This window comes from Periophthalmus magnuspinnatus, chromosome 16, assembly GCF_009829125.3.
Source record: "Periophthalmus magnuspinnatus isolate fPerMag1 chromosome 16, fPerMag1.2.pri, whole genome shotgun sequence".
In the NCBI taxonomy this organism is placed as follows: domain Eukaryota; kingdom Metazoa; phylum Chordata; class Actinopteri; order Gobiiformes; family Gobiidae; genus Periophthalmus; species Periophthalmus magnuspinnatus.
The window spans coordinates 8,362,088-8,434,176 of NC_047141.1; the positions used below are offsets into that span (position 1 = coordinate 8,362,088).

At 39.0% G+C, this 72,089-nt stretch overlaps 2 protein-coding genes across 6 annotated transcripts in view; both read right to left on the reverse strand.

Moving 5' to 3' along the window:
• Nucleotides 1-20,215: 20,215 nt before the first annotated feature.
• On the reverse strand, nt 20,216-53,684 carry etv1 (ETS variant transcription factor 1). Of its 5 annotated transcripts, none has more exons than XM_055227585.1 (11): nt 53,460-53,684; nt 48,636-48,689; nt 37,277-37,403; nt 35,254-35,430; nt 33,580-33,827; nt 28,762-28,830; nt 27,957-28,082; nt 27,803-27,871; nt 26,525-26,694; nt 22,032-22,133; nt 20,216-20,921 (listed from the first exon to the last, which is right to left on the reverse strand). In XM_055227585.1, exons 1-11 carry the CDS (start codon nt 53,518-53,520, stop codon nt 20,700-20,702), a joined length of 1,425 nt encoding a protein of 474 aa, XP_055083560.1. In that variant the 5' UTR covers nt 53,521-53,684; the 3' UTR covers nt 20,216-20,699. The 5 variants fall into 5 exon arrangements, with proteins under 5 accessions (XP_055083560.1, XP_055083559.1, XP_055083561.1 ...); XM_055227584.1 differs by having other exon boundaries at nt 28,762-28,833; XM_055227586.1 differs by lacking the exon at nt 27,957-28,082.
• Nucleotides 53,685-66,370: 12,686 nt separating this feature from the next.
• The window catches only part of dgkb (diacylglycerol kinase, beta), a 136,468-nt gene continuing 130,749 nt past the window's right edge, over nt 66,371-72,089 (reverse strand). The window contains exons 23-25 of the mRNA XM_033980906.2: nt 71,323-71,443; nt 71,158-71,218; nt 66,371-66,772 (exon numbers count right to left, since the gene is read on the reverse strand). Of these exons, the coding sequence (XP_033836797.2) occupies nt 66,665-66,772; nt 71,158-71,218; nt 71,323-71,443 (290 nt within the window). The 3' untranslated portion in view covers nt 66,371-66,664. The remainder of the gene's footprint in view (nt 66,773-71,157; nt 71,219-71,322; nt 71,444-72,089) is intronic.

Genomic DNA, 72,089 nt, shown 5'->3' on the forward strand with positions numbered 1-72,089 from the left:
TCACTCACAAACCTAAACATTTGATTCCAGCGCTGACAAAATGTTGCTCACACACTTTGTTTAAGAATAAATATATAAATGGGAGAGTATGACTAGCGATGGTGGAGCCACAGTCCTTGAAGAAAAGTGCTAAAAAAAAAACAACCCACCTCATTAATAGTAACAGCATTTTTACTGTTTACTCTAGCAATAAATAAACATATCAATAATCAACATAAAATCAAACATAAAAAGCTTAAAATACTAAGCTTTTTCCCCTGCATTTTTTTCACTAAGACCAAAATGAGTTCCCACTTTCCATATTACTTTAAGAGAAACAGAACTGAAAATTACTAAAACATTAAGAGCAGTTTTAATTAAAATGTCCGTGAAGGGGTATTACAGGTGCATTACTGAGCAGATCATCCACCCGTCTTTAGCCGTTAGCCCGTGAAAGCTAGCGTGGAGCACTCCTCAGAGAGTTATGAGCGATCAGGACTATTTCAGAGGTCTCTTAAGCCCATTTAAAGTGAATTAGGTATTATGAATGGTAGCGCTCTAAATTTACCCGGCCCATCTGTCTTGCCCTGACTACATGAGTACACTTAGCCCGCCTCTGCAGACCTCTCCTGGCTATTTCAACCACATGACAGACCCCGTGCTCATTCCTTTCACCTACTCTCAATATATACACAGATTTCGTTCACTGTGGGATTAATCAACGAGGTCATTTAATCAGAAGGTTGACCAAAAAGAATATCCACACAGAAAGAGAACTGTTGAGAGGTAGGAGAGCTAACGACATTGCAGAAGGGCCATTTATTCAGTTATAGGTGTTTTTATTGCTCAAAAGTATTCATATATTCTCACTGTGAGCGATGTTGCCTCTCCACAGTCTGAAACCTGTCATCACCTGCTTGTCTCTACACAGAAGGGTAACTTTAAAGCCATAATGTGGAAGTTTTTAGGCAAAACAAACCATCTCCATGAAGACCAGCAGGTGCAGACTTGAGTGGACCCATCGTTTAGGGCGTCAAACAGCTTCATCATGTATATACTGCCATTGTGTCCTTAGGAAAACACTTAACCCACCATGCGTGCATTTATAAGTGAGTGGTAGACAACTGTACAGATTGTCAGCATTGCCTCTGCATCATGTCGTCTCTTAACACCACCAACTGTAAAGAGCATAGACTGTATATATAAATGGACATTGCTAACCCGCTAGGAGCTGCATTCCAAATAGGAAGTGAGCATGGGTGCACTTCAGGCTGCATCAACTCTAAAAACTGTCACCTGTAACTGCTGCAGTGAGCCTCATTATTTTGGTCTTAAAATGCTCATATAAACCCACTCAACATGATCCTGATGTTTTATTTGGTTACTTTGTCCCTAATTCAAGATATGAACATTAATAACGGACAAATCAGGTGGCTTCTGTCCTCAAATTCACTCCCGCTAGCATTAGTAATGGTTTGATTGACAGCGTGGCTAAGCGCTTGCACCGCTGGTTTAGCAGGGAGGAGTGAAGGGGTGTTACCTTCAACAGCCTCACTCCGGATTGGCTCTTTGGTTGCTATGATACTCAAAGTGGGAATTCCAAATAGGAAACTCGGCTCCACACTGCTGCATTTGACTGGAACCGAACGCTGTGGATGACGGCACACTTCCTCAGTCCACTTGTTTGTACAGTCTGTGATGAGTGAATGAAAAATGACCCACAGCGCCTCCTAATGAACTTTCCCATGACTGACTAGCCTCCACTGACCATTTTTTAAAGGTCTACTATGTAACTTTTCTTTTGTGTGTCCACCATTAGTCCTCCATGCACTGAGATAATATTCATTTGCCTGGAATGTTCCACAGTCTCGATTTTTTATTGCTAAACAGTGCCTGTCCACAAATCTGACCTGTAACTTGATTTGCCGTATCACCTGCTTTTCTTTATAAAGATAATCACAATACCATACTGGGTGTTATGCTTTTTTTTTTTTTTTTTTTTTTTAAACACAGTACAATTTAAATCATTCTATGGGGAAAATCAATGAGAATTTTACTTCTGGAGTCCACAAGTATTTCACCCGGCCACTGTTGTTGTGCACGATGTCCGGTCAGCCTGCCTACGCCACGAGGGGAGCCCTGTTCATGTGACTGTTCTGAGTCGTGCCATATTGAGCCTGCGGTGGGGGCATTAAAAAGAGCTAATGGTCCTGGGAGGGGGCGAGGAGGGGGTGACACGGGTAACGGGGGTGAGAGGGCGGGGCCTGTGACACCCCGGGTCTCAGTGCGTGCAGGGACAGATGGATGCTAGCTGTCTGTCTGCCTCTCTCTCACACACGCACACACGCAAGGGGGGAGGAGGGGGGGGGGGGTCTCTGTGTGTGTGTGTGTGTGTGTGGGGGTGTGTGTGTGTGTGTGTGTGTGAGAGAGAGCCTGCCTCCATCACTCAGCCTGTCAGTCAAACCCGTGCGTGCGCTTAAATACATACTGTTCATCACACCAGCAGCCCGCATCTGTGGCGCCACAGCTAACCCTAATGGAAGTCATTGTTCACATGTTGTAGGCATGCGTGGATCTCCTCGTGATTTATGTGTTGTCGGGTGGGAGGCGCGCACCGCTCAAGTTTAGACGTGGAGATTTGTCGGTTGAGAAATATAGTCGTAAAGTTATTGTTGTTGTAATATCAGCTGTCAGTGGAATATTGCTGGAGTTAGTCTGTTGTGTTGCAGTTCGTCTTTTTGTTTTTGCCTAAAATTTTAACTAACTTTTTGGATAAAGGGTCCATCACCTGCCTGGAGATGTTTTTGCTTCGACCTGGAATCTATCTGTATCTGTATCAAGTTACAGATCAGATCTTTGAAACGGCGACCCCACTCACAGTATATTTTGTAATTTGTATTTTTAAGGGTTTTTTAGCAGTAAAATGCTTGTAATTGAATATGGATAAGTTTCAAAATTTCAAGAAACGCAATAATCTCTCCATGGAAATAAAAAGTTACATAGTATACCTTTAGGTCTTGTTTGAGGCGACAGTACTGCTCTGTGATTGGTCCAGCCTCTGTCCCATCATTGTTAGGCTCCATCACGCCAGCAGGTGCCAAGATGGATTCTCTTGAGTTTGTAAAGTCAAAAATATCGTGGGCATCCGTCTTGACGAACAAGATTAGGCCTGCACTTATGAACAGGAAGTCTCCCTGTTGTTTGAGATGAATTTCTTGCTCGATATTCAACAAAATGCAAAATAATGTCCAAAAACTGTTCTGTACCCCTAAAAACCCGTCTTTAAATCCTGTAGCATTCAACCCCTACGTGTAATTGTACTTTTAACAGCCTACCTCCACGCGACTGCCATAAATGACGTGAATTACAATGTTGAAGAGTCTGTGTTAACTCCACGCTGGTGCATTATGGGACATTTTGTGTGAGTGAGGCTGACAGCTCCTACAGAGAGGAGCCGGGCCCTGCAGGCACAGTTAGCCTGTTAGCCTGTTCCTTTCTCTCCGTGACGGGATTAAACTGTTCCTTTAAAGAGTCTGGACTGCCCTAGCTCCATCCCCGCTCTGTGCTCCGATCTGATCCGGTCATTCACTACGTTTACGGTACATGCACATCGAGAAAAACGCCGGGATTACTGGCCTAGTCCAATTTAAACGTGTTTTTAAAAATGCTTGTAAACCCAGGAACTTCAATTGAGGTGTTGTAGTTCGGCTCTCCCAGATCCAAATAACACAACTGGAGAGGCATTCAATTGCACGAGGTAAGAAACACAGGAAAATCTAAAATAATTGTGTTTGGAGGTGTACTTATTTGTTTTACACCAGCAGCGATGACAAACTACAGCCCCTCCATCGCAGATTAGCACGTTTTGTTTTGGTCTGCTTAGTGGGGTTATATGTATGATGGTCATTTGTATAAATAAACTGTGGACTGGGACACTGAATAACTAAACTAAAGCAAAAGGCACACAGGTTCACGCATTGATGGAGACGAGTGAGTTTTGATTTAAATGGGAGCATTTATTTTAAATTGCATAAAGCTTCTGATTGTTATAATTTCATTTACTAGAAAAGGACCAGTATAATCCCATTCACTTGAACAGTTTGGTTCTTTAACTTCACAGGCTACAATTACATTTCAGACATTCAATTACACTTTTACACACTACATTTACACACTACTACACTTCAGTTGTACACAATTATGAACTGTAGTCGAGTGCACACTGTGTAAAACATGAGGGCACGTGCACTTTGGGTTTGGGGAGGATTTCCGAAGTAACGGTTAAGGATCGGAAGTGGCTTTTCTCTGATCTTTTTATTGTTTCTCTTCTGGATGCTCTGAATCATTGAGTGAGCTCAGGGCTGAAAGAGTGTTGTAGTATTAGAAATGTTGAAACACAAAGCATCCCTCATTTCCTTCTGAAACTCTGAACTTTGTATGAGTTGTTCTCATCCAGAGCTCAGAACCTCAGGCCTGGCGTACAGTGCTGATAATTACTCCTGTGTCAAAGAACAGCTCTTTCTTCTTGGTCCTTTTCTGGTCCTGCGGGACATGAGCCTAAGACTTTTTCGTGATAAAGAAAAATGCATGTGGTATTCTTAAACTTTCTCTTAATCTTTGTCTAAACATGTCACTCCTCCATCAACCTGGATTACAGTTGAAAACATGCACCGTCAGGCAAATCCCCCAGGTTAAGGTAATCCTGACCAAGACTCAAGATCTGGAAATGGGTGGAAATGTGGTGCACACTGCTCGTGACAGGTTGCCCCGGCGATACTGAAGGATGGGTCAAATACAGAGAACAAATTTCCTTAACGGAGCAGCCACTGTCAAATCAGCCTGACACAGAGAACTCTTTGTGTTTCTGCCTATGGATCTGCTGGAGGAAGTGCCTGGGGTGAGGGAAGTTAAGGGCTCGTTGCTGATGCTGCTGCCCCTGTAACCATTGGACTGGATCAACTATTCTCTAAGAAAAAAACATACCCTGACAAAATAAGTCTTCCCTTCAAAATTTGGAAATAACTACAGAGAAATTGCTAATGTTGTCTGCAGAAAGAGTGTTTTTTAAAGTCTGATTGTCTAAACAGTTTGGGAGTGGATCAGAGCTGTAATAGTGAGCCCATTATAACTCCCCGTCTCTCCTCCGCTCTCCTCGCTGTTCTTCTGAATGAGGCCTGAATCATTTATGCTCCCGCTCGTCCTCCTGAGAGAGAGAGACACACTGCTCTGTGTCGCTCTGTCAACAAACTCCATTAAACAACAGTGTTCCCAAAGAGGACACGCGCCGAAGCAGAGCCACCGCGCCCCGCTGTCATCGCCTCCTCAAACAGCACCGGGCCGCAGCCAATCAGGGGCCAGGACCGCTTTTAACCCCAGCAAACAAGATGAGAAGGGGGGGCAGGACAAATAGGAGAGACGGGCACGGACACGCTCAAGGCTAAAGATTGGCTAATGTGTCACAGATGAGTAGGAATAAGTTACATTACAGTTACTTTTAGTTACTTAAAGGGACGGATTTTTTTTCCCATTTATTTGAGCAAAATGTGCCTCGCTCCAGTACAGAAATATCGTATAATCAGCTCTTGAGGTCAAAATATGTCCGCTACGTGCTGTCTGCATTTAATTATTATGAAGCCTTTTATTGAATGATAATCAGGAAGTGTGCTGTTAGCATGCGAGTCCTTGTCAGCTTTACTGTGGCACTAAAATCTACCGGTCTCTGAAAGTTGTGAAAAGTGATGGTGAACAATTAAGATGTTCAGAATTCATAACATAAGTGAGGAATAACTTAATATCACTGAAAAAAGTTAAAAACGTGGAAAAAAAAAAAAAAATCAGGTGCAGTGCCTTTAATGTTTACGAACTTTTGGCAGAAACTGTACTTCTGAGACACGCACACGTTGATGTGATGCAAACGTTGTCCTTGTTTCCACGGAGATGTTCTTACTTTAGATGGAATATTACAGTACGGCATTAATCGTACGCTGTGTATCTTGCGTTATTCAATTATAAGTGTTTTATTGGTTATAAATGTTGCTTGCCTGGTGCTCAGTGGCATGATGAGGGTAATGTCATGCTGAAACAAACCAGACAAAGCGGGAGCATTTCCATAGATACAAGAAGAAAATTTACACAGTATAACTTTAAAGAAGACAGTTTACTTATTCTTTATTCACCTAAAAAAATCCTGCACCCATTCTCAGGGTCCTGTTTCCCACAGACGAGCCCTCAACTGTTGGAACTGATAAAATGAAATGGACAATTACTGACATGACAGCTTCATTTTGATACAGGGCGATACTTTCTACTTCAGAATAAGTAGCTCTTGAGTACTATTATCCCCATTCTCTGGTAGAGTAGTGATGACTCAGAGTCTCCACTTCTCTCCCCTCACACAGGAGCCGGGCCAACGTCACCGGAACCACAGCACATGTCCTTAAACAGAGAGACCGGACCACACTCAGAAAGTTAAAATGACGCAAGTGTAACAAGGTGAATCTTTTTATTTAGATGGTAGCTGATTTTTTACTTTCTTAAAAATATGAAAAACAGAATTAGTGAATTTTAAATGGTTTGCAGTGGTCCAAAGTTATTCCTCGTTTACATTATGCATTCAGAACAACCTAATTATTCACCGTGATGAGTTTATAAGCAATTTTCACAACTTTCAGAGATAAGACTGGACATGACATCGATAATTTTACCGTCATTTACCCAAATCACGATACATTTTTTCCCAGTTCAAGTGATTTTAACTAGCTACGTTTGACTTTTTGCAGTGCGAGGCTGAAGCTACTGAAAGAGCTGCGATTTCCATGGACATTTGGGACGTCTACGGCGCTGGCAGGGGGAGGTGTGAGACTGCTAATCCCACGCAGGGCTCCCGGTGTGGGGCAGAGGGGAGCAGGGGCAGAGGACATGGTGCTCACCACATATTTAAACCAGTAGCATGTTTGCATGGCATTTCAATGACACTTTGAATAAACCGCGCTCATTTGTGTTTGCTCAGGAACCGTGAAGTGGGTTTGAACAGGAGGACGGTCCTGAGCAGAGCAGGTGTAAGACAGGACCAGCTTATCTGATACTACGAGCTGTATTGTGTTATTTGTGCTTTCAAGGTAACTTTTGCATTCATTAGAACTTCGCCTTAAGTACTTTTTTGGCCAGATTGAGTATTCTGTACTTTACTGTAAGACCCTGCTGCATCTGTAACTGTCACTAGCTCTGTCCTCGGCCAATTGGGAAAGGTTTTAGAGTCAAAAAAACAAGGTGAAAACACTAAGGAGGACTTTAAAATTACCACCTGATGACATCATGCAGTGAGGGCAAGTGTTTTGCTTTCTGGAGAGGGAGACACACAAAACGTCTTACTCGTGTGGAGGAAACATCATTATAAGAGCAAAAAAGATAGTTTTGCTTCACAGTAATGATGTAATTTGAGCTGCAGGACAGGGGTTTGTGGAACTTGACTGGATATTCACACTTTTTGAAAGAAATAACCAAATAATGCTAATGTTGAACCTTATCATTTTGTGTTAGAAACTGGGTCCACAAATTTGTCATATTGATCTTCTCAACAGTTTATTTACAAGCTTCCTTTCACACCAACTTCAGTGGATTGTACTTCAGCTACAGGAGTGTGGGTTTATGTAGATTTACACGATAACAAATACTAACACCTTACCTTTTGTCATTGTGAAGGAAGTGATTCCAGACCAAGCAGAGAGGTGAAAGACGTTTCCTGTACTTTTACACTGAGAAAAGGTACTATCTATATAAGGCTGGACCTACATGGACTTAAACTCATTTTACATAATGTCCATATAAGGTCTTAAATGGATTTACCTTTAACTGTTTACAGGAACGCAGGTTGGTTTGGTTAAAGTGCCTCTTGTCACAGGTTTATGGAGCTGCAGCTTGTGACTGAAGGAACTAGTTGCAGTGAAGGCATTGTAAGGTATTTTCTTAACAATGTAATGCTACCCTCAGATGCCTGTAGCCCTACTCACTAAAGACCCCCACCCTGAGAGGGTCGTAAAGCAATCTACAGCACTGGGGCCAAGAAGATAACATCTAGGACCAGGGCCACTTCTTATCTGTGGCCCTGTTCACCAAGGTCTGAGTGCCCCCATCCTGTGAGGGTCATAAAACAATAAGATTGATTGACTTAAAAACGCACCTTCAGGGATTTTGCCAAAAAAGGTTTTTAATGTGTAATCACATGCTGCCGAGAGGAAGACCCGCCTCACACACTGGGAGGCCTATAAAAGCTGGAAAGACAAACATCTCAGGACTCTCTTCCTATCCTTTCCTGAGAGTCCGGTGCTCCATTGTTAACTTTACCTGTGATGAACTCATTAAACCCTTCTGACTTATATTTCAGTCTCTTTCTCCTCTTTGACGCTTGCATCAGAAACGAACATTTCTATCAATTTGGTGACCCTGACGTGATTGGTGTCAAGTGATCTGGAGGACCTTTGGGCATATCGAGGTGAAGTCTGATGACTGAGTCGGTGACAACCAGGGCGCCCCAAAATAAGGTAAGCAGAAAACCTTTTTAATAAAATTTCTGCATAGGTTAGTTTATTCTTTATTAGGGTTGTCACTGTCACATGAATCTGTAATTCTTTGTCTTGCAAATTTAGAATATTATTGGGTGGGCTATCTAGTCCAGTTTGTTCTTTCACATGTAAAGTTACATGAAGCACATTTACTAACACATAGGGACAGATCAATGAGCCGGTGTTAGAAATCCTGGTCCGGGACCAGGTGGCGCTAGGCCCGGTTGAGAGACTGCCAGCAGACTAGGTTCTACTGGAAAGCCAGGGCTGGACCCTGAGGGCAACTAGTTAAATTCTTAATCAAATTACCTCTTGGAATAGAATCTGACGAGAGTCTATTGAACGTAGTCACTGCTAAGAAACGCACGAAGCCCTTGTAACCAAGACGGCTGGGACCGTGTTAGGGGGAAAATCCTGGTCCGGGACCAGGTGGCATTAGGCCCGGTCGTCTGACAATAGACTAGGTTCTATTGTTGGCCAGAGTTGGACTCTGAGGGTGTTGAGCGCCCTGTGACCAAGACACGGTTGGACCGTGTAAGTGGGGTGTGGAGCCCTGGGTCCGGGACCCACTCAGCTGAGCACGATTGAATAAACCGGTAGGGACAGAACTTCTTCTTCTTCTTTTTGGGTCACTGTGGGTGGCTTGGGTCTCTGACTCCTCATTTTTAGCCTTTATCACATAGAGTATTGGCTGGAGTAGAGACTGCGTAGGCTGCATTTGGGGGTGGAGAAAATAAAGGCAAACAGCCCGGGGTGTAGGAGTGTCGGGTCTTTAAAACTAAAATCACATATCCTGCTAGAACCCCCACCCCGCACAGACGCTTCGGCCTCTGCGTAGAAGGATGGGTGATAAGGGTAGATCTAAAGGGATCTCTGTGGTGAAAGGTTTGGATCCATACATTAGGCTTATGTAAACAGGTTTTATTAACATTTTCATTCCCAATAGTCCAAATTACAGGTGTGTAAAACAGACTTAGTGACAAACAGACTGACTGACTGTGGTGGAAAAGCAGTTGCGGGTTTACTCAATTAGGATTCTGACTATTTGCTCTCAAATAAATTCTAAGTGAATAGTTCCTTTAGGGTGAGTCTTATCTCTCCTGCTTATCATACTCCCTTACTCAGCTATACATCCCCTCCTTTCTTCAACCCTACCCCCACTATCTTCCATCAGCATTTGCCTGTTTCCCTCTCACCTGAAGGTCAAATTGAGAACCTTTTCCACCACTAGACAATGGACGATACAGGGACGAAGTTTACTCCTGCTACGACGAAAGAAGCGTGTACTAATGCCTTAGATATACTTTTGTTTGGGACAGAGGATAGGAAAAAGAAGAAAGAAACAGAAAAGTTTGAGATATGGGTAAAAGACTTGCAAATGAGAGGTTTGATAGGACAGGACACATCTCCAAATCCTAGAAAAGAACAATTGCTGAATATTCAAACGGTTGTCCATGCTGCTTGTGATTTCACTGCGAAATGGCAAAAAATGTATAGGGGAGTTTAAAAAGAGAGTGGATATAGCCAGAAAAAATAAAGTTCTTTGCAATGCATACCTCCCCCACTTAATGAGGGGGGCAGGTTTTAACATAACATACACCACAGTGACGCCACAAATACAAGTGGTGCAATCTAAAACTGAAAGGGAAATGACCTTAGATAAGAAGGGGGAAGATGCATTTCTCCCTCCTCCTTATACTGACCTTTCACCTTATAGCGAGGCCCATAAATTACTAACTCAAGCTACTAATTCACAAACTTGGGCTGTTACACCCCCAACACTGATAACAACTAATGACTCTAACACCACAACACTACAATGTCCATTGGTATTAGTTAAAGCAGGATTAGTAGACATAGTAGAAGAACCTACCACAATTGAAGCTATTGAAGTAGTAAACGATGCTTGCTGATAATGCGGAAGCAATCGGTGATGACAGTGCAGGAGGAGCAACATCTATGACAGGGCAACTGATTGACCCAGATGATGTTAAAACACTGAAATTTGTTAATGTGAAGGGCATTAACACTAAAGGCTCAAGAACTCCTACACCTACTGAATCAATAAGAAAAACAATACAATTTGGAAGTGATGATAAGCATTCTCAAAGTTCTACACTAGAAGAGGTTTCTAGTAAAATAAAAGCAAAAATAGATGAACCATTGTATGAGACTTCGTTTACAACTGATATTAAACCTAAATCTACAAGGCCAAAAGGTTTACATATTAGTGATATACCAAACACAGGTTATGATAGAGTTCCAACTGACCTTTTGACCCCTCCTACATGGGTCAGGCATGAGAGATCACCATACTCTCAGAATCCTGCACTCTCTAACAGTTAACTCATCAGAAGTATGCATATAAAAAGAAAGAGCAGTATGTTTTAAACTCATCTGACAGTAATGATTTATTTGAGCATTCACATAAACTTTAGAATATTTTTTGTTTAATTAGATCATGCTGAAATTTAAGTAAACAATTCAAACCATGTCTTTATAATTATTGAAAATTCCTCACTTTAACTTTAGGATATTGTAAATATAGATACAGATTTCTTATGCAAACTGTTCACACATTTTTTGAGGTGAAAATTAACAACTTGTCCATGCAAGTTGGAATAGACTTTAAATAGATTTTAGTTTTGACTGAAGTGGATTTGGGATGGGTCTTTGGCCTGTTGTGTCTGGGTGGGCATGGTCCGAGTGCAGTGGCTCTCTGGGTGCATCTCTCCAGCTCTGAACTGAAAGGTCACATGACGTGGACTGGCTCTGCTCTGCTGTTGTCTAAAGACTGTCTAAACATGGCTGCTGCGTCACTGAGAAACATGAACTGAACTAAAACCAAAGAAAGTCCTGCTGGCTCTGAAACTCATCTGTGGACTGGGCTCCTCCACTACTGGTCACATGACAAATGAATGAACTGAATCAAAACCTTCAAGTGCTCTGCTGCTCCTCTAAAGGCCCCATAAAACTGTCTCTGCTGCTGCGTTTGGGCTGTGTTTGCCTGGGCACTCATGACTGGAGCCTGTTCTCAGATCCACATAGTCAAATATTTTGTTTTTAACCCAATTACAAAATTTAGAAGTGTATTCATTTAATTGAAACATTTTTGCTCCATTCCTGAAAATAATCATATATCAATATAACATTATTTAAGCTATTTCTTTTCATTGTACATCAGAGCTGTTGCACTGGGGCTTCTACATAATGCATATGCAACATATTTGAAACGACATTCAGAATGGTCACAGTTAACAAAATTAGAAACAAAAGTTTGGAAACAGTATACTTTACTACTAGCCCCATTAAGAGCACTGATAACTGAGGCAGGACCAACTAACCTTACTGCTCAATTAAACTGGAATATCGAGGCAGAGGAAGCATTTATTTCCTTAAAACAACAAATGGCACATTCATGTGACTTGGCTGTACCAGATTATACCATACCTTTTCACCTAGATGTGTATGAGAAAAATGGAGTTGGCAATGCAATACTTTATCAGAAAAAGGGGGACGGTGTGGCAGGTCAACGTAAAGTGCTGATGTATCATAGTGCTAAATTAGACAATATAGAAAAAGGACATCCACCATGCACACAACATGTAGCAGCTATATCTATGGCCATAATTAAAACAGCACACATAGTGAAATGTCATCCTCTAATCATACATACACAACATGGAGTAGCAGCCTACTTACAATCAGTAGCTTTTACACTCTCAGAACGACGCACAGAAAAAATCTAACAAATACTAGATCAGCCACATATTGCATTTGAAGGCACAACCATCAATATGGCAAATGATCTAGGGACAGGGACACCGCACAACTGCGCTGACATAGCGCAACTAGACATGATTCTAGTACCAACATTGTATGCAGAACCACTGCAGAACCCACAACTAATGCTGTTTTGTGATGGATGTAGCTATAGAGATAACACAGGGAAAATTAGAACATCATATGCAGTAGTGAAAGCTACTGGACAAAAGTTTGAAATCATGGAAGCTAAAGAGATACTTATGCCAGGGGCTTCAGCACAATTAGCAGAAGTAATAGCTTTAACCAGAGCATTGCAATTAGCTAAAGATCAAACAGCAAATATATATTCTGATTCTGCTTATGTAACACATGCAATACACATTGATGCCCCTCATTGGATGCGTAAGGGATTCATAACCAGCACTGGACAACCTATTAAACATCTCAAAGAAATGACTGAATTGATAGAAGCTGTTAAATTCCCATCTGAAGTAGCTGTATTAAAATGCAAGGGCCATGCAGAGAGAACAACACTTGAAGAATTGAACACTTGGGAATGAAGCAGCAGATGCAGCAGCAAAAAAGGCAGCAGGTTATAAAGGACCTCCAAGTAAAAAGTATGTGTGTGTGCAGATGGATGAAGAGAAAGATTCAGTTAAGTTGACAGAGCAGGATATTATTGACTTACAGACTCACGCAGGACCGTATGAACATAGTGTTTGGACTAATTTAAGGACGAAGAAGGACTTTGGCGCTAACATGACGGACGTTTAGTTGCACCTAACTCTTTCTCAAGATGGGTTGAAGTTACCCCAGTAAGGAGAGAGACAGCTAATTCAGTCATTAAGTGGCTGACAAGAGAATTTGTTCCTAGGTATGGGTTTCCCCGTACCATCAGATCTGATAATGGCACACACTTTTCTAACAAAAATATGACAGCAGTGTGTGAATATTTTGGAATAAAACAACATTTTGGAACAGTCTTTCACCCACAATCCCAGGGCCTGGTTGAAAGAGCAAACCGCACATTGAAAAGCTATCTAGCTAAAATCATGAACTCCACCAAAATGACGTGGCTGGATGCCTTGCCATTAGCGCTGATGGCAATGCGATCCACACCATATAAACATCTCAATCTCTCTCCACATGAGATCTTAACTGGAAGGAGGATGGACACTCCTCTCCAACCTGATGTGTGTGTACCTAGAAATGACCAAGATCATGAAATCTCTGACTATTACAAAGCATTAACTAATTTAAGTTTAGTTCTCTCCCAACAGATCCTGAACCTGGAGAACTCCTCTGAGTCAACTTTGGAAGACCCAATCAAACCTGGTGATTGGGTACTGGTAAAAAGTATTAAACCTAATTGGACTGAACCCAAATTTGTTGGTCCTTACAAGGTACTTAACAGTCACTCAAGGGCTATTAGAATCGAAAAAATTGACAAAGCCCACAAAAGTAAAGTGAGCCACTGGATTCACATTACTCATTGCGTCAGAGCCCAACCTCCTGAACGCACTCTGAAACAAATTAGAACTGATTTGGCCGAAATTGATTCTTCTTAATTATGACTGTGGCATTGTATGAGTACTCTCAAAGAGATACTACATTAATTGTAATGCGGATGCTGCATAATTTTTTTTTTTTTTTTTTTTTTTTTTTTTTCTCCTTTTGCATGTTCCTATGAAATAATCACACAATAACAACACTAACAACTAACCAATAATAGTTTTGGGCTTCACAAAATGTTTATTTCAGCAACAGTAATTTGACTGTTCTCTTGCAGCAGAAGACAACGAATCCAAAGTTGACACATGTATATATAGATATATAAATGTGTCAAAGGGGGGATATTACAAATTTAATTTTAGTTTTCAAAACTGGATTGTGTGAAAAAAGGTGTTATCATTTAGAGAATGTTCCATTAACTATAAGATTGCTAACCAAGTTGCTGCAGGTTTCGAATCTATTCTTTGTTGGTGGTGTACCATTAATAAAAATGTAGAATTAATTATATTCATTACAATGTTATGTATCAGGCCAATCTAACTAGAGCTGCTTTACTTCTATTATAAGAAGAACTACATGCTAATACGTTAATGACCTACCAAAATCGTATTGCTCTAGACATGCTTTTAGCTGAAAAACAAGGTGTATGTTCACTCTTTGGTGACCAGTGTTGTACAATCATACCCAATAACACTGGCCCTGTTGGGCCTCTCCAAGAACTTTTAGATAAAATGAAAGATCACTCAGACCAGATGCTTACTGTCTCTGGAATTAATGATGTAATAGGTGATTGGTTTTCTAATACCTTCGGTAAATGGAAAACTTTATTTCTCTCACTTTTCACTTCACTTAGCATAATTCTAACCATACTGATGGTCTGTGGCTGTTGTTTCATCCCTTTTGCTCGTACTATGGTTGAAAGGAAGCTTTTTCTAAAGAAGTTACTGCTGCAAAACAAATGGCACTACTTCCTATTTCTTCTAACACCCCTCCTCCTATGTACATCACAATTATTTCTGACTCTGAGACTGAGGACATTCAGTGTAAACATGCTGTATAATGTTGTTTTGGGAAATTCATGTTTTTGATTTTGGGTTGGTTTAATAATAGCATAATCATGTACAGTACTGTGGGTATATGTGGTGTCTTCGGACGGTTGCCGGGAGCGGGGCCACAAAATGTCTTTTCCCATTTAAGTCAGAAGGTGAAAAAATGACAAAACTATAATAAATGGGTTTTTAGATTTTGTACCCATAAATCCACGTACTTTAATTTAGAAAAATTATTTTCATTTATTCTACTCATGAATGTGTATGCTTTTGGTATTATTCTTAGTATTATACTTGCTTAAATTTTTAATTTCTTCCATTATTATCATTTGTTGTAAACATTACTTTTTATTTTTTCATAGTTGGGTTCACACCATGTAGCATGGTGTGAAAAGGGGGAATTGTAAGGTATTTTCTTAACAATGTAATGCTACCCTCAGATGCCTGTAGCCCTACTCACTAAAGACCCCCACCCTGAGAGGGTCGTAAAGCAATCTACAGCACTGGGGCCAAGAAGATAACATCTAGGACCAGGGCCACTTCTTATCTGTGGCCCTGTTCACCAAGGTCTGAGTGCCCCCATCCTGTGAGGGTCATAAAACAATAAGATTGATTGACTTAAAAACGCACCTTCAGGGATTTTGCCAAAAAAGGTTTTTAATGTGTAATCACATGCTGCCGAGAGGAAGACCCGCCTCACACACTGGGAGGCCTATAAAAGCTGGAAAGACAAACATCTCAGGACTCTCTTCCTATCCTTTCCTGAGAGTCCGGTGCTCCATTGTTAACTTTACCTGTGATGAACTCATTAAACCCTTCTGACTTATATTTCAGTCTCTTTCTCCTCTTTGACGCTTGCATCAGAAACGAACATTTCTATCAGCATCTTAAAATAAGTACCATATTTTCTAGACTGTTAGTCACACTTTTTTCATAGTTTGTCCGGGGGTGCGACTTATACTCTAAATTATGAAAATATATAATTTCACATCATTGTTGTCACACTGACAACTGTGCGAGGGCGCTCTTGGCTCGTGTACCACTACTATGTACTACTCATCTACCATTGAAAATTTTTAATTTCAACATTATAGTAATTTAAAAGACCTCTGAGAAAGACTGATCAAAAATGCCCCCTAAAAGAAAATTGTATTCTGCTGAGAAGCGGTGCTTCATCTACTTCCAGAGCAGGCGGAGTCAGTAATGACACTGAGGATGAAAAATTCAATGGATTTAGTGATTTGGAGTGAGATCGAAAGAAGTAAACTTATTAACTTGTTTCTTTATGCTTTATTTATCTGATTAGCTGTTAATATCTTACATTAACATACCAGACACGTGTTCAGTTCTGTCTGTGCTGCATGTAACTGAATAAATATAAATGTCTTACATTATTAGCGTGCTGTACTGATATTTAGCCTGTTATTATAACTTGACTTTAAAGATAAAATGTCTGTTCTTGGTCTCAGATTTTGTAAAATAAAATATGTGACTTATAGTCCAGTGCGATATACATATACATGTTTTTTCTTCATTATTATGCATTTTTTGGTTGGTGTGACTTATACTCTGGAGCGACGTATAGTCTATAAAATACAGTATGTGTAGCATTTTACTTGAGAAACCAGTTCACTTCAGTGCCTGTAGCGCACAGTATTTAACACAAAATTATAACAGAAATCACGCTCGGTTGATCAGCAATATGGCGTCTTGAAAATACTGTAAGTGATTAACGATTTCTCAAACATGCACAAATCACTCCAAACACATCTTTGAGAGGGTAAATGAGAAGGGGAACAACTACAACGTGGTTAAAAGCTCTGAAAACTTGATTTTACATAATAGGTCTGCTGTAAGTGTGAATCTGGCTTAAAGCCCTTTCACTGACCACACCACACCAAATAAGAAATAATACATTTTGCTAATACATTCCCCGTGGGAGTAGCCTGTCTGACCTCTTTGTAGTGAGGGGGCAGTGAGGGGGCAGTGAGGGGGCAGTCAGGTGAAGCCAGCGTCATTGCTCGCCCAGTCCTCCAGACGATCAATACCAAACGGGTGAGTCCGGGGTCTGGGCGCTGGGCTCTCGGCGCTGGGTCCGGCATCAACCTGCGAAGACAAATTAAGGCCAGCGCTGCTTTTTCATTACGCACACATCCGATTTCATTTTTCCCATCAGTGGAAGCAATTAAACAATGCCTCCTTAAATTAGCCATTGATTTTTAGCAGGAGTGACACTTCACACGAGGAAATGATAACTTTAAGGCTAGCTAGCTTTTTCATTACTGCCAGCGGTCCATTCACCTCCATGAAGAAGCGCTCGCTCAAATTAGCCATTGATTTTTCCCCAGGTGTCACTTTGGTTAAATGTTGTTAGCTTGCTCGCTCTCGGCCCGACCAGGAAGTAGCGCAAATCACTGCTAGCTTAGTCTGTCAATGTGAATGCGTCGTTTTATAACTTTTTAAATGATTGTTGATAGAAAGTTGGAGTCACGTTAAAGTGGCTATACCTGATTTTATTCCATTTTTTCAGCAAATTTTTATTAAACGCAGCTTAAATTTAGCTAAAACTGAGGCTGTTGTGCACTGCATCAAATTACAGTGTTTTTAATCATACGAGAACTCAGGAAGTACGCTGTTAGCATGTTGTAGTGTCACCGTGATGGTGAAACTCCACTTTGGCCTCTGAAAGTTGTGAAAAGTGCTTATAAACTCATCATGGTGAATCTTTACGGTGCTCTGAATGCATAAGGTAATCGAGGAATAACTTTGGACCACTGCAAAACGTTCATTTTTCATTATTTGGTGATGTTTTTTCCTTCTGAGTGGGTAGCAAACACAGAATTTCAGCTCTCTACATGAACAGTAGAACCCAGGACGTAGACTGTACCTCGTTCAGTTCATTTTTCAACAACAAAACACAGCCGATTCCTGTTCCACGCTGCACTCAGGTGGTAACTCCATTTTGTCTTTGTTTCAGTTCTTCTGTAACAATAATGTGGACGTAGTAATATCAGCCAGTGAATCAGTATTGTTTTTCTTCAGGTCTTGAGCGAGGTTCATGGACACTAACCCCAAACTGTAGCATTAATCTGTTTAAAATCAGGGAAACAATGGCACCTGCACCTACCCACACACGAGGAGAACATGCAAACTCCACAGTGCTTATCATTGCAAATAAGTTAACCATGTTCTACTTTAAACCTGTTTTAAGGCCCTGAACCAGATTTGTTTCCATGTATTTGAGCAAAATTTGACTTTCAGTACAGATATATTGTATTAGTAGCCATTAATCAGGAAGTGCCTGTTAGCATGCTAGTTGTTGTTAGGTTAATAGTGACGGCAAAACTCTGCGCTGGTTTCAGAGTTGTGTAAACCAGTTATAAACTCATCGCAGTTGACAGTTAAGATGCTCAGAATGTATTTGTGAACTCACATTTTTCACATTTTTAAACAGTAAAAATCAGGTACAGCGCCTTTAATGGTGATGCACGCTGAGTCTATCCTTATTTTATTTTTTCAAAAGAGCTCTGTTACTGTCATTTCTGCCCAAACGTGTCCCATCAGTTCTCTTCACCACACCTTTGTGCTGCTCAGTCTTTATTATTCAAAACTCTTTTATTACAGTGTTTGCTGCTGCCAACATCAGCCCAGACACACGACCCTCCAGAACAGACGTCAGACACCCCATAATCTTTAATATTTGAGTTCAACAGCAAAAGTCCAGCACACGAGACGTTCCTCAGGAGGCCACACTGATGTTCTTCTCTTCATCTCCTCTGGTGCTACACAGTACAGTCTGCAGCAGCAGCACAATGTGAACACGTTTGACTTGGATGAAAACCTCTCAAATAGATCTGAAGTTAAATATACACGATGTTGACAGTGACGTTGTGCGGGTCGGTTTATCCTCTCTCCCTCAGGACTCCTCACATTTTTAAACACCACACTTAGCACTGTATTTTGAATCAACTTTTCACTAATGTTTTAACAAGGCAGCCTCATCAGATCATACTGTGCTTGTTTTGTCCTCGTGTCATTAGGTAGTAAACAAATACGTGCTCTTCCATGTTTTTTAAGTCCATATAGCTATATAGTACGACCTTTAGGGTTAAACAAGTGTACTTCAGCAGCCAGAGGTGGGTGGATTATATGTGCTGTATAATATATAGTATCATTGCACCTCCTATGTGTGTGATCCATGATCTAATGAAACTATAAGATTATGTATGTTATTATGTGACTTGAATGTAATACTATCAATCATCTTGGACACATGTGTCCAAAGTATGTGGTTGATGTCTGTGAGATCATCTCAAAATGGTTGAAAAGAACAAAAATCCTTCAGGAAATAGATGTTTCTGTATTTTACTTTTTGAGGAACACAATAACCTAAACAAAGACATTTACACCCACACTGTAGCACATCTGATGGATGTAAAAATATGATCAGTATCATCCATCCCTCACGTGGAGTCGCACAGGGCTCCTCCAGGCGTCACTGGTGTACACTGCATGAAAATACTCACATTCTTACTAAGTGTCCACATGTCCATATTTTAATCATATTTTTCCTGTGACTACAGAAGGGTTTGATGATGCAGTGTTCCTTAGCAAATAACCTGACAAGTCAAGCAGCTTTCTCATTGTTCCATCCAGAGAAGATCTGGTAGACCAATCACAGCCAGGGGGCGGAGTTTTAAAACACATCCAGTGTCACAATCTGAACCAAACCTAAATAACTGTTTATACTGCACTTGATACGGCTTAGAATAATCTCTTTCCCTCTGCATTTAACAATCCTGTTTAAGATGTACCAGACTGCTCTCTACAGCAGTGGTTTCCAAACTTCATATTGTCCTGTACACTGACCTGCTGGGACCACAAGGACGTGCACTGCCATAAGAAGGGCGCTTTAAATTAAATAAATCGAATAAAAGAGGCCTACAAGTAACAATTCTTTTTTTTTTTTTTTTTTAAAGAAAATCATGACATTTTTAACAAAATAGATGCAATTTCTTGTAATCTGGTTTATTTTAGTTACAAAAAAATCAATTTATTATTTAAGATTCCAAATAGTATTGTTTATTTAACTATAATAGCTACACTTTTTTTTTTAGAAATGTTTATACCATTTTCTTGATCCTGTCAGTGAAACAGAGCTTCATACAATAGTCCAACCTAAAAGTTTAGTGGAGACACTTGACTTTAAGTTTTGTTGCTTTTGGGAATCCAGCAGAACATGTGGGCCAGGTGCCCGAGCACCGGCTGGCTCTGTCTGTGCACGTCCCTGGATCACCCCACACACTGATGCCCTTGAAAAAACTGTGGACACCACAGTGCACACACCATTCTTTTTTATTAACATGAACCACGTTTCACAAATGATAATAACAAAAATCTTCATCTTCAAATAAATACAACATGGCATTTTTTGTCTTTTGAAAACTGTCCTTGCGTACTCTTTCCCTTGGGTCGCTCTGACACCACCGGGAGTGCCCGTACCACAGTTTGGGAACCACTGCTCAACAGAACCCAATGAGACGGGTGTAGAACTAGCCAGGCCGACTTTACATGAGCATGGACTGACAAAATGAAAGGTGAAGTTTGTTGTGCGTTTCCTGTGGCGCCGGCAGGAAATCAGAGTCTATAATGTAAGAGTCCTGGCGATATTAGAGTCCTGCCTCAGCCTTATTCTCCTTATCCGACCCCCATGATACGCACATGTACACAGCCCCGCAGAGACAGTCTAAGTGCATGGGGGCGTGTCATGTGGGCGTATCCTGGAGCGTGTCATGAAGGGCGTGTCCTGGGGGCGTGTCCTGGGGGCGTGGCATCAGTAGACGTAGCCCTCACTGTAGGGGTGTGGGGGGCAGTAGGGCGCGTCCTGCACATAGGCCAGGCTCTCGTCGAAGTGGGACAGGGGGACGGTGTCTTCCTCGTTGATCTGTCTCTCTGCGTCCGTCTTCAGCACGGGACGCTGATTGTCGGGGAAGGCCATGGAGAACAAGGCCTCGGGGTCGCACACGAACTTGTACACGTATCTCTCACCGGCCACCTGTACACACACAAAATACAGTGCATTAGTAATATAGTCTAGTATAGTATATTATAGTATAGTACAGTATAGTATAAAATACAAGTTCAAGCTACTTCAGTAAAGAAAGTGTCTTTTTTTTTTAAATCTATTTTTTCAAACTATAATTAATTCAGTAAATTTCACACCATCAAAGTGTGCAAATGGTGCAGAATGGAGAATAGGGTATTATTTGTGTTTAGGAAACTGGTTCCAGAGAATCAAGTATAATTGAAAAAAACTGTCATGGATCAGCTGATACAAAACACATTATAATTATCCTTGGATAACCTTTGTAAAGATCAATGATTATTGATCACCCACCATTAACATGTCACTGTGGATTTGTCAAAACATCCGATCCCTGATAATTGTTGGTGATTATCTTGAGAAAAACAATTTCATAATTGTCACGACGCCAGTAATTGCTAAAATGTTTAAGCTGAATTTGTCATCTTCATTAAAGAGGGGGTGTTATGCAAATTTGACTTTTTGGAGCCTTCTACCATGGTATAACGTTCCCTCATCAAAAACATGCCTGAAGATGTTAAAGATGTCATCCATGCATCTCTGAGTAATCTGGTGATCTCTCCGATTCAAACCCTATTACAGTTAGCTGTATGAATCTGTCCAAGACTCAGCCCACGTCACCCACGCTCCCACACGACAATTCTCCATAAATATACAAAAGCAAGATACAAACAATGCCCTGCAACTTCAAAAACCAGATAAAAAACCCCCAAACAAAACAATTAATTAAAAACCAATTAATCCCCCAAATTCTCATATCCAAGCATCTTGGATGAGTAATATAAGATATTCACTTCTACAACTTTTAGCCAGTTGACAAAATTACATTTTTGTGGGACCTGACATACATCAACATATCTAAAGAAGAGTGAATTGTAAGTGAAGTGTAAACTTATTGAATCCCACCCACATACATTTGGGATCCAAAGAAATGTAAATGCAAACATTTATCCTATTGTAACAAATGGATGTGAATGATCATTGTTTAGCTGAAATAAAGTTTTCTTAGTTATATTTAATCATTACATTGTACTATGATGAGCTACCTAGTGCTGCCCTTACCTTCTGCATGATGCCCTTCTCGTAGTAGTAGCGCAGAGAGCGGCTCAGCTTGTCGTAGTTCATGGCCGGCCTGTTCTTCTGGATGCCCCACCGCCGCGCCACCTTCAAAGACAACACAGACTTTATTAAACCAAGACAGAACACGCTGTCCAAGCCCGTTCACGTCACATTAGTCTAATCAGAGGAATCCAACATGGCCGCCCGTGATGTGTTCATTAGGAGCCAGGAGCAGGAGCGGCAGATGTTCCAGCACCTGTCCCACGGACCACCCTCCAGCAGCAGCCCGAGCCCACCGAGAGAAACCACTCAGCGCTTCATCAGAACAGGAAAGAATCATGTCTCCTCGTGTTTTTCCCCCCTCATATTAAGCAGTCTCTTACAATTATACTTTATTTTAATAAAATTAAAAAATACTTTCAATATGATCAACATTTAACGGTACAGTATGTAACTTTATGGAAGTGGCATAGAAATACAAAGTTAAAAGCATACTTTCGAACATCGTCCATGCAGATAGATAAGCTTTACTCCAAACTGTGGAATATTATAGCCAAAGGAACAACATTTCCATGGAAACAAGTAGGAAGAGGCCCCAGGCCTAGAGTCAGGTTTGTGGAGATGCAAGCCTGCCCACAATAACCAAAAAGACAAAGAATGTTTTTATTTCAATCAACTTTATTTATCTAAAATATGATGGGCTATATGATGATAAAAATCCAATTATGAACTAATTCTTGATGTTTTGGTAAAGTCATCATATTGTGATTCAATTATTTTCTCTTGAAGGCAGCTTTATGCTCCAACAAAGACACTTTTTCCTGCCCACTCATCCTATTTAATTTTCATTCCACTTTTGTCCTGGGGGCTGGTACGCTCCTCACACTGCCCTGTTGAGCTGCACTGATTATTATTACTGTTCAATGTGCTTAAACTGCCCCTCAGGGACAAATAAAGTGATCTTGATTGATTTATTATTGGCCAGTCTCAGCAAGTCTGAGTGGATTTAACCAATTGCAATGAAGTATGAAGCTAGTGACTTTAGTTACATCTTCAAGGCAATGTAAAAATACTAAGTTTATATGAATCGTGATAAAATCTATCTTGTGATACAACTCCATGAAAATCTCCACCAAGTTCACTTTAATGTCTTAAATGTAATACATAAATGTCCCAAACCCTATGCGTAAGTCAAACAGGGCTGCACTATTGGTACAAACACTCTGCAGTCTATTCGAGCACATACACACCGATCAGTCCAAGTCCACATGAACTAGAATTTGCCTAAAAGCTCCACTGTGTACACATGCAATCCTCTCATTTGATAACTGCTGCTTTCAGCTAGCTAGAGTGTGATTTCTGTCTGAAAATCATCAACTACTCAATCAAACTGTTTTCACTGTAACAATGTGTTTTACATAGGGGACGTTGTTTATGAGTAAAAATATTTTGTGAACACTTTAACATAATAACCACACTTTTTAAAGCATAAACAAAAGACTTAATTCATAATGAACTATAATAGTTAAAAAGAATGATTCAGGTTTAGTAACTACTTAATTAGGTTGCCTGGGACCCAGGACATACATGTCTCCAATACTTTACAAAGATGTGAGTCACTGAGTTCAGATGGCTGTGATTGACAAGTGGATTGGCCAAATAGGGACGTGCAACAGTGTCAAAAGAAATATGGCTGCTTATGAGGAAAAAAGATATACAGTTTGGTCCAAACACCCTCTTTTGAGTCTCACCAAACAATTACTTTTTTTCAGTGACAACAATCAGGTCATGGTTCTCGCCTGGAAAAATGTGGCACCCTGTCCAAGTGGGTGAAGAGTCCTTGCCTCAAGTGTCAAGTGAGGTCAAGTATCTTGAGGTCTTTTTCACGAGTGAGGGAAGGATGGAGCGTGAGGTTGACAGGCGGATCGGTGCAGCGTCTGCAGTCATGCGGTTGAGGTACCGGACTGTTGTGGTAAAGAAGGAGCTGAATCCAAATGTAAAGCTCTTGATTTACCTGTTACTCTACATTCCTACCCTCACCTGTCCTTTTGGTCATACAAGATCACGGATACGAGCGGCTAAAACCCTAGAGTTAGGGTAAGGAGCTCAGTCACATGGGAGGAGCTCGGAATAGAGACGCTGCCCCTCCACATCTAGAGGAGGCAGCTGAGGTGGCTTGGGCATCTGTTCTGGATAAGTCCTGGATGCCTCCCTGGAGGCTTCCTTAGACTTAGGGACTATCTTTCTCGGCTGGCCTGGGAACGCCTCGGGATCCCCTGGAGGAGCTGGTTAAATTGTGTGTGGAAAGGGAAGTCTCGGCTTCCCTGCTCAGACTGATGCCTTTCTGATCCAGCACCGGATAAAGCGGAAGAAAATGAATGGATGGAAGGAGCTCATTGGTCACCCATTATTTACAAATAAAATCACATTTCTCTCACCTCAGGTTAACAGTCAGTGCTTCGCTCATTGATTCTGCAGAAATCTGTGATGTTTTTCAGTCCCCTGTTATATTTTTATCCTTTCTTTTTCCTCATCTGCAGCTATATTTGTTTTCATATGGATGGACCATGCGTGTCCCTGATTGGCTAATCCACCTGTCAATCATGTCTATCTGAACTCGGAGAGATTCACCGGTGACCAGACTCACATTTTGTAAAGTATTGGAGAAGTGTGTTTTCTGGATCCCAGTTGTATTTACTATAACTTTGTAATTTAACATTGCATAAATATTTGTACACATTCTGTTTCAATTCATATTTCTGTCAGATGTCATGTCAATATGGGATAATAATAAATCTATTGTAATTAGATTCCCTCCGCATTACCATTAAACTATTGTAATTACTGTAATGTTTGCACTGCACCACAAAAAGACATAACCCCACAATTATCCAGATTAATCAGATATTCAGTGTCAGTTATTGCAGATATGACAGAGAGAACTGGATCCCTCTCATTGTTTCATAAGAGCATCTTGAGGCTTGTAATAATCTAAAAATACTAGTGATAATTATCCTGCCAAAATCTGATGAAGTGCCACAGATGTGAAAAGTGACTTCATTATCAGCTAATAACTAATATCTGACTGTCTGAATCAAAACACTGACTTCATCTATCTTCATTCAATCATTGTCGGAGTATTCTTTGTGTCACTTTGCCAAAATCCACAACACGTTTTAGCCACAGTTACATATTTGAGCTGGAATCACACTGTGGATTGAATAATTAGTTGGCGCTATATCAGCTATTACAATATCCATATTACAATGAGCTAAATATGCACGTTGGAATTAGGACTGAAACAAGTGAATCGATCAATGGCAACTATGGATTATTAAAAATAATAATCTAATAATTGTTATGTGAACTATAAAATGACAAAGGAAATATGTGGAATATTTTGTGTGTCTGATGAAAAGCTTTGATCATGATGTCCTCAAAACAATTTGTTCAGTACGAATTAAGTCTTTGTTTAGGCTTTATTAAGTTGCCTGGGATCCTCAATACACACTTCTGCAATACTTTTCAATAATGTCAGTCTGGTCACTGTTGAACCTCCCTAAGTTCACATGGGGGTGATTGACAGGTGGATCAGGGACAGATGCTCTGTCCATATCAATACAATACAAATGGCTACTTATGAGGAAAAAAGGGAAAAAACAAAAACGGACTGAAAAACATGACGATTTTCTGCTGAATCAATGAGTGAAGCATTAAACTAATTTAGTAATCAAATAATTGCTATGTGGACTGCAAAAAAAATATGTGGACATTTTGTGTTTCTGATGAAAATCTTAGATCATGATGTCCTCAAGTGGCTTCACTTTAGCTTCTGGGTCTCATTTAATAAAAATCTCATATTCTAAACAACTCGATTAATCAAAAGATGAATTGATAAATTAGCTGAAGATGCTGATTAGTTACAGCCGTAGTTGGAATAAAGGTATTGTGTTCGTTTGACAACTAACGATTAGATTAGCAGTCGACAAGTCAGCAATTAATTCTATTGTTGTCTATAGGTTGAAATATGGAGACTGAAGGCTTCCAAATAGAGAATATTTACGAATAAAGGGTATTATTGATGTAAATCTGAAACAGTTTTAATAACGTTGCTGTCTTTTCTTATGTGTTTTAGAGTCTGTATAGTCCAGATAGCAATTATCATAATCTAAATATGATTATTTTTTATAGTTGACAATAGTCACGATTAGTCATTGCAGCCTTTGTTAAAATATGTTGTGGTCTTCCAAAAATAGTGCATAAAATTATTATTGAAATATTAGATTTTTTTCAGTCCTGCTGAAATTAATAATCTCTTTTTCAGCGGCGTCCTGGCCCCGGAGGAGACCCCATTGTACATTTTTTAAGTGGTAGAGTAAACTAGAGCACATGGAGGAGACATACAAAGGCACAGGGAGAACATGCAAACTCCACATAGACAGACCATAATATTTGTGTGTACAGGAGTTCTTTGTCCCCATGTATGTCACTCTCACCTCCTCAGGTTCGATCAGTTTGAACTCCATGCCGCGGCCGGTCCAGGCGATGAAGTGTGAGTTGGCGGGGTCGTCAAGCAGAGCCACCAGGAACTGCCAGAGCTGCAGAGAGCCGCGGCGCTGGTACGAAGGGCCCTCACGGTACAAGCCTGACTCCTGCTTCACGTCCCCTACACACGCACACACACACATACACTGTAAGCAACAATTTAAAAGGGAGAGAGACCTGCAGCGCTGGTACGAAGGCGCAAGCCCGACTTCTGCTTCACATCGCCTATAAACACACATGACTCACTACAAGCATCATTTTAATGGGGACATATTCAACTTTATTCTACGGGCTTCATTTGAATGCATATATAATGTGTCTGATCCCATGTGCTGGTAACAGTAGACAGTGGAGTGGTTTGAAATGTCAAATTAGCTGTAACGTTTCTGGTGGAAAATCTGCAATCTGCTTGTCTCCATGGAGATTTTATTGATTTTTAAAAAACATTTTTTTATTGAAGCCCAAAAAGGTAGGCTGAATCTTATTAGGCCTACCCTTTATTCCTCTAAGTCATAGCATCATTCATATTCATAAAAATAGCAGAAGAAAACAAACCGCACAGTAACAGTACAGCAAAGTATTGCAGAAATAAAATAAGTATCATAATTTTCAAGTATCCGCCCAGAATTAAACATTTAAATTCTTTTTAAAGTGGAAGAGAGTGGTACACAATTGAAGTCCGTCTGTACAATTATGCCAAAGATCCACCCCTTAAACAGATATACAAAATTTCATAATATTCTTTTTAAATTTCATAATTTTCTTTTTAATAAACATTGCCGTACCACTAGCTCATTTCGGATTTTAAACATTTTCTGTAATGATTTTGAAAAAAGACTATTTTGTTGTGTTTGTACATGATTTTCAATTTGTAAAGGTCCACTAAATTGCAAAATTGCAGGGTTTAAAAATGTATAAAACTCTTAAAGTTGGGGTGCCATTTGTAAATGAGTAAATTTTGTATATTCCCTCAAAGAAAGCAGCATTTTGTGAGAAAATGAGCTCTGATTGGCTGTGCTTGTGCGGTCCACCCCAGAGTCATTGTTCTAAAGCCATGTATGCGTCCAAAAATGAACGCCTGTGGATATTATTATATTATATTATAGAACGGATTAGTTGATCATTATGAATAGTAAATTGAAGGCAGAAACTCTATAAAAAAAACACTTAGTAAATATATTTGAATGAGACAGTTGTAAGATAATAATGGGACATATGAAAGCACTTACCCTCCACCTTCTCTGGCACCACACATGTATCGTCATAGAAATGTCTCGCTACTTTGTCGAACATGCACCCTGGAACAGAGACAGCACAAAGAGGAATATTAAATGAAAAAAGCGTTTATATATTTGGTCAATTTTATAAAGCTTTCAGCCCTACTGTGGTGCAGTTTGATGATGCCTTGAGTTTGTGCCACTTTAGAACTGGTTTTGTCCTGATTTAGACGTGTTGCTTTTTTTCCCTGGTGCAGTTCATGATAAAGGACAGGGTTTAGTCCTGACTGATCTGTGAAAAGAACTGGTTTAGTCCTGGTTTAAATCTTTTTTAGTTAAATTCTTGATTTGTCTTGACTTTGTGCTGATTATGACCTGGTATAGTCAACCTTTTAAGAGTCATGGTTTAGTCCTGTTTTAGAATTGTACTTGGAAAGTCAAATCATTTCTTTACAGCAATCACAAAGGAAATCATAGCTTAAGGAGGGAGTATGTAGTATTTAGGTAATTATTTTAGGTTATTTAATGTACTTAACTTATTTAGATCACATGTTACTTTTTACTGTTTTGAAAATGTAATATTTATAAATCATATTCAAAAGTTTAATTGGTTTCAGTTCAGTTTGAGATCATTTTGCTCCCCTTCAGAGCGTGTGCTAATGGAACTGCACATCACACCAGGTTTGTGAAGTTGTAGTATATTGTTTTGTATCATGCTTTTGTATTTTTGTGAAAATTATCGAGTGGAAAAATGGATGACGTAGGCTGAGCATTGCAAAGAATCTTACAGCTAACCATAAGGAGGGTCCGAATAACAAAATTACTCAAACATGCATGGATGATATAAAACCTCTTCAGCCATGTTTTTGATGAGGAAACGTTATAACATGGTAGAAAACTCCAAAAAGTGAATTTTGCATAATATCCCCTCTATAAACAAAATCTGCAGAAGTAAATGCATCTAAACATACCTTCTGTCCTATTAGCGTGAGCCAGATAGCCATCTTGCCGTAGGTAGACCGAGTGACAACTAGGTACTTCTGCTGTGAGAGAGAAGGAGAAAGAGAAGGAGAGAGGAGGAGGAAAAGAAGAGGAGAGTGTGAGAGGCCTGGGGGCAGCTTTAAAGTCATTGTATCACTTTAGTTCTACGTCTGCGTGGCTCAATGCACCGCTAGCTCTGATTAAAGAACAGCCTCACAGCTTCTGCTCTGAGGGCTCCACCATTCTGGAAAATATCTCATTACAACCTTTCTAGCAAGTATTGCAATCATGATCAGATTTGAAATGTATTTTGTAAAATCAAGATTCGATGTCCAGGAGTATTATTTGAGAGAAGACTGAAATATGAACCGCTAAACTAATAGAAGAATGCATTTCAGAGCATGTTTGTAGAGCTCTAAACTAGGGATGCACCGATACAGCTTTTTTTGTTATATTGATTTCGATACTATGGTTTCAAGTATATGCCAATGCCCAATATCAACTGATACCAGGGGAGAGACTGAAAACAGCATTTGTTTTCTTTAAACGAAAATAAAATAAGACAGAACTGTTCCAAATGTGTTAGGTAGCAGTTAGTTGTCTCACAAGTAACAACAGAACAACTTTGTATGAATAAAAGGTAAAAAATTATGAGACTTTCTGGGCGACTACGAGCATCAAATAAAGGCCCAACCAGGATATCGGCTCAACCCAAAATTAGAAACAGATATCCAATCTAGCAATTTTTTCTGGATCAGCACCGATATCTGATACGAGTATCAAATCGGTGCATTTCTACTACCAGGTCAGCAGCTTTTACACAGAATATTAAATTGGGAGAAAAATCAAAATAATTGCAACTTTTGACCCCATTTCTATTATTATGTTTAGTTTTTACATAAAAAAATCTATTTAATCAATAGCTGTTTCATAATAGAATTAAAATCATATTATTATAACAATTTTCTGGTTGTTTTTCTGTGTGTGAAATTATCAATAATTCAATGACATGTTAGAACCATCAAGTTCATTAGTTGTGTTGCATTTTGTCTTTCTTAAAAGGTGCTGTTTCTGATTTTTACTGTTTTAAAAAGGTGAAAAACAGAATTAGTTCTTTTTGCAGTGGTCCAAAGTTATTCCTCACTTTCCTAACACATTCTGAGCATCCTAATTACTCACCACAATGATTTTTTATAACCACTTTTTTCATCTGAGTTATCACCACGGTAATGCTGACAACTACCATGCTAACAGCGCACTTCCTAAATAACAGAGGATAAGAATTCTTGAAAATTAGACACACACAGCAGTCTCATTTGACCCTAAGAGCTGCTTTTACAATATATCTGTACAGCGGCAAGATCAATTTTACTTTATTGTATGGGAGGGGGGGTTCAGTACAGCCTCTAATTGAAGCAGTTATCTGGAGGCTGTGATCAAACATGAGCAGCTCCAAAGTGATGCTCGATGAACAGACGCGGACCGTAAACATTTCTCTGAACTTCATCAAAGTAATGGGACTGAAGAGGAAATAGCTCTGATGAAATTACAGCTCCTCCTCCTCCCTGCACCAGGCTGACCAGGACACATGCAAAGAGCTGTCATCAATCTCATATGTACAGACCAGCCACAAGAGACTGGGAAAATATTACACATACTTGTATTTAGGGTTGTCAAAAGTATCGAAAATCAGATCTTAATTGATACTAAAACTAATATCAAAAATAGATACTCATTTGAACAATTATTGACACTGAAAAAGTCACATTCAAAGGACAGAAATTAATCTTTCCTGAACAGCTTTAGAATGATGCTGAGCTGTATCAGAACAAGTATAAGACACAAAGACTAATATACACTCTCATGGACCACTATGGAACCTACGTGGACGACTGAGGGATTACACAGATATAAGGCCACATAGGAATAGAAGAAAGTACTATTATTAACACTGAAAATCACATTCTATTGTCCAAATTAAGGGTGTTTTTTATTATCATCCTGGTATTGGAATCATATTGTGTATCAAGTCTATTCCTTAGTATCATGACAGCACTAGTGCATTATAATAATTTGTGTATTATTATTTTTGTATAAGATAAACATGCTTTGCAAAATCATTACTAGTTTAAATTGTGAACAAAATCAAATCATTCAACTGGTGGTTCAGGATCTAATAGTGGACCAGTGAAAAGTTGAAATGATCATCTTACTTAAAGGTACAGTAACATGTAACTTTCTGGAGGCGGCACATCACCTGCATGATTACTTGGAAAAAGAAAGTTAAAAAAATAATGGTTGGGTTTGTGGAGATGCAAACCTGCTCAGAGTAATGACGCATGTTTGGTACAGTTTTTCAGTGCAAAACAATCCAAATGAAAACCTTTTTTAAAATGTCAAATAATTGTAATTCTTAATTTATTATAGATTTAAATTTCATGTAATCCAATAAAATTAGAAACAGATATACACACATGTTTAAAGACCAAGAAGTCATAGAATAGATACAAAGTACAGCCTAAGTTGGTTCTAGTCCTGGTTTAGTCCTGATCTAGTTCAGGTGTGAATGTATCCTTAATAAACTGAGCCCTACAGTTTAGCATTTGCGGATGATGAGTCAGAACTAGACAGACTGCAAGACAAAAGTTCGATTTTAATTGCATAGAGTTGTCACAATACAAAAAATTCAAACTTGATTTGGATACTAAGAAGAAAGACTGGATAAGATAATAGGATACTGACAATGCAATGTTCAAAACTGTTTCCACTGTTCTATAGTTTTTTTGCTTGTTTGTTTTTCATCCCCAATTTTTGCTTTTATTAGTTGTTCTGTAAATGTGCTTTAAAACATCTGGTAACATTCTATTTTAATCTGATTTTCCACATAGTAAAACCCTTCTAAACATTACAATAGCTTGCAGTACTGCTCTTGTTGTGAATGGACTCTGGTCTAGACAAGTTTCATTCACATCCTTCAGCCGCCTGGGGCATGTCTCTGTCCTCCCGGCCCAGAGGCAGTGCTCCAGCGTGGTGAGAGAAAGCGCGGGTGAGGGGGGGGTGGGCGTGGGACCAGATCTGTTCTATTAGCCACTACAGGAAATGAGCCATGGACATTAGCAGAGGCCTGTCTAATAATGGGCTAACTCAATAAGCACCGCCCCCTCCTGTGTGATGGAGGGACACACGGGGCCAATGGGATTATAGCGACGCACTACATTTGTCTTACACAGACCTTTTCATCACTCAGCTAACGTCACGGGACCATGTTTAGAATTACACAGGAATACTGCAGATTGAAATTTAAAGCAGCAGTCCACACTCGATTTTAAGTATTGCTTTGCAGGTCCTTGATTTTAAAATGTTTCTGAGCTTTTAGTCACATTTTTCAAGGCCTGTACCTGATTTTTCCCCATGTATTGGAGGAAAATGTGACTTGCCCCAGTATATTTATATTGTATAAGCAGCTCTTGATATCAGAATAAGTCCGCTGTGTCCTGCCTCCATCTAATTAGAAAGAATTGTATGGTCCAATAATCAGGAAGTGCACGTTAGCCTGCTAGTTGTTATTAGCTTTACTGTCATGGTAGAACTCCGCTCTAGTGTCTGAAAGTTGTGAAAAGCTCTTATAAATTCACTGCACTGAATAATTAGGATGCTCAGAATGCATGAGGTAAGTGAGGAATAACTTTGGACCACTGCAAAGCATAAAATGAACTAGTTCTGTTTGTCATGTTTTTTTCCTAATCTTGTGCCCTCTGCTGGTACCTGTGGCGTTCCGTGGGCTTAGAAATCAGGGCTGAATTACTTTTACTTGTTTTCCGAATACAATATTTTAAACTGATGCTAATGTTTCCAGAAGTAGTTGATTCTTAATAATGTTTATAACAGAACAAGGAGTGGTCAGTATTGACAATGAATACTGTGATATGTTTTTGACAATATTCCAACAATATTATGCATATCCATCAGAAATGTGCTAAAACCTGCTTGTAAATGTTGTATCGCACAAATTGTGAATGGACTATAAAAAATAAAAATAAAAAAAGAAATTGTAAAATTACACTGCAAGTTTTTTTTAGTTTTTTTTTTTTACTACTACTACTAATTTTGCTCCAATACAACATTTGCGGTATCACATTTTTTTCTTTCGATATAAATGTTTAATATATAAAAAATATAAATATATGCATGTGAAATCAGACAGGAAGTCACTGGACCTGTTTCTATTATGATGTTGTTTTAGATCAATATTGCAGTTTACAAGAAACAAAATGTAAAATAATAATCCATGTATGATTTAGTTTAAAGAGCTCATATTACGCTATTTTCTGAGCTATGTTGTTAATAATGTTGTTTCCTCATCAAAAACATGCCTGGAGTTGTGTTTTGTTTCATTCACACATGTTTTACACACAAATCCTGAATATTTAGGCTGTGCTCTTTTCTCAAACTGAAAACACTCTGTTCCAAGTTATGATGCAATTTCAGACCTGAAATCGCCAATCTCTGCTGAACTAAAGGTAAAAGGAGCTGTTAACTTTAAAACTACTGCTTCATGACATCACAAGGTGGAACAGAGCATTTTGAGCTTTGCAGATGTGGACAGACTAATAAAGGATTACTCAAACATGTGTGAATAAAACAAAACTACATTCTAACAAAGATTTTAACATGGCTTAAAACTCACAAGAATCAGTTTTGCGTAATATGTATCTTAGCATATTTAATACTAAATACTGAAAAAAAACACACAAAAAACTCCAGCATTGTTAATACATACAGCCTTTTTCCTACAGTCCACTCCTCACCTGAGTCGTAGGTGAAGTCCCGGGGCTCCTGCTTGATCATCATGGAGGGGGGGTATCCGTGCGGCAGAGGAGCCCCCATCATGGCCGGGTGCTCAAACAGAGGGTCCTGGTACTCCTGCTTGAAGCCCTGTGGGGGGAAGGGGATGCTGGGCTCCGACAGCTGCCGGTGGTACATGGGTCTGCTGTCCCGGGCCAGGGCAGGGGGAGAGGGGAACGAGTGGCATGGCTCCGAAAGCTGCCGACGGAATCTGGACAGAGAGACGGCAAATAGAGACATTAAATTACACACTGCACAACATAATGACATCAAATTAAAATCTCAGTTTGAGTTGGAACAAGTCTCAAATCCCAATACCTGCTTTTATTTAGATAGAATGTCCTCTGCAAAGAACAAAATATCGTGTATTTTTAGATCTTGTACCTGTAGTTTGGACCTCTACAAACATGTTCTGAAATGCATGGGATTCTTGCATTAGTTTATTAGTTTATATTTCAGTATTTTCTACATAATTGATGCTGCTGGAGTTGTCTACAATGTCCACAGAATCCTAGTTTCAGAATATCGAAACAGCAAATTTAATCATGGTTGCAATCTGCTTCTTTTTTTTTTTTTTATTGTGCAGTCCACTTCATTCAGAAGGTCAGAGTCCTCATGTCCTTTGCATCCATCTATTTGTGTCTTCTTAAGTAGAGGTGGATAGAATAGCCAAAAATTATGAGAATACTGTTATTTCAAAATGATATTATTCAAGCACTAAAGCAAGAGTGTTACTAAGAATAACTGACTGTTTGGATGTAACATTTGATTTATAATTTGAAGTTAAAGCCCTGGTATGTAACTTTATAACCAAAAAATTTACTAAAATAAAAGCATGTTTTGGTGTTTTTTTTTTTGGTTGTTTATATTGCACTGAAAAACATGTCCTTAGTGTGAGCAAGCTTGCATCTCCACAAACCTGACTCTCATTTGGCCTGGAGGAGGGTCTTCTCCTGCTTGTTTCTATGGAGATGTTGTTCCTTTGGCCATAATCGTCCACAGTATGGCAAACAACATAGAATATGCCATAACAAAGTATAGTTTTAACGGTTACCATAGAATCATACAGGTGATGTATGAAATATATAACACTGATTTAACGTAATTTTTAAAAGCGCTTTTAAAAACTTTCATATTTTTTAAGATTGTACAAAATCTGGTATTTCCAGATTTCAGAAATGAGAAAACAAATGTTCAATTCATGTACGATGTGATATTGTCAATATAAAGCTTTTGTCACATGTAGATGTGCTCACAGTGGGAACAGGAAACAAAACATTTACTAAAGTGAGTACTATTACACTGTGCAATATATTACTCAAATAGAAGTACTCAAGTAGAAGTATGGAGTCTGAAAACTACGACAAGTACCACTCTTATTAAAAATTACGCATGTGTATTTGACTACTACCCACTTCTGTCAGTAACAGATTACAGGGTAGAACGACACACTATTGAGGATAAAGAATAAAAAATAAGTGACATTTTGTGCATTGAGTTATATTTATCAAAACAACACAATAATATTCTGATGTTGTTAAAAATGGTTTATGTATTATGTTATTAATATAGAAGAATGGGTTTCTTTGGTATTTTGCTCCCCTCCCTTAGTGCACTCTATGGTGAGAGGACAGTACCGGTGGTCCATGGCGTAGGCGCTGTCGGGCAGAGGCTGTGAGGCTGGCACGTGGCTGCTGTAGCTCCTGTCGGTGGGGTTGGGGGAGCCATGGTGCAGGGGGGACACGGGGGTGCTGCAGGGGGGAGTCACTGGGCTGGAGGGCTTCATTCCTGTGGGCTGCTTCTGCTCATAGGCACTGGAAAAAAAATATTACAAATGGTAGAGTGGTGAATACTTACACTATTAGGTTTAATATCTTGTAATGCCTTTGGACAACGGATGAAATCCAGCTATTCTAACTTCGACATATTTAGATTGAAGCTACTTGTGGGCACACTGATTGATATATTTAATTAATGTTCTAATTCAAATAAATACATAAATAAATGAACAAATAAATACAATGTTATGTTTTTATTATTTTATTATCATTATTATTATTTGTCCATTTCCATCTGTTTTGATTCTACTTTGGCTGTATTATTATATTTTTGTTTTTTATCTTGCATATTTTTAAAACTTTTTTAAAATTTACTACTGTTCTTGTACTTGAAATTGTGGGACAAATAATCTCTCTTATTTCATATTATCTTGGTCTAGTGTTGGATTGCCTGGCTCTCTCCACTCCCTACTTTCTGTTTGAACGCAGGAGAGCCTGAAACCAGACGATAAAATGCACTTAGGGATGGTCCAATCACAGCTGCTTATATGTAGCCTGTGTCTCCTCTTGAAAATTCTCCTATTATTCAGAAAAATATAGAACTATTACCTGAAAGTTACATAGTTTAGTGCTTCCGTTTATTCTGCAGAAATCTGTGCTGTATCTCAGTCCACTGTGTTTTTTTTAAAGTTTTTTCTTTTTACCTGTAAGCCACAATCTTTTACTTAGACAACTTTGACACAGACCATGTGGTTCTCTGATCGGCCAATCACACCCATTGCAAATTGTGGAAACAAGGTAAGAGTTCCAGACTATAACGTCTTTATAAAGTTTTATCAAAGAGCATGGTCTGGCTGGCCAGGCAAAGTGCTCATATGAAACTTAGTAACTGACACAATTTATATTTTTCCCGTGTTGATAAATAGTTTTGTCTAAATAGAGCAAAGCAGAGTTTTGGTGTCATAGTAATGCTAACAACAACTAGCATGCTAACATGTGCCTTCCTAATTATGAGGGCCTACTCTCTTTGGATGTGATCTGAATAGGGTTGTCAAACATATCGAAAATCAGATACTAATCAATACTAAAACTAGCATCGAAAGTAGATATTTATTTAAGCAGGTGTACTAAATACTCACATTCACAGAAATGACCCTTCCCTGAAAAGCTTTTGAATGATCTTGAGCTGTATCAGAACAAGTTTAAGACATAGACTAGTATACACCCATGGACCACTATGGAACCTACCCGGACAACTGAGGGATTACACACATACAGTATAAGACCATATAAAATCAGAATATAATCTCAGTATTGAAATCGAGTTTGAAAATTGATTATAGGGACTAGTTTTAAACACTAGTGTAGCTTTATTTACCAGAATGAGACTGTGCACACCACGAGCAATGATAAAATGAGTGTGTCCTCCCCTGTGTGCGCAGGTTATTATGAACATATAGCATAAGGGTCACTCTCACATCAGCTGTAACTTAGCAACATGCAGCAGCTGTAATACGCACTCCATCAGACCAGACTTCATTACAGACTGATTTGGACGTACTTAAGAGCAGACAAGATGCTTACACAGATAAATGGAAATGTTTAGTTCAATATCGTGTAAAATAAACACAAATATGCTCCCTGTTCTTATCTCACTTCTGGTCCTGCTGTAGGACTGTACATGTGTGAGAGTGAAAAACGACTCGCTTTTACGACACTTTATAAAAATGTTTCAGTCTGGAACTGTGTCCCGTCTCCATGATTTCTGATGGGCGGCACTGACAAGAAGATTAACCAATCAGTGGACTGAGAAGCAGCATGGAGGCACACTTGTGTATAAGAGTACCTGCTGTAGGGACACTTGTCTGGTGTGAGAGAGTACCTGCTGTAGGGACACTTGTCTCCATACTGAAGCCTTAGCGGGCGCTCCTGGCTGCAGGCTGAGCTCAGCTCCAGACAGGGGCTGTGCAGCTCTCTCTTGATCTTCAGCTGGAGGCCGTGGAGAGCCACTGAAACAGAGCAGAGCAGAGATATCACACACTGACCAGCAACAACATTTGAACCACAATATGACAATGTAACGAGTAAGTCAACATTCACACAGGAACTTAGACAGGATCATTTGGATTCTCATGAAGGAGGGATTTCAAGATTGCTTAGTTCATATAATCTTGTTATTCAGGATTCAGATTATACAGGTCAAAATATGATTGGAAGAAAATATTCATCTGGCAGATTTAGAAGCAAATATATTACAATCATTTCAATTTGAATATTACACAAAAGTGATTCTTGTGAGCTTTAAACCATGTTAGAATGTTGCTACCTTACCAAAAACACCCGGAGTTGTGTTTTGTTTCATTCACACATGAATAATCCTTTATTATTAGTCTGTCTACATCTCCAAAGCTCAGAATGCTCTTGATTTCATAAAGTGTGGTCTGTCCATACACTGAGAATGAGATAACCACCACATACAGCTCCTTTAAAGATGTGACTGTTTGATCATCGTGTCAATAATGGTTAAACTGTAATTGTAAGTCATATCTCATATGGTGACATGCCTTGTGAATAACTAATTAACTGCATTAAAGTCTGTTCAAAAAAGGAGATGAAATGTTTGTGCTAAACGACCAGAGTAACTTTGGTGGTCAATGAGAATTATTTTCTTCAGGTTGAATATAATGAAAGAACAAGGGTTGTGAAAAGTATCAAAATCAGATCCTACTGTATACTAAAACAGGTATACTAAAAAGTCACACTTAACGGACAGAAATGAACCTTTTCTGAACAGCTTTAGATGATCTTTGAGCTGTATCAGAACAAAGATAAGACACATACACTAATATACACTCACTATTTGAAAATTACATTCAGAGTATTAAGTATTGAGTCTATTCCTTGGTACTGAAATGACGTCTCAAATTTTAGTATCGTGACAACTCTAGAAAAAAACAGTATAGCAGCAAATCCATACGTGATGACTAATGTTGTTTAACACTGATAAAGACGTCAAAAGGAGTCCATTCAGTTCAGCCCTGGTCCAGCAGCTCTGCTCCTGTCTCACAATGGCCATCGCTCTCACAGAACGACTCACTTAAACCTCATTTGCACTGGCTTTTCCTGCGCTCTCTCCCGGTGAAATATGACAATCACCAGAGTGGGGGGTGTGCGGTTCGATACTCTCCAGACGACGACAACAGCTCATTGATCTGAAGGGCCCCGCGCGGCCTGCCTGTGGCCCCACACTGAGCGCGGGCCAGGAGAGAGGCTGCTAAGTGCCTGATCAGTCCTGATTAACTCCCATCTTCTGCAGCCGGGATCGACACTAATTCAATTGGCCGAGCGGAGGAACCAGGGAGGAGCGTTGGAGGGTGGAGGGAGGGAGGAGTTCGGGTTGCTGGTTCCATGGTTCGCACGGTGGGACGGCACATGCTTTCAGACAGGTGATGAATCGGTCTGTCCCGTGTACAAATATTCGGACCGCAGCATTCACGAGTTTGGAGTCTGGTTTCCACGGTTTGTTTACAATCAGGGAAAGGAGGTGGACGATACAGAGAAAAACAGGCTGCTAAAATGAAGGGGTTTTAAGTATGTGACTATTTACCTGGAAAATCCAGACTGATATATCTGTGTTTTAGATTGATCTGGTCCCCATGTCCTCCGTTGCATCTCAAGTGATGCTTGTGCAATCAGAGTTCTTCTAAATCAAACTCATCTCAGCTCAAATTAACAGAGTTTAGTGCTTCACTCATTGATTCTGCAGAAATACGTGATATTTTTTTCCTTTACTTAGATGATATGGACAGACCATGCTAGTTCACCTGTCAATCACACCCATTTGAAAAAGGAGAGTTTCACCAGTGAACAGACTCACATCTTAAAATACTGAAGGAGAGTGTAGTCTCAATTTCAGGCACCCTTTAAATATATTGTGCTATTGTTGAAAGTGACATGAACAGGCCAATCTTACAAAAAATAAAATGTTATTTTAAGTGTTATTATTATATTAAATAATAATAGCATTTTCGCTAAGGGGGAAAGAAAAAAAAACCTTGGACATGATGGTCAAGTTATTTATGCTGTAATTTATGCTAATACTATTGCCATTACATGAGAAAAAACAGTATGTGTCCTCGATCTGCAGGTTTAGGAACTGGCAACCCAGGTTCAGTTGTGATTGTAGTATCTTTTTTTAATACAGTGAGAGCACAGGCTGCATACAGTTCCTTTAAACGATTATAACTTATGGAAAATCACACAATCACAGTAGAAAAAAACTCCTCTTTTAAATCCTTTTAATTATGACGGAGCTATAATCTACCAATCTACCAAATTTGTTTTGTTGGTTTTGCTAAAGTTCACTCTTCAGTGTCCACCGCCCTGTCACAGTATAGACCATAGACTGTATAAATAAATGGACATAGCTAACCTCCTAGCCACCGCATGTTCAAAATAGGAATTGAGCACGGGTGTAACTGCTGCTGTCAGGCTCGTTATTTTGGTCTAAAAATGTTCGTATTGACCCACTCTATGTTATCCTGGTATTTTTATTTCGCTATTGTCTCCGTAACTCAAGATATGAACATTAATAACAGACAGATCAGACACCTTCTCGTGCAAACTTTAGCAACAGTGTTGCTAAGCGCCCGGTCCCTGCTAAACCAGCAGTGCGGAAGGGCAGGGGCATTACCTTCAACAGCCTTGCTCCGGATTGGCTGTTTGGTTGCTATGATACTCGTGGTTAGAATTTCTAATTTGCAACTTAGCCCCAAATTCGGCCCATAACTGCTAGCCTCGATGCGCTTCATTTGACTGGAGCTGAATGCACGCTCACTAAGTCCATTTCTTTACACAATCTATGGTTTACACCTATCACTGAAAGACAGATTTGATTTCTTGAGTTTCTTTCTCACGCCTGACTGTCAGCTGCCACGCGAGGAGGAGTCCATGGGCCCCAGACAGAGAGGAGCTCCCCGCGGCCGACCACAGGGGCCTGCGCTGCCTCTGCTCTGAGCCCCTCAGGACCGCGCTGGGGGGCTAACCTTTGCGGGTCATCGATCAGGGGTCAAACAGGCACTTCCTGTGGGGTGACCTTTGGTGACTGTGCGCAGGCTGGGAAAGCCTTGTTAGGTGGACAAAACAATACATGCATATATTGTTTAGAGTTTGTTTAGAAAGTAGGTACTGGAAATATACTTTGAAATAGTCAAAAGATTAATGGCAGTACAACTGGAGTGGCAATTTGAGTGATTCCTACTCAATTTTGTTACTCAAGTAAAAGTACAGATAAGGGAGCTGAAAAATAAGTAAAAATATTTTTTTGTTTTTGTTTTTTTTATTTTAGTCGAATTTATTGAATGTAAAAATATGTGATCTTAATTATCCTTTAATAAAAGTATCTAGTAATAAAGTAGTAAAAGTACGTCAAACAGATTTGAGATCCACAGCGTCAAATGTAGTGATTTTGATAAAGAATTTAATGCATTTTTTTCTTGCTGTTTTTATTTCCATATTTTTGTTTACTCAAAGCATGTACGTGTTAAAATCAAACCCCCCGGCCAATCTCAAACTAAGAAAATATACTTTTACTTTTCAATCTGTTAATAAATGTTATAGAGTAGAAACTACAGACACCTGCTCTCAGATGTAGTGAAGTAAAAGCTAAAAGTATCCACAGTAAAACTGACTTAAGTAAACTATAGATACTTAAAACAACAAGAGGACTATTTCCCTCATCAAAAACATGCCTGAAGAGGCTTCAGATGTCATCCATGCATGTTTGAGTAATCTAGTGATCTCTTCTAAGCCCTATTCCAACCCTCCGTACAGTTAGCAGTGCGATTCTGACCAAAGTTCAGTCCACAAGTCTACGTCACCCATGGTCCCACGCAGCCATTTTCCATAAAAACATGATACAAAACAATACACTACAACTGCACAAAGGAAAGCAGGATGCACACCGATTGTAATGTGACAGTGCTCTGAAGCGGGAGAAAGGAGAGGCTCAAAGTGTCAAAAAATAAAACTTATAAAACTAGTGAATCGTTTTCAAAACAAGGTAACACGGTGATCTAAATGTGTTATCTTATGTTAGCAGTTAATATTCTATACAAGTATAACACCCCCTCTCAATATGACGTGCATCTTTTTTATAAAACGTTCTGTCACATTGGAAACTTATCTTTTACAGTTAACATTCTTTTTTTTATATACAATTCTCTGCTCAAAGTTAGTTTAGACTTCACTTTTAATTGGAAATACAGTTCTATTACTTTGTTATTCCAGTCAGCCATACTTTCTAAATAAGCATATACGCAATAAGCATACACTGACTATTACTTGTATATATAAAACTAATATGTAATTTTCCCACAGATTGCGTTTTAACTGTATGAGCACCGCAGCAGGGAACCTCGACAATAGCTTCACACGATGACAAGCCCAGAGCCTTAAATTAGAAATGGAAATGTCACCATAGATTTGTCCAGCAGGGGGTCGCGGTACACAAATCGATATCGGGGCAGAGCTCGGTCTAAAACATACTCTGGTCTCAGTGCAGGATGTCACAGTCGCCTCTGCCTGATCACTCTCATTATTGCAGTATTGATGAACTAAGATGTCATCGTGTTCCTAAGGGGAGAGGTTCAAAACAATTACAAGCTCCGTTCACAAAGCAAATGTTTTTCTGTAGCTAAGGCAATGGACTCAAAGTAAATACGATTTTAATGTTGGTGTATCAATATACCTTTTACATTACATTAAAGGTACCATATATAACTTTCATTATAGAGAGTATGCCACCTGCTTGTCTCTGTGGATCGTAAGGCTTTACCCCTGGTTTGGCCTTAACCTTACCTTTATTTATTTATTTTAAACCTTAAGAAACATGCATTCATACTATGCGCAGTCTCTCCTCTCCACAGATCTGACTTATAAGTTACAAATAAGCCTGGTTTCCCCTCCTTCCTAAAAAGCGGCATAGTGCACCTTTAATTATCTATCTAATTTGTTTTCAATTTTTTCCATGATTAAATGTTGGTAGTAGGAATGCAAATGTCCAAGGTTGCATATATTCCCAGACCTGAAATTATTTTTCTTTTTTTTTTTCTTTTTTTTCGCAGTGTATTATCTTAAAATGTATTTATTTCACCCTGTTTTTAGGTTCAGAAAAGGTGAAGGTGAAGCAAAAAAATGTTGTTAATGTTGATAATGCATGTTAATGATAATAATAATAATAATAATAATAATAATAATAATAATAATAATAATAATAATAATAATAATAATAATAATAATAATAATAATAATAAATGAATCATATGGAAAATTCAAAGTTACAATTTACTTAAAATTCACCCTTTATGAATAGATAGGCCAATTCATGTTTTTATGTAAAGAGAGCAAAAAAAAAAAAAACCAAAAAAAAAACATTAAAAAAAAAAAAAAAAAAAAAAAAAAAAGGGAAAATCTCCCCATCAGATTATTGCTCCTACTCAACACAACATCCAAATTCCTGGCCTCAGTAACTCACTACAAAAGTGTGTGTTTGGCAAACTTTGGCTCTCCGTTTTGGCAGATCCTTCTCCGGTCCATTCATAAAAAGTGCAGGTCTTTTGGCAGTACGTGAAAAAGCCTCGGTTCCATTTTCACCTGCTGTAGGTGCTCCTCACTCTGTGAACGAGAGAACAGGAGGGAAAAAACGTGTGGTCGCGTTTTACACCTCCGCTCCACCTCCTCCGCTTCCCGCTAAGTTATGCAAATGCTAGGCGTCCGTGTGGAGCTGCAGACAAAAGGAGAGCTCCGTCTTCTCCTGCAGCCCGAGGAGGACGCTTGCTGTTCGGGCGGTTCACAGGTCCAGAGGGCAAACTTAGTACAGAGGGTAATACGGTCAACCATGAACTTTATAAGAAGTTAAGGAGACGTACTGTTCTTGTGCAGCTCTAAAGCTATAATCTATGACACCCATGGATCATTCTTACGTCAGACGATATTTACACTTTTAGCGTATCAGCTATCGGCCTTAAATTTCCAGCAGAGGCCGATATGTAGTTTGCGCTGACCTGCACACACAAAGCTTTATTTAAACAGTGTGTATAGATTACTACACAAAACATGACAACACTACGCTCTGGTAGGTTTGTAGTAAAAACAACAGCTATGGGTAAGTTTTTAGTAAATTAAAATTGCATCATTTAGGGAAATAATCAAAACCAGCCCCACATATCGGCTCAAAAATATCGGCAGACCTTATTGGTTTCTCTGGATTCTACACAATCGTATCAGCCATGAAAAAAAACCCAAAAACATATCAGTTGATCTGTAGCCATTATGTTATGTTTTGGACATTTTAAATCACAATATCGATCTAAAATGTCTAAACTACTGGTAAATGATAAAAAAACAAGTCAGCTGAATTATGGTTTGGAAAAAAATTGCGGAGCCCAATGCGAGCCGATTCCCGTCTGACGCTCATCACGACAAAGTGCCACATGCTATCAGCCCCTCCTATGGACAGTTGCAGATCACGCTAGCAACCAGTGAAAATCATTTGTATCAAAATAACTGTGACGCTGAATCCCATGTGTATCACCAATTAAGAAAATAACGAAGAGAACGAAGTAAGTACAGAGCAGTGGGCGTGCACTGGAGGCAGTGAAAGCAGGGATTGATCGGAGCAACGACGTCTTGAATACAGAAGAATTAAGATTACTCAAACAAGCATGAACCACTCTAAATACAACCTCGACAGAAGGGGAACAATTATAACATGTTTAAAAGCCTTTAAAAAATAGTACATTTCCAATGGTGTGCAGGGGTATTGACACTGAAGAAAAAAAAATTGATTTTCTGTTTTTCTTTATAATCAACAAAGAGATCCCCGCTTGGACCACTGTCTTGTGTCCTTGGGCAAGACACTTCACCTTCTATATGAATGTTATGTGTGAGTGAGCGGTGGTGGTCGGGGGGGCTGTATTGTGCAGATTAGCAGCCTCACTTCTGTCAGTTTACCCCAGGGCAGGTGTAGCTTGCCCTCAGCATGTATGAGGGATTTATAAATAGTGCAGTTGAAAGCTCTCTCTGTGAAAATTGTTAGTGCCAATTATAGGGCTGAACAATTTAGGATGAATACATGTGCAATTTTTCAGACAAGCATTGCGATTAGATTTATGTAAGTAATGTATGTATGTAATAATAGAATTCTGTTCAAAGTTCACATTTTAAACACATCCAGAAGAATCAGAAAATGTTTCATTTCAGAGCATGTTTGTACAGATCTACACTACAGGGTTAGCAGGTTTTATACAGAATAAGGAAAGGATTTTGTTGTTTGTGCAGGAAATAATGGTACTTCAAAAAGTGCATCCTTTGTGATTAGGTAAATTTGTCTGTTCAAATTGCAATTTCTATTCGATTATGATTAATCTTGCAGTTCTAGTCCCAATCATCAAAAATCTATTTTTTGTTGTTACAGGGGGCTCCCGTTTTTATCAGTTTTGTGTCAAGAACTAAATGTCCTGTTTCCACTAATCATGGTACAAAACCTCTCATACCTGTAGCTCAGCCTCCTCTGATGAAAACGACACTACATTTTTTAACCTATCTCCTACTTAGAGAGTCCAGTTTGTCAGGTCAATTCATCACCTGCCCTAACCACCACTCTCTCTCTCTCTCTCCGTTTTGTGCAGCACGTGAGTGGGCTCCGGCTCCATCTGGGACAGGTGCCGGCTGGGGCCCCCACCGGGCTGCCCCACCGGCCCCTCTGGCCATCTGTCCGTACCTCTGTGCGGTGCTGGTGCTGCCGGCCGGTGTGCCAGGCCAGGGCCGTTCAGATGGTCAGCAGTCTCCTCACAGCCCCACGCCCACCCAGCCTGGCCCTGCTCTGAAGGACACTGGGACAGTCTCGTGACCTCTGCGGACGGGAAGCCCACAGGGACAAAAAGCTCTTTTGAGTTTGATAGTATTTTTGTGATGGGCGCAAATGGGCATGGGATACTTTTATTGTTGTTTGTTCATGTGTAATATGTATATTTATAGATAAAAATTACTTTAAATTATTCAGTTTTTTTAAAAGGAAAGGAGGCATTAAAGAGTTTTTGAAACAACTCCTTATATCAACTTAAAAGATAATTTATTTTGTCTGGTCCAAACTAATAAAGAATTGTTTGGAATTGTATGGTTTGTGGTTTGACTAAGTCAGTCATAAAATCAGTTTATTCCCACACAATCACAATACTTTTTTTTCTACAGAGCAGCTAAATAATCCTAAGCACTACTTACACTTTATTACTTGTAATTGCTCATAAAATTACTTGCTAATGTTTACAGGTCAAACCATATTTGTTGTCTAAGCGGGCAGAGTTGGAAACTCAGTATTCTGATTCTTTATATTATCTCAGCTTTTTTAAATCTATTTTTGCATCATGCAACAGAAAATACATTTTCACTTTCTATTATTACTATTAATTCTCGCATCAATCATTCTCACAATAATCATAATGCTAAACCATAGAATCTATAGAGCAACTTAGAAAAATCCTGAGCACCGGTTACATATACAGTACTTGTGGCGTAGTTTAAATAGACCATATTGCTTGCTAGTGTTTACCGGTTATGAAGAAAAGCAATTTATTCTCGCAATAATCATTAGACTATTTTTTTATCGATAGATCACTCTACTTACATTTTTATCTCTTGTAGTTTCGTTAAATAGACCATATTGCTTGCTAGTGTTCACAGGTTAAACCATGTTTTTTCAGCTGTACAACCAGGCGGGTGGGTGAATGGGTGGATAGGCGGATGAGTGGTTGGGTAGGTGGCTTGGGTCTCTCTCGGTCCGTTCCATGGGCGTTCTGGCTCACAGGACAGACATGTGCTGCCTCTGGCTCCTGCTGGGATGCACTCACGCCGCTTGTGTCCGTGGCTTGGCACCTCCTCCTCCACCAGAAGAGCCCCGCGCCAAGTCCCCATCACCGAACAGCCTCGTGGAGCTCAGGTGAGAGGCAGCCAGCGCAATACACTCTGAGCTGGGGTGTTTTTGTCTGGGAACGGGACAGGAAGGCGGTCGGTTCGAATCCATCTTGGATAAAGGGTGTCGTTGTGTCCCCAGGCAAGACGCAAGTCACTATAATGTGGCTTGATGAGACAGGAGGGGCATCTGGTATAAATAAATCTGTTGCTATGTCGCTATGTGAGCCATTCACTTTGGTCAGAAGATTGTTGAAATTTGTACATTGCAAAAGATGACATTATTTAAAATATATAAAGGTTTTCTGTGGATATTTTTAGCAAGTATGTGATGCCATCTGACTCCTTGTATTATGTACCTGTTTATATTTATCCTTCGTCTCCTCCTAATCTCTTGGCTTTACATTGGATTTTGAAAATACTTCTAATGGCAATGTCATTCAGCCATATTCTCATAATTTAAATAGACATTGTGTTGGTTATCGGTCTCTTAGCTCTTTATAATTTAACTTTTTTTGCTTCGTATTAATCAATCTGAAGTTTTTATTTGATTTAATTTTGTCTTATTGAAAACGCCTTTCAAAATATATTTCTTGAACATAAACACGACAAAAAAAGTCTTCCTCTGCTCCAAACCACATGTTTTTACTGACAAAGATTTGGCTGTAGACCTGTCCATTAAAAATACCCAAGATGATAACCAACAATTAGAAATGACTAAATCTCGATCTTGGTTCAGATTTGATTTATCGCACATCCCTAATAAGCTCTGTCGATTTTAATAAACATTTAGCATCAGCACTAGCATTATTTTCCACATAACCTATTTACTTCAAGCAAAAACTTCAACATGAATCAAATAAAAGGCTGAATCCTCAAATAAGCGTCTGAACTTATTTCACAGAACGATAATATTAACACGTAAATCAAATATTATTGTAAAAATATACTGAGCAATACCTCATTCTCAGATTTAGCAGGCTAACCACAAAGCAACGTTTACCAAAAGTGCTTCTAGTGGCAGGTCAGAGAAGAGATGCGTTTTCCATTTCAAAACAGCCACAGATGGGTTAAATTTATCGCTCTAGTCCCTAAAAAACCTCACGGCACTATTTTAACTCATGCAAATAAGCCGTGGTCTAAGAATATCGCTGTTTAAGAGAATACAGCCAGTCTGAGGGAGCCAAGGTGAGATGTGACTCTGCCTTCTAGTACAGAGTAAATGTTTGCCCTAATTTTGGTGAAAAAAATACAAAAATATCAATGCTTTTTTTGTTCTGATTTGTAATTTTTCTGCTCAAAATGAGACGTTTGCGTTGTAAAAAAAAAAAAAAAAAAATCTATATCTATATCTATATCTATCTATCTATCTATCTATCTATCTATCTATCTATCTATCTATCTATCTATCTATCTATCTATCTATCTATCTATCTATATATATATAGATAGATAGATAGATAGATATAGATATATTGCTTGAAAAAATCATGAGGAGGCTGAGGCCCCGGGGGAGACCCAGGACATGCTGGAGGGACCATATCTCTCAGCTGGCCTGGGAACGCCTTGGGGTCCAACCAAAGGAGATGGAGAGCACATTTGGGGGGAGGTGTAGGAGTCCCCGCTTAGACTGCTCCTCCCGTGACCCGGCCCCGGATAAGTGAAAGAAAATGGATGGACAAAATTTGACTTTTGTTGGAAATGTTTTGCATGATCTTAATCTATATTTGAATATAGATCACATTGTAAATGAATGACTTATTTGATTACAAATTACATTATATTGTCTAAAAAGTGTTGTTTTTATTCTAATCGTAGCATCAACATTGGTATCAAGTATCAAGCCTTTTCCTTGGTATCAAAATCAACTTATTTTAGTATCATAGTAGATGTATGTCAATTAGTATTCAAATTTGACTCAACTGAAAAATCAATTGTTAACGTATCCAGGAATACTATGCATTTCAGAACACGTTTGTGTGTAAACTACAGGGTTAGCAGCTTTTACACGGAAGAAGATGGAGACACAGGGAGGGCATCTGACACACAGGGACATTTCAGAACATGTTTGCATAAGTCTACACTACTGCGTTAGCAGCTTTTGTTTAGTAAAACCCCATAGAGTTGTACATTTACATACTTAAATAATCCTAATTAATTTTTTGGATTTGCTCATTTCGGACATTAAAATTGTGATTCATCTTCCAGCGCTGACAGATGTTCACACACACACACACACACACACACACACACACACACATACACGTACTCACAGTTTTCGCTCTGGAAGTCCGGGACAAACTGCTCATCATTGTCGGGAACTTGAGCTGCACAGAAGAGACAGAGGAGAGAGTGATGTGGATGGACAGAGCGAAGAGAGAAGAGAGGAAAAAAGAGAAGCAACAGACGTAACCCTGTCCTGTCCCCTATAGGAACATCAGACAGAAAGGTTGGCCATATAATGTTTGTTGTGTGTCTAAACCCATTAAACACAGACCAAACCTTATACAAGACCCGCATACATCCCTCATACAAGACTTGGAAAAGTGTGGCAAAAATGATAAAACTTAGCTCTTTTTTAACTTTTTTTTTTAAATACACAGACAAATTTTACTCATGCAAAATTGTCTGTGTCTGACTGTGTTTAAAACCATTCAACGATTTTTACAAGACAGAAAAGTACGACAAAAATGATTTTTAAAAGTTGCCAAAAGTTGATTTGAAAGGCTGATTTTTTTGTTCCACACACTTTTTGGCACAAAGTGAGCCTGAGATTTTATTTTCTGTGAACAAATCGAGGGTTGAGACTATTTTTCTCATTTTGAATTGAATTTATCCTCTTTTGTCTTAAGCAGTTTGACTTCGTTAACCTTTGATAATTTGATTTTCTGACTATTTTTGTTGGTAATTCCACAATAGTGAGACGCCCTGTGAGGTGAACCCTGTTGTGATTTGGGACTTTACAAAATTAAAGTGAACCGAAATAGAATTGATGCGTGTTCAATTTCAATCTGGATGCTCACAATAGTCAAAATAATGAATGGATGAATTGAACTGAAATAATTAAATACTTTAATTACTTTAATTTAATTAAAAACTCAAAATGAGGGTGTTTTGCTAACTTAGAAAAACATTAACCTTAACTTTTACACTTTTTTGATTAAGCTTCAATCTGTGACATTTTTATTTCAGTATAATGTAATGCAACGATTTTACTCAAAATCTTGCCCAGTTTAGAACAAATGTAAGATATTTGTTCATTATTATTATTATTATTATTATTATTATTATTAACAGCCTCTTTTAATCTTAATTAAAATATGAACTCTTTAGTGGATACCGACACCAGTTATACTTTTGGCTTGAATTCCCAGTACCTGAATATCACTGGGGTCCATTTTTAGCTGCGTGTGGGCCTGACAACTATGAACAAGTCTTCTGGAAGTATCTGATGCCTTGTGATTACTCTACTACAGCGGCTAGCACTATCCATATCCCCCCTTCCACCCTCCCATTGTTCCCTGCGTTTAATTGGCTTCCTACCCGCGGCTGGATGCACCTGTACCCGCAGCGCTCGCTCCGAAACCGGGCACCTCACCTGCTCGCTCCCCCTGTACCCCCGCTAATGCTCGAATAATGAAGCCTTCGTCGATTAGATATTTTCATTTGACGTGTGTTTTAGAGTGGAGTTTAAAATGTCATTAGCAGGTCTATTTATACACTGAATGGGGAGGGGGGGGTTGTCATTATCGCAGGAGCAGGGATGAGTTTAGACATGCGCAGGGTCGGAAAGAAAAAAAAAAGCGGATTTTCCATTTGTGACACTTTTCATATCGTGTTTGCTCGCCCGAGGTGTGAATTAAAAACAGTAAACAATTAACAGATCGTGGAGAGAGAGGTAATATTTTCCAACAATGTTAAACAGGTGGAGGCAGCGTAAACAAGAGCTCAAATGAGGGCTGAAATTATTTTTATTTTTATTTATTTATTCTGAATTTTTGTGCGTGAATCTCGATTTTTTGAGGAATTTTACGAGGTTTGAAGCTTCTTGCTAAATCAAATTGTAACATTTATCTATGTTTTTTGCTTGTAATAAATTCATACTTAAACGTCTTTTGGTCTTTGGTAATTATCAGTATTTTAAAGCATAAAATATGAGATACTTTTTAAACTTTTATTTTTCAAAGCAAAATAGATCTCTGCTATTCAAATTAAATTACATAAAAATCAGAATCTATTTAACATCCCTTTCCACAGTAAATATTTGAAATTTGAAAAAAAAAACAAAACAAAAAAAAACAACATTGTCTTTTAGGGAATACATCTAAATAAATTTGAATAAAACGCACATATGTTACAAAATAATCAAATCGACGCAAGATCTCATTTGTAATATTTTCACACAACAGGAAAACCAGTTTGACACAAAAACAACCCCAAAGAAGCGCTTGATGGAGGACTAAAACAGTGTCCTGGTGGAAGTATATAGGATGGATGAGTCACCGGAACCAGATTTGTTCTAAAGCCAAGCTGCACCAAAGTCCTGCGGAGAGACTCAGATCTGGAGAGGAGCCATCATTCACAAAACAACTACAGAAAGTACACACGGGAGGGGGCAGGACGCTGGAGATGTAAAAGCGCTACATCAAAGGCAAAAAAAAAAAAAAAAAAAAAAGTTCAAATTTCAATATCTGAGAGTTTTTGATTTATAATTTTTTTGGAAGTTGGTTTTATTGTGCTTTATATAGTCTTTGATTTTCTAACCGTTTTCTGTTTGGTTAAATCAATAATTTAGCGAAGCCCGGTGAAGAGAGTGCTGTTGTGATATAGGGCAAATACAAAAATGTGCGTGAGAATTCTGAGTGGAAAAAACACACTAAAAATATTCGTGGGATTTTTTTGAAGTGATAGTAGATAGTTTAAATTGGGTGAAAAAAAAAAGAAAAATAAACATGTAACTGAAATAATATGTTTGAAAAAAATGTCAGATGTAAAACATGTATTTGAGTAGTTTATACACTTTTGTGAAGGGGCAGTTGTCATTTCCGGTGGTACAAAAAATTAATTCAAATTTTTGCTGGAAAAAACAACAACAAAAAACAGATTTCAAAATATACAGGTATTAGAGTAGTTCATGATTTTTAAGCGACGGTCGTATTGTGTGAACAGATCAAATTAGAAACTGAACTGAAAACCTGTTTTCTGACCTAAAAAAATTATTATTTGAGTAGCTCATGAGAATCTTTGTGAAGTGACAGTTATTATATTGGGAAGTTTGAGTTAATAAAATTTTAAAAAAAAAAAAAAAAAAATGCAACTGCTTGTATATAAACAATAAAAATTTTAAAGCGCACGTTAAAATTACGACAGAAGAAATTTGAAATCTAAAAATATTCCTACAGGTACTTTTTGAGCAGTCCATAAGTGGGACATATGTCGGAAATCCACTCTCATAATTCTACCTCTTGTTCCAATTACCTGTGGCCATAAATCTTGAAAATGAAGAGGTATTCCTTATATGGTAATGGACAGGAAGTGGTTCATTAAATCCGCAGTGTTGAAGTAAAAGTGTCATTTCAAACAGTGATACCTCGTCTGGCTGCTCTCACGTCTGCTGCTGAAATATTAAACGCCCAAGTCTTTCTCCCATCTTTGTTCGATCATGTGAGCGCGTGTGAATGGTAGATCACATTAGGAATGTTCTGAACTAAAAATATCGATTTAAGACAGTCATTTTTTAGACTGTTTTAAGACTGAATGATGGAGGGAATATATCTGTGACGAGAGATGACACTGGACGTATGAATGACATTTGGACTTGAGTGAAAAGTCATAAAGTTGATTCTGTAGAAATGAAAAATATAAAAATTTTAGAGCGGAGTCGGTTTAACTGAAATTTCATACGCCATGTTTGGTCAACTTTTCTCTAAATTACCATTAATATATTATCTATATACCAAAACTGAATAAGAAATAACACATTTAAGTGTAGAGAGAGACATTTGTAATGTTGAGGAGTAAAGACACATCTGAACATAGACGTGAGCGCTCATAAAAGCAGGACGTGCGTTCATATAGTTAGAGTTTAAAACAGGTCATGATTTTTCTTTCTTTTGGCTGTAATAAAAATACAATTTTTAAACACTGCATTTCGGAAATAAACGAATGTTAAGGTTAGAGTTGCTGTTTCATTAGCAACTTTAACCTTAAAAGATAAATACAGCTCATGAAACTGTATTGTACAAATGTTTTGTGTCCTCAAATTACTTTGTTCTTAAAACTCCACATGAGATCAAATTCTGTTTTTAAATTTACTTCAAAGTAAATTTAAATATATAACCTGGACAAAAATGTTGCTATGACACTCGCAAAGCTTTCTCTACAAAATTATACATAAAACGTGAAACTAATAATACAAGATTTAAGGTTTTTAAACAAAGCATTTACATTGTGCAAATGCGTCGTGTCCTGGTTACTTGGTTCTTAAATCAGCGCACAAGATCACAATTTTGTTTTTAAATTGACTTCAAGGTAAATTCATATACTTATATGGCACTTCCAAAGCTTTCTCTACAAAATTATACACAAAAATGGGAATCTAATAGTACAAGATTTAAGTATTTTCAACAACGCATTTATACTGTGCAAATGTTTCTTTGGTCTTAAATCCACACACAAGCTCAGAATACTGTTTTTAAATTTACTTCAGTAAAATAAAAATATATAAGGTAAAATTCTGATGTGGCAGTCACAAAGCTTTTTTATACAAAATTATACACAAAAAGTGAAACTAATACTACAGAATTTAAAGGTTTTTAACATTTATATTGTTTAAATGTGCCACTTTGGTCTTAAAACTACAGACAAGACCAGAATTCTGCTTTAAAATTTACTTCACAAATATAACCTAAACATTTTACACAGCAGTTGCAAAGCTTTCTTTACAAAATGACACACAAAAAGTGAAACGAATATTACAAGGGTTAAGGGCCTTTTAACGCGTAAAATACAACAAAACCTGTTTAAACACAGGAAATGTATTAACACTTAGAGAGTTAAAAAGTCACATTTAGAACAGATATGTAAAGACGACTGACCAAAAGTTCGATGCTGCAGACACGGCGGAAAGAGGACACTGGCGCTTAAATCCTGAAGCATCACGTCCGACCTGCACGCCTTTCCATGGACCGCCGAGTGTTCGGAAAGTTACAGAGCAGCTACCAAAATTCTTCTTACTTAAAAGTTTACAAAAAACAAAATCATAAATCCATTCTTTTTTTCTTTTCTTTTTTTTAAATGCTGAGAACTGAAAGAAGCGCACTGACGGTACAGCTGGAGCAGAGAGAAGGTGTGCGCTTGGAGGGAGGAGCGCGCGGTGACTGATAGTGAGAGGTGGAGAGAGAGAGCGTGTGAGAGAGAGGGAGAGGGAGAGAGGGAGAGAGGAGGAAGAGGAGGAGGAGGGGGTGGCACCAGCAGAGGCAGCTCGTGCGCACGGCGAACAGGATTGCTCTGAGCTTCTCCTGGTAACTTGTGATGACACCCAGAGACCGGTCCCCTGCCCCCCTCCTCACGGGACAAGCACGAGCGAGGTGGAAAGTAACAAATTACAATTACTTATGGTAAATGAGTAGAATTTTGGGGGGGTTTTACTTATTTGAGTAGATATTTAAACATGTATTTGTATTCTAGCCATGTAATTGTCATTATTACATTTTAAATCATAAGTAAGTAATCATCAAGTTAATGAGTACTGTACAAGTCCCAATGTCCCAGTCCACTGTTTTCTCTGCTCCTTTCTATATCCACAAACACACATAACAGCACTGCTCTGATTGGCCATGCAGACTGTTGTTTAAAGAGAGGGTATTAACTGCTAACATTACATATTTAGATCACCATGTTACCTTTTGATTTGAAAATGCTATTGCAGTAAACAATGTATTATGTTTAATAAGTTTCAGTTTTGTTTTTGACACTCTAGGCCCCCCTTCTCTTTGCTCTCCACACTCCAATTCACTCCCCCTTCAGAGCTCTATCACAACACAGTCTGCATCCTGCTAATGAAAATACTGCACATCACATCAGGTTTGTTAAGTTGTAGTGTATTGTTTTATATCCTGCTTTTGTCTAATTATGGAGAATGGTCGTGTGGGAGCATGGATGATGTAGGCTTGTGGGCGGAGCATTGCACAGAATCGTACTGCTAACCGTAAGTAGGGGTTGAATAGGGTCCCGGAGAGATCGCTAGGTTACTGAAACATGCATGGATCACATCTAAAACCTCTTTAGGCATGTTTTTGATGAGGGAACAATGTTATAACATGAAGCTCCAAAAGGTAAATTTTGTATAATCCTCCCTCTTTAAAATAACTAAACTAAACTGTTCACTTTTGGTATAAAAGTGTGATCTAAAATATTCTGACCAGTATTTTTCATGTATTTACTTAAGTACAATTTTGGAAGCAATACCCCTACTTGTAATTGAGTACATTATTAGTCAGTAACTGTACTTTCTCAGTACTCCTTCCATCACCGCACACGAGCCACCTCAGCCACACGCGTTTTTAATTGGACTGCAAAGGTGAGGGGCTTCAGCAACCATTTTGATAGATATGCTGTACTGTGCTGTACTGTGCTGTGCTTACTGTACCTGGTTCTTTCTTTGAGCGACATAGTTAAAAGACTCACCTCGTGCCAGGGCTGGAGCAGCAGGCGACAGGCCGGGGACAGCTCTGGAGGGCCACCAAAAGAAAAGAGAGATGTTAGAAGACTGGGAGAGGGATCACAGAGAGGGGGGTTTGTTATGGAGGCCTGATCAAAACCAAAGTGGTAAAGGGAAGAGGTCAGGGGTCATGGGGGTGTTTGTGATAGTGTGAGAAGTGTATTTTTAGTATGCACAGACACTCAAACAAAAGTGGACCAACTATTTACTTGTAAAAACATTTATCTGACATTTTCCAAGGTGAACAGAAAGAACGTTTACATAATGTATGTGAATTTAAAGAAGACTTATTATTGTGCTTGTGCCTGCGATATAGTTATAATCTTTGACACCCGTGGATCATTATGTTGTAATTTAGACATTTCAATATTCATCTAAAACAACTTAAAGAAAAAAAGTATTAGGAGGTAATTCTGGCTCACCCCTTCTCACCTATTTCTTTTTTCTTGCATTGCTGTCGAATCACGATACATGTATCACTGATTAAAGAGAAAATAAAATTGGCGAAGGAAGTAAGTAACATCACAGTGGACTTGTGCTGGCAAAGGTGAAAACGGGGTTAGATCGGAGCAATGATGTCTTGAACACAGGAGAATAAATATTATTCAAACACGCATAAAATACAACTCTAAATACTTCAACTGGGAGCATTTAACATATAAATATCATTAAAGTACATAAAATTATCTTAAAGGTCCTATGCCCATTTTTTTCACATATTTCAGCAAAATGTGTCCCCAGTACAGCTATATTGTAGCTCTTGAGGTCAAAATAAGTCCACTGTGGCCTCTCTGTGTCATACTAAATGTTTCATCATCATTATTATTATTATCATTATTATTATTATTATTATTATTATTATTATTATTAGGAAGTGCATTTAGCTTTACTGTCACAGAAAAACTCTGCACTGGTCTGTGAAAGTTGTGAAAAGTGCTTATAAATTCATCACGGTGAATAATGAGTTCTGTTCTTCACATTTTTAAGACAGTAAAAATTAGGTCCAGAGTCTTTAAATCTCTTTGCAGCTGAACTCCATCAGCCAAAGCAATATGTTTGGTCTTCGGCCAAAGTTTGGGCAATCCTGAATTATTATTGATAATATTATATTGACTCCAGAATAAAATACAGAACACTAACCAGACTTGGAAGTACAATAATTTCCTCCATTAATATTAAAATATCTTATTGTGCCTAAAAGCAGCTAACCCTGTAGTTTAGATCTGTACAAATTAGGGTTGTCAAAAGAATCGAAAATCAGACACTAATCAATACTAAAACTAGCACTAAAACTAGATACTCATTTAAGCAGATGTCAATACTACAAAAAAGTCACATTCACAAGACAGAAATGAATCTTTCCTGAATATCTTTAGAATGATCTTGAGCCGTATCAGAACAAGTATAAGACACATAGACTAGACATAGACGAGTATACACACATGGACCACTATGGAACCTACTGGACAACTGAGGGATTACACAGATATAAGGACACACAGGATATAAAAGAAAGTACTATGATTTAATCTTGGAAAACAAACACATTCTATTGCCGAAAGAAAGGGTGTTTTTATTATGATTAGTACTGAAAACTGTTTAAAATTTTAGTATTGTGACAACACTAGTCAAAATAACTCAAACTAATCTAATGATGAGAAGATGATCCAATGTGCTTACCCCTCCTCCCTCCTTCACACTCTGCTCCTGATAGTGTCTACATTAGTGATCCGGCATGGACCTAATAACAAGTCCATCTGTGCGTGCTGACCAGTGAGGAGGAGGCTCGCGAGCAGCTCTAATTGGGATTGTGTAGTTAGCGGCGCAGGTGGACGCAGACCGATTGAATTTTGCTAAATGTTTAGGATCCGTGAAATGAACTTCTCCCCTGCTCTGTGCTTACCTCACGGCGCATGGTCAGACAGGCTTAATGATTCTGCTTCTCTTTGTCATTGGCTGGTCTCTCGCAGCTTCTGAAACAAACAGTTGGTTGTAGTAAGAGACACTTGGCAATGAAAAAGCCATAGGTACTGGTGAAAAGAAGAAAGATTGTGTGATTTAAATATGTAGCCTGTAGTAAAGTAGCCTATATTGGGTCTAGTATTTCTGGTTTTCAAATTACATCACATGCTGTATAGAGATGGGAGACAAAGTTATAAAAAGGTGCTGTGCCTGATTTGTACTTAAAATGTGCAAAACAGAACTAGTGAAGTCACTCCCCGTTCAGAGCGCTATCACAACACAATCAGCGTACATCCCGCTAATGAAACTACTGCAGAATTGTTGTGTGGGAGCATGGGTGACGTGGGCTTGTGGGCGGACGACTGCACATAATCTTCCTGCTAACCATAAGGAGGGTTCGAATAGGGTCCGGGAGAAATTGCTAAAATACTCAAAGATGCATGGATGACATCTAAAACCTCTTCTGGCATGTTTTCCATGAAGACACAACATTATAGTATGGTAGAAAAGTTAAACAAATCTATTTTTTCATAATACTCCCTCTTTAATGTAATGACTCACTGTCTGCGACGAAGGGAAACAGTCTGTTTTTAGTCTCCATATTATTGGCCAAGTGTCTTGAAGGAGACATGTGCAGATGGGCCATCTTCAAATGAAGCTGCAGCCTACACAGTGAACAAAGCATGAATTGAGGCAGGCCTATTCTTTAGCTTAGAGGTCATATATTACGCATTTAGCCATGTTATAATTTTATTACCTCTCCAAAAACATATCTGGAGTTGTTTTGTTTCATTCACACATGTTTGAGTACCCCTTTATTATCAGTCTGTCTACATCCCCAGAGCTCAAAATGCTCTGTTCAACCTTGTGATGTCATGAAGTGGTAGTTTTCAAGTTAACATTTTACCTTTTGTTCAGTAGAGACAGTCAATTTCAGGGCTGAAATTAACTAAATAATTTTAGTGAAGGTGTCTGGAGTTTAAAACAGTGGAGCACTTCCTGTATTACCACTTAATGACATCACAAGGTGGGACCGAGTGTTTTTTGTCTGAGGGAATAACTCATCCTAAATACACAGGGGTTTGTGTGTTAAACATATGCGAATGAAACAAAGCACAACTCCAAGTATGTATCCATGATTGTGATAAGGAAACAACATTATAACACAGATCAGAAAACAGCGTAATATGGGCCCTTTAACTAAAATAGGCTTCTTGACATGGCAGACATTGCTGAGTGTTATTTTGATGTAATGACCACTGAGTAAACCAGGTCTAAGGTTAAGGTTCAGATACGTATTATTAGTCTCATATGGCAAATTTGTCCTCTGCATTTTACCCATCCTTTAATGCTGGGGATACATCACCAAATCTTGAGCTAGTCTTGGTCAGGACTACCTTAGCTGGAGGGTTTTACCATTTATTACTGTGCGTGTTTTTGGGTTGAGACTACAGAGGGACTAGCATTAGCACTAGCTTTTATCAAGTTTGTATCGTAGACCAGGACTACGCAGGTTTTAAGTTCAATGGCTGAACTTGATGAGCTTTACCCTCCACAAACAACGTAAAAGTTTAAAGATAAACGAGTCTAAACCAAAAGTAGCCTATCTCAATATTTCCGAAATGTACTTTTGAGTAAGTAGCACGCTAATAGCTCACCTGACGGCTAACTTCAAACTGCTCACGTGAGGCTGCGCACGTGCTGCTCCACTGCCCGCGCGCTCTGCTCCTGCTGTGTCTCCTATTGGCTCTCTCCTCGTCCTTATTCTGGACAGGTGTAGCGCTAGTGTCGGTTGTTTTGCACGGTGGTTGGAGTAAAAGGCGCACCTGCTCTCTGTCACAGCCGTGTTTGGTGTGCAATGTACCGGTTCCAGTAGTACACGGCCGGGCCCTCTCCCCCTCTCCACTCAAGTCAATTATACAGCCATCTCATCCCAGTAATGAATATACTGCACTTTGGATCAGGTTTGTGAAGACGTTATGTGTTGTTTTGTATCATGTTTTTGTATATTTATGGCGAATTGTGTGGAAGCATGAATGACATAGGCTTGTGGGCTGAGTCAGTACAGGTTTGTACTGCTAACCACACTAAAATACTCATGAATGGATAGCATCTAAAACCTCTTCAGGCATGTTTTTGATGAGGGAACAATGTGATAATATGGTAAAAAGCTAAAGAAAAAAAAAAAAAAAAGTAATATAATGTTTTTGCATAATACCCCCTAATCATTCCAAGGAGCTCAAAACACTATTGTCACCCCTTGACTCCCATCTGGTGGTGAAATGCTCCTGAAATGCTCCTCTGTGTTTTTACAGTGCGCTGATCTTCTGATCTTCTCTTCATCAGCAGAAAGGCAGCTGGAGTTTTTGTGCCCTCTGTTGGTGTTTTGTACACAAGCGTACAGCCCAGATAAATTGTTCTATTAGGCCTGTTATTTAAAAAAAAATGGAAATAATGGGTCTGTGCTGTGTTTTTAGACATTTTAAATCATAACATTGGTGAAAATGTAAATTCTTGGAGCAAATGGCATTAAAATGCACATTTGTTGTAATATAATGTGCTGTTAGGTCACCAATAGAAATGATCAGTTTCAACATTTGTGAATTTACCTTTTGAACATTTCATGGCAAAGTGCAATATAATCAATAGAAAAAACTGGCTCTTGCCTCCATCTGGTTTGACATCATTACCTTCTCTGAAAACCACCAATCGCTCAGATAACTATCTCTGAAACAATTTCTACAATGGACCACTCCTGGACCACTCCTGACCAGATCCACACTATATTGTTGTGTCTTAGGGCATGTCTTAACCTCATCTTGAGAAGAAACAGGAGGAGTTGGATCGCTAGGCTGGGTAATTGTCTCATATCATACCCTGTGTTTGTGTGCTTACAATTGGCCCATTTCACACACTGTCCATCAGCAGACATGTGTTCACAGAATGGGCTCGTACTTCCTGTTTCCTGTGGGACTTTTCCAGTTGAACATTAGGCAATGTTTACATGAGTCCTGACATTAGAGCGATTCAGGCCCAACACAACAGCTCCAGGGACAGGCTGGTGCTGCCCTCCCACCCCTGACTCCCCTCTCCGCTCTGGGCCTACAGACGTATGGTGCCCCCGTTTCCTCCTCTCAGCCTGAGGGATGAGAAGTGAAGGCTGTGTCAGTGTGAACCTCCCACACACCCAGGAGAAGAAGCAGGTCTGACGCAGGTGACAGGAGACAAGCAGGACACTCACCTATGGAGGACAGCACCATCACAACAACTACATGTCTGATTAAGGGTAGATTATACGCTTTTCAGGTTAAGGTACACTTTATTGTCTCTGGAAGGAAATGTGTCCTCTGAATTTGACCCATCGTTGCCTCTGTAATCTCTCAGTCGTCCAGGTAAGACATTTTGCCACTCATCCAAGCAGCATCTTCAGTTGTGGTCAGACACTGCAATCCACACATCTGTTGTTTACAGTTTCTGTTTCTTAGCTAGATCTATTGAGCTACCTCAAGTGTGAATTGTGCCTGAATCATATTTCACATAATCATTCAGGCCCCTAATGGCTGCTCTCACACCTATTAGCATACTGGCTATTGCTATTGTTTTCCTTGTTTTGATTTAGGTCTGAGGATGGAGTTATAAAGAGGAGATAAATGATGTCTAAGGCTCCCATTCCTGTTCAAAGATGAATTGTCTTTCCTTACAAAAGTTGCCTCTAACTCTAGTGTCTTTGTGTTAGAGACACAGCAGATTGGTGTCCTGAGCTGCTCTCACAATGGGGTTGGTACATTCTCATGAAGTGACTATAACTCTCACTGCAGTCTTCACTACACTGAATGGAGTACAGCACATTGCTTTATTTGTGGCTCGGGTTTTGTCCTTTAGGTGAACCAGTTTCTGTCTTAATGTGTTTGACCCATCCATCAGCACCACTGGGGAAACCTGCCAGGAGCAGTTGGCACATGTTTTGTGTTGATGGTGGAAACCAGAGTGCCCGGAGGAAACCCAACCTGGAAGTGGAACCCTGGACCTTCTTGCTGTGAGGCATAAGTGCTATCCAGTCCGCCAGCATTCTGCAACCATGTGTTTCCTCATTATGTTTCCTCATCATTTGTTTACTCACTGTATTTTGATGTCTGATGCATGTTGGTGTGATCATGTATTTGTGGCTTGAGTGCTCAAAAAAATCTGTTTTCACCTACCCCTTCTCTACTCACTGCTCTGTACTTACTTCACGATTATTCAAAACATCCATACTCCTCCTCTGTGTGTCAGACCAAACTCAGACAGAGCCATCCGACCAGATTTGTGTATTTCATTGACACATGGGAAACAGAGCAGCTCATTGGTCACCTATCATTTTGAACTAAATCAAACTTGTCTCACCTCAGAGTTTAATGCTTCACTCACTGATTCTGCAGAAATTTGCGATGCTTGTAGTCCCCTGTGATATATATTATTCGCTTTGTTTCTTCCTCTTAAGCAGTCGTAATTGTTTTGACCATGTCTGTCTCTGATTGGATAATCTACCTGTCAATCACGCCCATCTGAACTCGAGAGGATTCACCGTGAACAGACTCATATCTTCCTAAAGTATCGGAAAAGTATGTATTCTTGGCTGGCCTGACAAATCTTAAAGGGAATATCATTTTTAATATATGTTATAATGTTTCCTCATCACAAACAGACCTGGAGTTGTGTTTTGTTTCATTCACACATGTTTAACACGCAAACCTTGTATATTTAGGCTGAGTTCTTCTCTCAAATAGAAAACACTCTGTCCCACCTTTTAATGCCATTAAGTGGTGATACAGGAAGCACTTGCCTGTGTTTTTCAAATACTTAATAATCTTTAATAAAACCTTAATAATATAGATTATTTGCAGCCCTGGAATTGCCAAACTTTGCTATTGGTTTAGCCTTGTTGAAACCTCTTCTCTCTTGATGCACCAGAAGATACTGTAGACGTTTGGCAATCTCAACTGAACAAAAGTTAAAACTAAAATATTGTTTCTAAAAGGCAACAAGGTATGGTTATGCTAGTGAATTGTAGAATAAATCTGTTCAGTTTAATTGAGGCTAAAGTAGCAGCTAACTTGAAAACTACTGCTTCATGTCATCACAAGGTGGAACAAAGCTTTGGAGATGGAGACATGCGAATAAAACAAAACAACTCCACAACTCGAACTATGTAATGATGATTAACAACATTCAAACGCGACTAAAAGCTCACATGAGTCAGTTTTGCATGATATATAGGACCTTTAAGTTAACAAAAATCAGAATCGAAAAATAAATCTACCAAAAAAAACAAACAATCAAACCACATAAGTGTTTATTGTAGTCCTTTGTCTGTCCTGTCACTGGCACACAGCAGGCATGTTTACTCTAGAACACATTATATCTCCAATGAGAAGCAGAAAGAATGCGAGTGGATACAAAAATACCAGAGGCTCCACGGGGTTTGGCACTTTAGATTGTCAAACAGTCAGACCCACACTACTGTTAGAAACCATGCAGCAGAGACACTTAGCACTGTACATATGTGGAGGTGAGCTGTGATGAATACTATGGAACAGGGCTGGTTCATATGGTTTTCTCCTGGTACTTGTGTGGGCTAGTTTTACTCACTAGGTACCCCATTAAAGAAGAAATATTATGCAATGACTATTAAGAGCTTTTAACCTCCCAAAGTTGTATATAGAGTGATTTCCGCATGTCTGAGTAATCTTTATTCTACTATTCAAGATGCTATTGCTCTAAAAGTCTACCCTACCCCCTGTACACACTGCTCTGTACTTACTTCATTCTCAACTTTTTTTTTTTTTTTTCTGAAACGGTGATACAAGTAGGAATTAGCAGTGTCACTTAGACATTTTGGCACAAATGAAAGAATGTTAAAAATGAATTGATACATTTTAAAAAGCTGCCTGCGAATGAAAGCTGTATCTAAACACAGGCAGGCACTTTGTTGTGATGACGTATACAGTGACGCAATTCAACGCAGCATTTTTCAACAGGAAGTAAATGCACTTGTTTCTTTTATGAAGTGGTTTTAGATCAGTATTACATTTTAAAATGCCCTTACTATAACATAACGCTGCACAGGTGTCATAGATTATAACTGTATAGCTGACAAAAGCACAATATGTCTTCATTAATGTCAGTGCTATAGTAATGATTTTTTAATGTTTGCCACCATATGGGTACTGTAACGCTGTTTTGATCAATAAAATTGTCAAGTTTGAATAGTTACTTCGGTCCAGTTTAGTGTATATTGAATTACTGCATTATTTATAACTTCTGTGCGAGATGCATAGACTGTATAAAGAAGTGGACTAACTGAGCGTCATGTCATCCACAGCGTTCAGCTCCAGTCAAATGAAGTTCAACGAGGCTAGTGGTTATAGGGGCGAATTTGGAGCTCCGTATTTGGAATTCCGCAAGTATCATAGCAACCAATGAGCCAATCCGGATCGAGGCTGTTGAAGGTAATGCCTCTTTCCGCCTGAGGGAGTGGGCGCTTAGCAACACTGTCAATCAAACCTATTGCTAATGCTAGTGGGAGGAAGAAGGCACCTGATTTTTATTAATGTTCATATTGTTGTTCAATGTTCAGTAGCGAAATAAAAATATCAGGATCATGTAGAGCAAAATGATAAGGCCCACTGCAGCGGTTACAGAGAGAGGGGCGACAGTTTATCAATGTAAAAGGAATTGGAGCCAGAGTCGAAAGAGCTGGAAGTGCGCCCTGATCACTTACTATTTGAAACACGGCAGCTAGCAGGTTAGCTATGTCCATTTATATATACAGTCTATGGTGAGATGTGAAAATATTAGTATAATCTGCTCTGCATTTAAACATACTGATTGGGCGGCGTAGTCAAGGTTGCACAGTGAGCTAAGCATTTTACCCATGGCTGGAGGGTTACTGGTTTGAATCTCCTGCAAAAAAGTTGGACAGGAGTTAACATAACTACTTTTCACCCTCATTTTAAAGATTACAAGTAATGTTTACATTTGTTTAAAACAGTACTCGACATTCTAGTTTTGCATATCTGAAACATATACATACATTGAAAGTTTCTACAGTTGTGATTATAGAAACTTTCAATGTATGTCCCACCTCTAGTAGAATTTAGAATGAAATAATTTTGAAGTTTACATTGTGTCCTTAGGCAAGACACTTCATCTCTCTGCCTGTGTATGGCCTGTGTAAGTGAATTGGTTATATTTGCAAGTTGTTTTTTTTGTTTTGTATTTGTTTGTTTTAAGTGGATATGACAGTTTTTCATATTTTTCTAATTCTGAGTTGATTTGGTGGGATAGTACCAGTGGTAAATATTTATCATACTTTTACATCAGTTATGTTGCAGTTGGTAGAAAAAAAGTTGAGAAGAAAAGTACAAAAATACAGGAAGTAGCTCGAAGTAAAGCGTTCTGAAACAGAATACCTCTACCTTTTTCCATCAAAAATAACAGAACAATTTATGCACTAGGAACACATTTGAGTGACAGTCTAAAATTTAAACATCCATTTAACAAAAATAAAGGTGTTAACCATTAATCAGGTCGTTAACTTTTATTCGTCTAATCATAACTATTGCATAATTTAGACAAGTTTTGGCAATTGTTTGGTAACAGTTATAAAATTACCTCTATGTATGTCATATGCTGCCCGTCTCCAAGTAAAATCTTAAATATAATGATGTTTTATTTAGTGAAATGAGTATTCTAACCTTATGCATTTTAAGTCCGAGGTCCAATATTTCTTCCAGTTTTGTGTCTCCAACTAAAATCTGATATGATGTTTCTGGAGCTGCGATGAAAACGTCACCACAAGTCATGCAAAAGCTCACTCTACACTGACAGGACGCCACTCACGAAATCAAAAATAGAAAACTCCAAACGTGACATCGGAGCCGATTCAAAAATACCGGGAACATTTATGATTTTCAAAAAGCTAAAAAAACAAAAAGTGTTCACCTTCCGAGGCTGTGACTGTCCATCATGCATCAGGGCTATGCAAATGCCTAAAAAACATCAAGAGCAGCAAAAAATATCGACAATAATAAATAGTAAATAAATAAATAAATAGAATTATCGTTTCACAAACACATTCGACTGTCACTGTACAAAGACACATCTACACAACAGCTAAAATGGTGGAAATTCAGAATATTTGGATTTTTATTTCACTTTAGTTTTAAAGAGGGGATATTATGCAAAAGCAAATTCATGAGTGATGTTATAAAGTTTTTTCCCCTCATCAAAAACATGCCTGAAGAAGTTTTAGACGTCATTCATGCACGTTTGAGTAATCCAGCGATCTCTCCCTTGCAGTGTGATTGTGTTCAAGACTCAGCCGACAAGTCTACGTCACCCATGCTCCCACATGACACTTCTCTATAATTATACAAAAGCAGGATACAAAACAATGCACTACAACTTCACAAATCTGATGCGATGTGCAGTGGTTTCATTAGCGGGATGCATGCTGACAGTGTTGTGATAGTGCTCTGAAGGGGGAGTGTTTTAGTGCAGAGAGCAAAGGGAGGGGGGAATTAAACTGAAATTAATTAAAAATGTTAATATGTCTTTTTCAGTGAACATAGCATTTTCAAAATAATAAAAGGTAACAGTGATCTAAATGTGTTATGTGTTAGCAGTTAATACCCAATAGAAGTGTAATACCCCCCTTTAAAGTTTATTATTAGGCCTGTTAAATTGTACTTGTTTGAAAGTATTTTGTCCAATTTTAATCAATGATAGAAAAGTATTTATTATAGTGTGTGTACTTTTACTTTAGAACGATTTAGCAGGTATCTGTTTATTATGCTCCACTACATTATTTTCTGTTTTTGTTTAAAGATAGTAATTTTTTTGCCATGCTTTCATTATGGAATTGTTTATACCTGGTTTAATCCATCTAAAATGTATTTAAATTTGATATTTTTACGTACTTTTTTGCACATGTATATGTGTATATGAAACACATTTTAATCTTACTTACCGCTGTGTATTTTTCCTGTTCTGTGGATGGACAAATATGTACTGTTTTTTTGTGTCCTTTCAATGTTTTTATATGTGTCTTTTTTGTATTCTCTCTGTTGTAAAACTAATTGCCCCATGGGGGACACAAATAAAGTGAAGTTGAAGTTGAAGTTGAAGTTGACTTTCACTTAGGTAAAGAGAGTGATTACCTGATAACTTTTTGAAAATATATATATAAAAAATAAAATTAAATAAAATCAAAATAATACACTTAAAAATAATAATAAATATGTAGCTAAATATTCTGAATTTGCATAATTTTAGCTCCTGCGGACATTCTTTAGCATCGGTGGGTTTGCTCCACATGGCACAAATCACAAGCTTATATAAAAGAGGTCGGTAACAGCGATGTAGCAGGTCAACAAGACTGGGTCAAGCGTCGGCTGGCAGTGCCCCTCCTGTCACTCCCAGGGCAGGGGGTACTCTCTCCTCAGAGGTGCCCACGTTCGGCCCTCTGTCAGCGGGGTGGTGTGTGCGGCCGCTCCACTCCCTCTCTCGGGGTAAATGGTTGTCCGTGGCTGGGCTAAGGTTAGCTCAGAGTTAGCTCGGAGTAGCTTGCGTAGAGGGTCAGTCCTTGCTCTCGCTTCGGGTGCGGCGCAGGATCGAGGAGAAGAAGCTGCGGCTGTGAGGGGTGCCCATCAGCATCGGGGCCTGGTTCTTGTGCACGATCTCGATCTGGAGGAGGATTGAGTAAAATAATGAGTCAGTAAATGTTATATGTTATACAACCAAAGTGTGTGGAGGTGGACAAATTAATCAGGTTTATTTCAATGACACGTGGCTAAAAGTAATATTGTGTTATTTGCAAGAAGAAAAAAATGTATGTAAATCTCACTTTTTAGAATTCATGCTGCATCAGTAAAAAGTGAGACATGGCACAGACTGTGAAGGACAACCGAAAAAGGGAGATCGGCCCCTCTGACCACCACCAACACTCACACCACATTCATACTGTGGCAAAGTGTCTTGTCTAAGGGCACAATTACAGAACTTGGATTTATTCTTCCATCCTTGGTGAACGAATGCTTGAACCACTGAACCACTGATTTGGCAGAAATTCATGATGGTTTTCAGTCTCCTCTGATGTTTTTTTTTTTTTTTTTTTTTCTTTGCAGCCATATTTGTTTTGATGTGGCCAGACCATGCATGCCCCTGATTGGCTAAACCACCTGTCAATCACACCCATCTAAAAAAAAGGGAGACTCCACGGTGACCAGACTCACATCTTCATAAAGTATTTGAAAAGCACTTAGTCTTGGTTAGCCAGGCAACTACTGAAGAGACACCAGTTTTTTGTTTTTTTTTTCATCCTATTCAGTAGGCCTAGTGTTACAAATCTGATACTATGTTTGATACATGGACAGGAAAAAAGGCATTACACTGAAAGAATGTGGACATGGTGCACCCATACATTGTAAAGATAAATTAACATAGCTAACCTGCAAGCCACCACGTTCCAAATCGTAAGTGAGCATGAGCGTGCTTCCGGCTCCAACAAAAAAATTGTCATCCCTCTCTCTGTAACTGCTGCAATGAGCCTCATATCAACCCGCTCTACATCATCCAGGGGTTTTTATTTCACTATTGTGTTGGTAAATCAAGACATGAACATTAATAACAGACAAATCAGGCGCCTTCTCTCCCTGAGGTCACTCCTGTTAGCGTTAGCAACAGGTTTGATTGACAGCGTTGCCAAGTGCCCGCTCCCTGCTAAACCAGCTTTACAGCCAGAAAGTTGTGTTACTTTCAACAGCCTCGCTCCGGACTGGCTTTTTGGTTGTAGTCGGAATTCTAAATATGAAATTTGACCGCAAATTCGCCCCTATCTCTGCTAGCCCCAACGAGCTTCATTTGACTGGAGGCGGACTCTATGGGTGACGTCACACTCACTTAGTCCACTTCTTTATACAGGCTATGGGTGCATCAGGGCTTAGTTTAGATTGGTTTAGTAAGATCCCTATTATCTCCTGAGATCAGTGGATATGTCAACTCACCCAGAGAACAGGTTTGAACTGCTGGTGAACAACAGCTGTATAAAAGCTTTATGTCCTGACACTTTATCACAAATATTGAACTGACAAAGTTTGTGTTACTATTTTGCAGCATTGTGTGTGATAATAAAGCCCTATTCTAACATATACCAAAGCAGACAGGCAGTGCAGTTTTCACTTCATAAACTCATCTTTTTTTGCGTGCATTCTAACTATTTGCCATTTCGCGTGTTAATACATCTCTAATACAAGCCAAATATTGAGTTTGCCAAAGATTCTATTAATTCTGTTGATGGGTGATAACTGGAGAATAACAAACATCAAACATGTGTCTTGACATAATAGTACACAGTTCATAGTGCTATAATGGAGACAGGAAGCAGCCCATCTGCAGCACCAGGCCTTGCTGCAGAGGGGCTGTCATTTAGGGGACGTGGACTTTGACTGAGGAGCAATTACCAGATTATATGGGGCTAAATATTCCTCATATGATTTATAATGTACGCTATAGACAAGACATCTGCGCCCGAAACACAACACAAAACAAAACGACTAGATGAGTATTTTATTCATAGATATTTTGACTTGCAGTGAACAGTGAATTAATAAATAAAATGAATGAATGTTTTGTCCTTAAAGGCGCTGTACCTGATTTTTATTGTCTTAAAAATTGTGAAAAACAACTGCTTTGCACATAGACTGTATAAAAAAGTGGACTAAGTCAGTGTGCCAATCAAGGCTAACAGTTATAACGGCTAATTTGAAGCAAAGGTCCATATTTGGAAATCTAACAGCAAGTATCATAGCAACCAAAGAGCCAATCAAAAGTGAGGATGTTGAAAGTTACACCCCTTCCCGCCCACACCGCTGGTTTGGCAGTAAGCGGGCGCTTATCAACGCTGTCAATCAAACCTGTTGCTAACGCTAGCGGGAAGAAACCTTGGGGAAAGAAGGCGTCTCATTGGTTATTAATGTTCATATCTTGATTTAGGGACAAAGTAGGGAAATACAAGCCTCAAGATCATGTAGAACAGGTTAAAAGAAACTTATAAGGTCAAAATGGTGCAGAGAGAGGCGACGTTTTTCAATAGAAAGTGAATTGGAGCCAGAGCTGATGGAATTTGGTGTATATCTCTGTAATTAATGGGGCGATCCACACGAAACAAAAACTGGCCCAAAGCTCAACGTCTTCTCTGTCAGTATAAAGAAACAAAATGGAAATGATTTCATCTCAACAGCTTCAGAAAGTGGTGCCATTATTCAACTCTGAAGATTGTTGTCAGTTCAAAGGCCTTTAAGCCATAACACAAATAGTGAATCTCTCATAGAGTTACACGGACCCCTGCCCTTCATCTGGAATTCCAACATAATCAAAGACTCAGTTGTGACAGTACCACGCCTTACACTTAACCCCCAAACGCAAATCGGTGTTAAATATGTCATTGGTGCGGAGGCGCTTGGCTCATCTGCATACTTGTTGTTGTTAATAATTGGTGCGCCCGCCAACATCCCGTCTGAGCTGTGATGTTTTCATATCTGACATACAGTAGGAGCGGGTCGCCATGGAGACCGAGCCGACACAATTAGGGTGTTGTGCGGCGCTAAGTTAGCCCGGCGGCGGAGTTGGTGCTAGCCCGCATGAGAGCACTTGCCGGGCCCTTGTTTTGGTTGCGCTCTGGATTGGAGCTGTGATCTATATGGAAATGAAATGAGTTGAGCGCTTGAGTCTGCAGGGTGGTAATTATAAGCACACATAACCATAATCAGCCCAGTGGAGTTTATAAAAATATTTGGAGCAGGTGCAGACACTCCGGAGCGAGGAGGGTGTGAGGTGGAATCGGGAATGTTGTGAAAAGTAGGGCCCAGGTAAAACAATGGAATCTGACGACATACATGAAGGTCTACGAAGCATTCTCCTACGATTGAACAATTTGGGAAAAGCATCTATTGTGATTTGATTTGCAATTTATGTTTTAACAATAGGATTTTGTTCAAAGTTCATTTTAAACTTGTCCAGAAGAACTGACAAACTAATACAAGAATCACATTTCAGAACATGTTTGTACAGATCTAAACTACAGGGCTGGCAGTTTTTATCCAGAATAAGACAGGATATTTTGTTATCTGTGGAGGAAATAATGGTACTTCAAAAATTACAGCCTATGTGATTTGCTAAAGAAAGTCAAAGTTAAATTTAGATATTGTTTTGACTGCGATGACTCTTGCTGCCCATTCTTTTGTGTTTTTGGGGTGTCTATTTGAATGGATTTAGTTCTCCAGTAAGATTTATATGAGAGCATATTTGGACATTATACAAGCGCAGAGTAATTGTTTGGGAGTATGAGTACATGTAAAATTACAAACCCAAATATTGTAATCATGTGATATTGTCAAAGCTTTTGTTATTTAGAGACTTACACATAGAGGGAACAATAGCGAAAACTAAAGTAAAGGGCCAGCATTTGCACTGTTGGCCTTATTACACATAATTGACTCTTGTGAGCTTTAAGCCATGTTATAATGTTGTTCCCTCATCAAAAACATACATGGAGTTGTGTTTTTCTTTCATTCACACATGTCTGAGTTACCCTTTATATATTATTAGTCTGTCTACATCTCTAAAGCTCAAAATACTCTGTTCCATCTTGTGACGTCATGAAGCAGTATTTTTCAAGTTAACACGTTACCTTTTGGCTTTAATTCAGTAGAGATTGGCAATTCCAGGTCTGAAATAATCCAAATGATTATTATGAAGATGTATGGCGTTGATAAACACAGTGGAGCACTTCCTGTATTACCACTTGATGACATTAAGGCTGATATTCTTTTCATAATTAAACTTTTCCTGTGTAGATCAGTGCACTGTTTGGAAAATGAAATAGAAAAGCTTAAAATACTAATCATGTTATTTGTGTAAAATATTCCAAACTGGTCCATCATATCAGCCTTTAAATCATTCCAGTACAGAAAGCTTCTCTTCACACAAATAAATGATGAAGTAAATGTAAGTGAGCAGACGTTGTGATGACATCTTAACAGTCTTAACAGAGTGTGTGAGGTGAAACTTACAGTGCAGGGAGTCTGCATCCAGGGCTCTCCATCAATCTGCATCGGCAGGGACTTACTGGTTCTGCAAAACACACATAAGATGATGCCACTATTTCGATGACTTTAATTCTGTGTATGTACGTGGTATAATCTGGAGTCCACACATGTACACAGTGGTGCACAGACCTGATGGTGACAGAGGAGCACTGGGCCAGGCGTCTCCCTGCACTCTTCAGACCAGTGTAGATCTGACCCATCTCCATGGCCCCCTCCAGCCCCACCACCTCCAGCAGCCCGTCCGACACATCTGTAGGACACATGGACACACACACACACACACACACAGACACACGCACAAACATGCACACACACGCACAGGAGATTAGTGGAAGCAAGGATTATTCAAACTGCCAACAGGTACAAGCCCAACCACAAAAACGTGCGTGAAATCCCTTCTGAAGTTCTTGTAAACATTATATTTACATGTCTGAAAGAACATTGCATTAGTTCACACAGGTCTAGAAGTCACAGTTATGAAATCTTAGAGCAGATCATAGTGTGACACCTTTCTAACAATAGAGCCTTGTCTCTGAGCCCTTCCCCACTCCACTGCGCTCCAAACAAAACAGCTATTAATTAGATTGCACAGGCAATGCAAAGCAATCTTGTGATCATATAATTATTAATTTCTCTGTTTTGCAGTTGAGCATTGATTTTGGCTCTGCTGGAGGCCCTGTGTCACGCAGGGCCCATCTGTCTCCATGGCCCTCTCCTCTACTCCTCATCCACTCGCCTTCACAAAGCTGTGGGAGCGCAGTGCACTAATGAAACAAATACACATTTTAGACGTGCAGTGTGCGTGGTCCGTGTGCAAAGCATGGACTGAGAGTGTACAGAGTGTATGTGTGTGCAAAGAGTGCGCTGAGAGTGTGCAAAGAGTGTTTGGAGAGTGT

What these genes read in the sequence shown, in the direction of transcription:
- etv1 (XM_055227584.1), bottom strand. Translation starts at nt 53,520, where the DNA reads ATGCTTCAGGATTTAAGCGCCAGTGTCCTCTTTCCGCCGTGTCTGCAG. An exon ending in TCACGCTAATAGGACAGAAG is followed by an intron (nt 28,083 to 28,761) that starts GTATGTTTAGAT and finishes TTCTTTTCACAG; the next exon opens with ATCAGTCAGGACTAAACCCT. An exon ending in GGTGCCAGAGAAGGTGGAGG is followed by an intron (nt 26,695 to 27,802) that starts GTAAGTGCTTTC and finishes GTGCGTGTGTAG; the next exon opens with GGGACGTGAAGCAGGAGTCA.